This window comes from Choristoneura fumiferana, chromosome 17 (genome assembly GCF_025370935.1).
Source record: "Choristoneura fumiferana chromosome 17, NRCan_CFum_1, whole genome shotgun sequence".
In the NCBI taxonomy this organism is placed as follows: Eukaryota; Metazoa; Arthropoda; class Insecta; order Lepidoptera; family Tortricidae; genus Choristoneura; species Choristoneura fumiferana.
In genome coordinates, this window is record NC_133488.1 from 6,660,134 (window position 1) to 6,732,222 (window position 72,089).

General features: G+C 36.0%; 4 protein-coding genes and 1 pseudogene across 14 annotated transcripts in view; 2 read left to right on the forward strand and 3 right to left on the reverse strand.

The window, feature by feature from the left end:
- Positions 1–6,390, reverse strand: part of LOC141436998 (potassium/sodium hyperpolarization-activated cyclic nucleotide-gated channel 2-like) — a 9,568-nt gene extending 3,178 nt beyond the window's left edge. Inside the window, exons 1-7 of one of the 6 annotated variants that reach the window (XM_074100162.1) lie at positions 6,126–6,325; positions 5,291–5,462; positions 4,025–4,044; positions 3,739–3,801; positions 3,010–3,211; positions 1,450–1,541; positions 1–20 (exon numbers count right to left, since the gene is read on the reverse strand). The exon at positions 1–20 is cut by the window's left edge and continues 166 nt beyond it. In XM_074100162.1, coding sequence (XP_073956263.1) covers positions 1–20; positions 1,450–1,541; positions 3,010–3,211; positions 3,739–3,801; positions 4,025–4,044; positions 5,291–5,462; positions 6,126–6,245 — 689 coding nt within the window. In that variant the 5' untranslated portion in view covers positions 6,246–6,325. Of the gene's footprint in view, positions 21–1,449; positions 1,542–3,009; positions 3,212–3,738; positions 4,045–5,290; positions 5,463–5,549; positions 5,622–6,125 lie in introns of those variants that run through there. The other 5 variants (XM_074100164.1, XM_074100159.1, XM_074100163.1 and 2 more) reach the window with 5 other exon arrangements.
- A 3,029-nt stretch (positions 6,391–9,419) lies between these two features.
- Positions 9,420–17,206, reverse strand: LOC141436874 (uncharacterized; annotated as a pseudogene).
- Positions 17,207–20,581: 3,375 nt separating this feature from the next.
- LOC141436880 (uncharacterized) lies at positions 20,582–28,463 on the reverse strand. 2 transcript variants are annotated; one of them, XM_074099979.1, is made up of 3 exons: positions 27,143–28,463; positions 26,565–26,594; positions 22,127–22,214 (listed from the first exon to the last, which is right to left on the reverse strand). In XM_074099979.1, exons 1-2 carry the CDS (start codon positions 27,837–27,839, stop codon positions 26,578–26,580), a joined length of 714 nt encoding a protein of 237 aa, XP_073956080.1. In that variant the 5' UTR covers positions 27,840–28,463; the 3' UTR covers positions 22,127–22,214; positions 26,565–26,577. The 2 variants fall into 2 exon arrangements, with proteins under 2 accessions (XP_073956079.1, XP_073956080.1); XM_074099978.1 differs by lacking the exon at positions 26,565–26,594 and having other exon boundaries at positions 20,582–22,214.
- On the forward strand, positions 28,313–51,984 carry LOC141436879 (sodium channel protein Nach-like). Of its 5 annotated transcripts, none has more exons than XM_074099974.1 (9): positions 28,313–28,386; positions 40,844–41,050; positions 41,562–41,715; positions 42,647–42,780; positions 43,901–44,122; positions 44,813–45,000; positions 46,161–46,341; positions 47,029–47,135; positions 50,980–51,984. In XM_074099974.1, exons 2-9 carry the CDS (start codon positions 40,860–40,862, stop codon positions 51,105–51,107), a joined length of 1,305 nt encoding a protein of 434 aa, XP_073956075.1. In that variant the 5' UTR covers positions 28,313–28,386; positions 40,844–40,859; the 3' UTR covers positions 51,108–51,984. The 5 variants fall into 5 exon arrangements, with proteins under 5 accessions (XP_073956075.1, XP_073956076.1, XP_073956073.1 ...); XM_074099975.1 differs by lacking the exon at positions 28,313–28,386 and adding an exon at positions 30,832–30,926; XM_074099972.1 differs by lacking the exon at positions 28,313–28,386 and adding an exon at positions 39,466–39,565.
- Positions 51,985–69,464: 17,480 nt separating this feature from the next.
- The window catches only part of LOC141437478 (larval cuticle protein LCP-17-like), a 3,650-nt gene continuing 1,025 nt past the window's right edge, over positions 69,465–72,089 (forward strand). The window contains exons 1-2 of the mRNA XM_074100884.1: positions 69,465–69,534; positions 71,196–71,393. Coding sequence (XP_073956985.1) covers positions 69,532–69,534; positions 71,196–71,393 — 201 coding nt within the window. The 5' untranslated portion in view covers positions 69,465–69,531. The remainder of the gene's footprint in view (positions 69,535–71,195; positions 71,394–72,089) is intronic.

Below are 72,089 nucleotides of genomic sequence, written 5' to 3' on the forward strand. Positions count from 1 at the left end.
GAGCAGTGCAATACTAGCAACTGGAGGAAAAAGTCAGTAAGTTAAAAAGAGTCGACTTAGGTACAGAGTAAATTCTTGATTTCTCTACAGAAGTACTTTATTATTAGGTATCCATATAGGCATCATGGGTACCTGATAATAAAATACCTACCTACGTACGTACGGTGCGGTTAATTAGTACATATGACGTACGTAAGTAGTAGTAATTCATTAAAGCTGTAGGTATGTCTTGTGTAAAATACTACATGTGTAATTTTCTAATTGTGTTTTGTGCCTATTTGCTACACCAGATTAATAAAATTCATACATTAATTCAACAACTTACTTATCCACTTGACAGTCCGGAGCGCGCGACCAATATGCCTCAAACCGTCCGGGTTTTTTTTTCGACGGACGAAACGCGCTGTGTCCACAATTTTTTAACTACAAGGTTTTGAATAAAGAAGAAATACCGAGACGTAAATTAATGGTTACCTACTCATTCAAATACTATTTATAAAACAATAGCATGTAATTTATGATTTATTCACAAAATCAAGGCTAAGTATACTTTACGACACTAAAGTTTCCACGGACGGCTTGAAGTATTTTGGTTTTGGATACCATGGTATCGTCGGACTGTCAAGTGGTTAGCGATAAGGCCGCCTATTGCTTACCTTAGAAAATCTCTATGTATATACTTGTGTTCTCTGTACTGTTTACTGTATTGGTGTGCAATAAAGAGTTATTGTATTGTATTGTATTGTGGTTAAATACAATTTGTCACAATTAAAGAAACAGACTGAAACAGTAGCTACCATCTGGAGAGTGAGAGAAACTTGAGTTAGGTACGGTCAAGGACTTAAATTCATGAGCCACCATGGAACCTTTTCACAGTAAACTTCATAGTGGCATCGCATTAATTAACAATGAAAATCCAGACTTTTCCTTTGAAAAGGTGCCATGGTGGACAATGAATTAAACTCCTTGAGCGTACCTATGTCGCCGGATACAATACAACACCTCTCAGAAAGTGAGGTAGGTACGCAAGATTTGCCACACTTGTGATTTGTGATCACTGAACTGACGTTATATAAATCGTGTTAATAACGCCACGCCACGGTAGATTAGAATGGAACCCTCCTATTTCTTTACTGATCGTCAGCGAAATCTTCTAATTTCTAATGACACCCCATGTTTTCTCAAAATTTAATGGAAGTGGCTTGAAACTAGAAATTTGTTAAAAATTAAGCAAATGGAGGGTTAGGTATACCTACCTAGTTACGTTCTTATGGAGTGAAATTGAAATAGCATTTCGTAAACGAAAACAGGGCTCTGGTGAAAAAGGGGTTAATTCTGCAGTAGTTGAATAGCTAATTTCGACTTAAACCCCTTTACACATAAAATAGAAAATAGCTGTGTAATTTCTGCAGACTTAACCCCTTTTTCACTAGGGGTCCCAGTACTAACTTCTGCAATGAGCCAGAATATGATGAAGAATATCTCGAAGCATCCTCTCTGTTCAATTAAATTCATGTTCACGTTCTCCCTCAACATTCCAACTGAAAAGTTATTGTGAAAAAGTTATTTTTCAATAATGCGTTTGTTTAAATAAAATAATATATCTCTTTGTGAAACACTATTAACAATGAAACCACTAGGAGCAGATTTTAGTAAAAGCTTTGCTGAACGGGTCTCACTCATATTAAATGATGTTCATAACGGATAACTCACGCGCCCCTATGAAGAAGGGCTACGAATTACCCCGAAACATGTCGAGCTAAACTCGATTTAAGACGTGAGTTATCCGTTACAATATCATTTAATGCTTTGCTGACCTAATGACCGAAAAGGCGAGAGTTTTCTAGGGTTCTGTACAAAAAAAGGAGCTCTTATAGGATCGCTTTGCTGTCGTTCTGTCTGTCTATCCGTTCGTCAGTTTGTCAAGATCCTTTTCCTGGGAACGCGTGAAAACATCACTTAAGTACTAAAAATTACCTAAATTTACTATGTTAATTTTTTTATTAAGTATAAGTATACATATTTGTTTTAAATAATCTTTTAGTCATAATATGTGAACAGTCAAGTATCGGCCTAATAAAACTATAAGGGTTCCGTTTTTGCCATTTTGGCTACAGAACCCTAAAAATGGTGTTGTCCATTGTAACTAAGTATCTATGAGTGCTATCCCTTTTGCCGTTGTATATATAAGTAAGCAAACTATTGCCAAGTTTCAAACTTGGTGTTAATTATGGAATCATCGAGAAACTGAATTAACTCCCGCGTTGCCAAAACACTCCAACTGTTGGGTTTTGTATAAATATTTAGACTCAAACTCAACAATAACACAAATAAGTAAACAGCATCGGAATGATGAGAACCGAATTTTGATCAAAGTTGGTTATTTAGGGTCACATTCAAGTTTGCAGTAATAAATATTGCTACGAATAGGTTTTTTGAAATAACACTTTGGAAGACAGGTAGGTTGATACTTAGTCATGTCACCTAATAACGCACACCCTGATATTCATGCCCTTATTATTTTATCCACAGTAGGTATATGAATTATCACTTGTTGCAACCAAGTTTACCTGCATATCGTCACTACTTTAAAAAAAAATCGTGTCTGAAAATGTATAATTTTTCTGAGTGCACTTTATGACCATTAAGTCAAGCTTTAATTTTGCTGATGTATTTATTTGAGATACGAGATTTTTTCAAAGTAGTGACGATACTATTAACTGCTTACAAACAAGACGTGTGATGAAAAACGATGATATGGACTTGTGTTGTCAGCAACAGCGGGTAATAGCATATACCTAATCCATACTAATATTATAAATGCGAAAGTGTGTGTTTTTATATGTTTGTCCGTCTTTCACGTCGAAACGGAGCGACGGATCGTCGTGATTTTTGGCATATAAATAGTTTATGGGCCAGAGAGTGACACAGGCTACTTTTTATCCCGGAAAAATGCACAGTTACCAAGGGAACAGCGCGCGGGAAAAAGCTAGTGAAAATAAGGCTTACCAGCTCTTTCAATGCTATACAAGAACCTGTCGTGCGAAGATGCATTCCACAGTTGTCCAATAGTTAGCCACGAACAGTTTTGCGGATTAGTTGGATTAAAACTGTTCTCCGTCATGTATTCCACAGCGAATTGGAATACTATGTTCCAACATACGTACGTCACCAACAAGAGCACGACTTCTATCGCTGTTTTTAGTGGCACCTATAGATAGGACATTCAAGTTGGTAATCGTGCCGTTTGCCATCCCTTTATGTATAATTTACCAATAAAAAAAAGCAAAACGTTTACTCTATTCCTAAGTAGGCCATAAAAAGCTCTTTTACAAGTCACTTTTATATACTACCAGCGCTTTTGGAAAGGCCATTATTGCCGAGAAGAATGCGCAGCGCCTCAAGAAACTCAATACTATCTATATAATATCCTAAATACTTAATTAGCAATACAATACACAACTGTTTCTCAACTTACAACTTTAGCCATACTTAGTTTATATATTAATGTGTAACTATGTCGTAGGTAGGTACTTCTCAAAAATAGGTATTTCAAGAATAGGTATTTGTGGAAAAGTTCACGGATTCAAATTATCTATAAAATTTTCAGAAGGCTTGTAATGACAAGGTACCTACTAAAGTGTAAATATATGTTTGACCTCAACTGAACACCAAAATATCAAAGCGTAACAGTATGTAACAATATAACAAAATCTTGCTATAGATACTCGTACTTACCCCCATCCTTAAGACTTTTGCTATGTTATTAAAATAGATGAGTAGAATTGGAATCCTTAAAACCTTCGAACATACAATAGCTACGACTAAAGTCTGGTTTTTCTTGCTCTTATGATCTATTATATTACACGCCAGAACCACAGCGTCGACGAATAGCCAAGTCTTAGCGTATCGCCAGAGGATATTCCGTTTATTTAAGACAACGTATTGGTGATTCTTTCCACTCACAAATCCCGTGAAGCAATTGGCGATAATATTTATCAAATAAAGAAAGTCGAATACTAACATGGTGATATATAGTGGTTGCTGCAAGGAAAAAACATTTATTGATATGGGTATCAATCAAGCAAAGACGATATTATTTCATGGAACACTTAACACCAATTGACCTAGTCCCAAACTAAGCAAAGCTTGCATGTAGTATAGAAATTAGGAACGGATAAACATACTTATATAGATAAATACATACTTAAATATATAGTAAACGTCCAAGACCCGAGAACAAATATTCATATAAATCATACAAATATCTACCCCGGCCGGGAATCGAACCCGGGACCTCAAGCTTCGTAGTCAGGTTCTCTAACCACTTGGCCATCCGGTCGTCTAAATAAATAAATATATTTATTTGTTAAGTTTTTCTAATTTTTTTGGCGTTGACTCTAGTCTCACTGTATGGGATAGAGCCAAAAAGACACCATGGGCCCAATAAGTATTAATTCGCCGCTAGAAGCGCTAGTGTAGCGTGAGGTCTCCGAAATGTCAAATCTCATAGTTTTTGGGTGAGCTACGCGGGTTTATTTATAATTAGAATAATTTTGTGAATATTTTGCAATATCTGAAATTAATTATGACAAATATGCGTTACGGGGCAATGAATGTCTGTGTTTTGATTTGAGACAGTTTTGTCTTTCGGAAACCTTTGTCCTCCCTTTTTTCCGAAGAAAACGGGACGACGCAACACTGTGGCATGCTCGATATTTTTATGGTACCTACGGTTTTAAGGTATTACATACTCGTATGATGTAAATTTTGTTTTCACGCCCGTAATAATTAACCATATATCTACTTTAGGTAGGACCTTTGTCTACAGTGACGCCAACTATTGAACGCGAAAACGGTAAACCTCATTGCATAATAAAGTACAAGTAGATACCTAGTAATACTTGTTTGTATTTTGTGATGCAATAGGGCCCATGCCAACGCAAAACGCATATAAACGCATGAGTTACTTTGTTAATCCACAGGATTAAGAAGGAATGCGGTTTGCGTCAGCTATCTCATCTCATCTTAAATGATGGCAGCAATCGAACTATAAAAATCTTGGTAAATTTACCATGAGCTTTTCATTGAAGGGAAACATCGCGAGAAAACCGTACACACCTGCGAAGCAGTTCAGTGGTGTGTCTGAAGTTCCCAATCAGCACTAGGCCCGGGTAGAAAGTGCAATCAAAGCTCTCTCTTTCTGAGACGTCTGTGCCCAGCGGTGGTATGCGCACAGACTAATCGACTCGATGTAATTGCCGCATAAAGGTATTTCATCTAAACTAACTTCTTGTATCGGATGAGTTTGGCTTATCCATAACGGCATCAATGAGTTGGATACCACAATGCACACACAGACGATAATTTCCATCCAGAAACGCATCTTGCTGAATGGGTGTATAGAACACGGGTATTCGGTGAACTGTCGATACTTTTCCGCATTTAAAGATGCATATGACCTGGAGGCAAGGAGACATGAAGAATGAAATACTTAAGTATAATGTGTTTACTTCACTCCTCGGCTATCACATTTACACTAAAACTACCTCTGTGCTACACATTATGTATTGAAACATTGTACTTCATTGGACCTCCGCAAAATAACGCCTCATTTTTTTCCTGTTACAAAATGTATACGGTTGTCCTTTTCTTCAACATCAGGCTTACCTGATGAATGAGATGCAAAAAAGCGACAATTTTAGTTTCTAGTTAGTTTTAGTAGTAGACTAGAAACTAAATTTGTCGCTTTTTGCATCTCATTTTCAGTGTATGTCTACTCTTCTATACAGTGGCCAGTGGGGGGCGGCGGGGGCGGTCCGCCCCGGGTGTCACCCACTTAGGGGTGACGCCCGACCGTGAACATCAGAAGTGGCACCTATAAAAATTCCTGAAACTGTGGCAGATTGTATAACCGCCACTACTAATAAAATAATATAATATGTAACAATACTAAAGTACCTACTTAATAGGTGCCTACTTGCATATAGTTAGTTAGTTTTTTTTTCATTCGAGTTTTGGGGTGATGCCTACAATATCCTTCCCGGGTGCCACCCATGCTTGCTACGCGACTGCTTCTATATGTAAGTAATATCATTGCATAGTATCCTGGCCAAGTATCATACCTGAACATATAATGAGCTCGTACGTCGCTCGGCCTGACTGCTGTCAAATCTAGGATACGTTTCCGAAAACTGCTGCAGTTTATCTTGTACTTGCTTGGTTTGATTTCTTTTAGGCAACATTCGTGGTGCGTGAAGTATGGATGCTTCGCCTCTTTAGCCTTTGCTGGCTCCTGGATAAAGCTTTGCACCGAAGGCATCATTTGCAATAAATGGGCAATTTTATACGTATTTTAGTATTTTACTAATCTGACATGAGTTCTGTAATAAAAAAAGGTGCTGTCACTTTTTGGCATACGACTGGAAGAAATAAAAACATGCCAGAAACTTCGATCCGGTGACGGAGCTGCATGCTGTGGTCAGGTTGTACTCTTTAGTAGGTACCTACAGCCACGCGGAATAGGAGCTTTCGCGGAACACGGTCGAATTTGAGTCAAAGAATTTTAGACCACTTGCTACTTAGACTAGTTGCTACTTAGACTAGTTACTACTTAGACCAGCTGCTTTTTTCGCGAAATGACTCATGTGCATAATTCAATTCAATTAAAATTAAGGAAACGGTTGTTGGAACTTTTGGTGGTGGTTTGACTCAAATTCGACCAAGCTCCGCGAAAGCTCCTATTCCGCGTGGCTGAAGCGCTTCGCACCTTGACGCAACTGTAACCTAACCTATTTTTCGAGTTTTCGACAAAAAACAGTTTAATACCGCATTTTAGACCACTTGCTACTTAGACCAGTTGCATTTTAGACCACTTGCTATTTAGACCAGCTGCTTTTTAAACCAGTTGCTACTTAAACTAGCTGCTTTTTTAAGACGAAATGATACTAACGCGCATAGTTATATCTGTGGTGTTAAGGAAAAAGGAGATAAGTCAAAAATAAATTAAAAATGAGATGTTTGCACTCATTGGTTCAAAACACTATTATGTGTCACGGCAAATAGGAGATGAGTCAATTTTTTTGACTCATATTTTTCCTTAACACCACAAATATAGACACAATACAAATTGTAGTGTAGTAATTCCTTCTATATAGGTACATTCCAGGATCTGTTCTGGACCAAGGTCCCATGGCAGCCAGATCATCGTAACAGTAGGTATAAAGGCTGACAGATTTTTTTATGTGTAGTTTTATTTTTATTTTTGTTATTTAATATAAGTAATCGAAACAAATAAAATACAATGAAATTATTATGCCACTATTGGAAAACCCACTGGGGGTATATGTAATAGTAGGCGAGTTACAGCGGTTCAGTACATAGATTTTTGCTTAGAATAATTAAGTTGAAGTATAAATAGTTAGTTGTTAGTAGGTAGGTACTTTGTTGTCTCTCTCAAGGTAATATTTTTTGAGTATTTTCTTACATTTTACTGGATTGTTGGCAGTGTTTACAACTTCGTTTAACAATTCCTTTGGAAAGGTATTTAGAATGAAAGTTCTAACGCGGTAAGAACGATCCGCAATATGAAATTTGGATAAGTAATGAGCGCTTTAATAACGAACGTAACGTAACGTCATAGAATTTAACCTAAGTTTCGTCATTCTGTTAGGAATGATATTTCATTGCCAGACACTTTGTAGGGGTGCGAGCCCTGCCAGACAATCCCAAAATATGTTTAAATAGACGCCTGACAAGATATAAATATTAGCAAAAGTTTTTAATAATCACTCTCATGTTTTGTGGCGTATTTGCATCAGGCGCTAATTGGCGATATAATCTTGTCAGGCGTCTTTTTAAACATATCTTAGGGTTGTCTGGTCACTGGTTAGCCAACTTATCGATACCTCCTACGTATACTGGTACAAGTGACAAATTTCTGATTTTTAGTTTTTTGCAATTTTGTGATTAATATTTCCTTATTTACCTACCACAAAAAAATTGGACGGATATTCCTATTAGTTTTGGAAATAAAGTGACGTATATGAATGCATCTAACACCGTTTTGCTAATCGGTACAACGTATACTGAGGCAACCGACATGCACCACTATACGCGGCACCGATATTGTCGCGGGGCCGGGGAAGTCGAGTGTAACTGGCAGTTGCCTCAGTGTACGCGCTAGCCGTCGCTGCGTGCGGACCGTTTAAACTGTTCTACGAGCACATAATTTGATAGTATATATAAAAAAAACATGTTTTGGTTTGGCAAGACCACAATAGCCGTATTTCTCATAGACAGTCATGGAAACTAAATCCAATGTGAAACCTTTTCATGATCTATTTCGCTATGATTTCTTTGGCAAATGTATGGGATGTCAACATGACATTGGTAGTACAACGGTTCCACCCCAGTACCAGTACGTGATTCAGTTTCCTCGGCTATACCTACATGTACGCGTGCTAGAAATATAACATTGCAGTATTACATTGCATTTTGGTAGTTGAGCATCCCCAAAAAGAAGGCGAAGGCATGCATGCTTTAATTAAAATGAGAACAGTAAATTTCAATATACCTACAGGTTGATAAAAAAAATCCTGTACTATACTGTAACCCAAATTAGGGCTACTGATAACCAATAACGATATAAGTGGGAAATCATCGAAATTAGAAAGTCTTCTTGCGACTCCACTTCCATACAAAACTTTTTTTTTTCGAATCACAGTATTTTTCTACTTGGATCATATTAGCAATTAGTAGCCCCAACGTGGTTCAAAGTATAGTACAGGTTTTTAATAACACCCTATACACATTTTTTTATACACACCTAAGAAATGGTACCTGGCTATGTATATGGCGAAAACGGGTAAACCGTATGAAGTTATAGAAGTTTCCCAAGACTCAGAAACAGACACAAAATTTAAATCTATTGTCAAGAAGACATTAATATATAAGGCGTATTATTAAAATTAATGATTATATCATGGATAGGGAAATTTGGAAATAGTTCCGATCCGCATTGGCGAGTGCTTACTCCAAATAGCGAATTGAGAACTGTTTTAAATATGTAGTTGTGTTAAATACTTGTGATGAATAGATATCACTAAAATATGATTGTAAATCTGTTTACAAAATATACCTAGGTTTATTGCCAGATTCTTCTCAACAGAGGTTTTTACGAACCGGTGGTAAATTTTTTGACATTCATAAGTGCTTGTTACAATCTAAATTGAATAAAGATATTTTGACTTTGACTCAATATTTCATGTCAAAGCTTGTCTTAAGCAAAGTGCCAATCAGACTTGCGCACGAAGGGTTCCGTACCATCTATACAACTTCATTAGGATTAGCAAAAAAATGGCAAAAAAATACATTTGTTGTATGGGGGCCCCTTAAATATTTATTCTGATCTATTTTTTGTTATATATATATATATATATATATATATTATATCGACTACAGTTATACATAATCTGTGAAAATTTCAACTGTCTAACTATCATGGTTCATGAGATACAGCCTGGTGACAGACGGATGGACAGCGAAGTAGTATAAAGTAGTAGGGTTTCCGTTTATACCCTTTGGGTACGGAACCCTGAAGAGGCACAAAAAGCTAAACCGTTATGTGGATACAAATGGGTGCGATGCGATATATGTATCACATGAGGAACCTTTCACAATAAAATACTAGTACACATTTGAACAGGAATACGAATCCATTGAATGTGCTTCCATTAATTCAAAGCACTTAATACAATTACTTTTCTTAATAAAACCATTTATATTTCAAGTGAGGTTTTTTATAAAGGTATATTTCTGTATTTTGTATAGCACGTTTAAAAAATTACTAGCGGTATATTGGTACAAGTGGCATGCTAATGTTAGCGTATATTGATGCAAGTGATAAAAACGTTTATAAATCAATAGATGAAGGTAAAAGAGCATCTGTTTTATTGTTCATTGCAAGCCATATAAGTATTTCATCTAAAAATTCATATACAATATAAAAATATCGTTAGATCAGTAATCTACGCATTACGCCGTATGCTGGAGCAAGTGGTAATTAGCTCAGTATACCGCACAACTACAAGATGTAAAATACGCGTATAGTAGTGTATCTGCAATTTTCTCAAAAACTATAAGAAATTTCAAAATTTCATGAATACAGGTAGAAAGCAAATATTTTCTTTGGAACCAATGCAAAAATTTTGAAAAGTTATATCATCAAATGAGAAAGTTACAGGTTTTGGAACCTTTGAACAGCTCTCCTGTAAATTTATGATTATGCACTTGTACCAGTATACTTAGGAGGTGTCGTTATATGAATATTTTATTTATATTTCAAAGCGACAGAAAATAAATTTTAACAATCAATTAAAATTTATTAAATAATTTTTATTAGAAAACTTTTAAATCATTCTTTCTTCTTGTTACTTAGTAAAACTATAACAAATTTTTTTTTTTTTATCAAGTCTGTAACAAACTCCATGGTATCGTATTTTTGTCTTGTTTCCAGATTTCAGCACAATTCTTTGAACAGAAAACTGCGCTTAGTATTACATGCTCTGTCCTATCAATCAGGGTAATTTCTCTGAAACAAAAAAATATATATTATGAAATATCATTTTACCCCTGAAACCACAGTATTATTGCGAGAGCTAACTTCAACTTTTCATTACATTTTTCTACCTTTTTTGAGGGGATATATACCTCAGCCCGAAACCTACAGTAGGTTTGTTGCGAATATTCATTTTAAAATTTCACTTTCACAGATATATCTATCTTAATTACCTGTCATTTTTAATGTTGATGTAAACTTCGTTGCGAAATCACATAACACGTTACAAATCATTTCGGTGGAAAAAGGAATACCTAAATACTTCTTCATCATCATCATCATCCTAGCCTATATATGTCCCACTGCTGGGCACAGGCCTCCTCTCAGAACAAGAGGGCTTGGGCCATAGCCCAAAACAAAAAATAAATAAATACTTCTTAAAATGACTATATCTCGAAATGTCTACTTCTGTATAGAACTACTTCTTAAAATTACCATCTAAATTTGATCGAACAATAGTGTAATATAACTTAATGTGGTCCAGTTGAACCTAACACTTTCTCCTCGTTTCACTCGCCGTCGTACCTAATTCTGAAACGTAAATTGATTGAATGAATGTCTCGGACTGATTTTAAATTAGTAAAAGGGTCTAAATATAGCAGAAAAAGCTAATTTATAAATATAAATAGCTATTTCAAGAAGTGTTCATCTAAAAAAATAGGAAATTTTGAAAGAGTACTTAGTCATTTCAATAAGCGGTCATTTTAAGAACTGGCTATTTCAAGAAGTGGTCATTTCTCATTGTAGTCCTGAATAACCGAAAGGGTCATATCTTTTTATTTTTCATATCCTCTTGCTTTTGCCCGCGACTTCATTCGCGCAGAATTAGTATGTACTTACTTAAAACTTTTTCGATCCCACAGGACCATACTTTAATTAGGGATATGAGTAAAAAAGTAGCCTATAATTATGTTAATCCGGGGTATATTTTACCTGTATGTCAAATTTAAAAACATCCATCCATACAAACTTTCGCATTTATAATATTAAAAGATTTAAGTATAAGTATATAATATAAGTAAGTATTATAAGTATATAAGGATAAGGTAAGAAGTAAGATTATGCTTCGACAAAAGGAAAGGCAGTTGCCATCTCTTGATGTGGGTAAATTTACTCTTGGGACCTTGAGCGTTTAGGAAAGTCTATGAAAACAGTCTTAAGTCAAAAAGGTCCGATCCCTTTTATGACTAACACGCTGACATGTAAATCATCCAATTTTCTTACCCAAGACAGAACTCATATAACACGAAATCAAATATAGGTTTCGTACAGGAGACGTTCTCACATCTTGATAGGGGTCCATTACATAAATCCTCTTTCATAAATCGGGGTAGAAAACCGTAATATTCCTGCACTATATCAGATATCGCGTAATAACTTCTACCCTTTGTTTTCTTTTCATTTTTCAAAACAGACGGTATGAGTTTGATCTGGTAGTTCCCATTTTTATCTCCGCTTGCAAAGTGTTTCGTATTAAAACTATTTATGTCACTTTGATGAAATGCTACACTATTATTGCTAGAGTTATATGAAAAGTCGGAATAAATGCTTTGTACTTCAGCGTCATGTTCTTTAGCTGTATCACAGATAATTTGGTAAACTTTTCTTCTAGCTAGCTCATAAAGGCTCGGTGGTGATATGTTTGCGATTATATTTTGATATTGCGGTGGGCATTGTATGTCAAGTTCTTGAGTTCCGTTTTGAGTTCTGATCGACAGTCGACAAACTTGTTGTTTGACAGGTTGAGTTTGTGGCTTTCTGAAAAAATAACAAAATACATTTTTGCTAACTTTTATAGTTTGTCTCGCTCGACACAACGTTTTAGACTATCGCAGTCATTACTAATTTTATGATTTAAAATTCGGGTTTTGTTCTGCGTACCTTGATTTTAGAGAAGCTCGATATTTCGGCACAGTTGCATGCGTCATGATCACGAGACGTGAAATCAAGGTACGCGGAACAAAACCCGAATTTACTTATATCGTAAAAATAAGTTTGTCTCGAGTTTATTTTCCACGTGTACGAGTACTGAAGTCCTACTTACATTGCAATATTGTGTATAATAATGTGTAGGTATAATGGTTTTCCATGGTAGGTTTATTATGGGAAAAGTTAGTAATTATCATGCTATCTCAATTAGCTAACCTTATTTACTTATTAAATTACTTAGTAGGTACCCATCGTGCAACCGTTTTAACATGAAGTTTTAGGGCCGTCGTATATGGCCGTATTTTGATTGAGATCAGACTTTTCCCGATGGAAATACATTATAGCCTGAATGACTTCGAGAAAAGTATGGTACGGCCGTGCCTATGTTTTTGTTTTGCTCGACTTGGCGGGGGCACTGCGGTGCCCCCAGATACACTAGATAACTCTACTGTCTATATTCAGATAGTTTGTTAGTTTTCCATCAGAAGATAAATTTGCCAGTGTCTAGTGTATTTATCTGTGTAGATAACATTATGTAGATAGTATATTATAATTAATGACGGATAAACGATCTAATTTTGAGTTCAATGTTCATATTATGTATACACTTTCTTATGAAAGTGTTCTTCGTTAATGTACGTTTTCCTAAACAAACTTCATACTAATTAGGTCTTTGTAAAAGAAACAAAGAAATTGCTACAAGAACGATAATATATAATTTTAGCCCAAAGTGTCGCTTTAGTACTTTTGCCTGCCGAGCGACGATATGGTTTTTGTAAACATGTCCATCTCAGATGCAATGAGGAATGTAAAGGGAAGGAAATATAAGCACATATATGTCTTAACATTGCTAGGTGAGTAGGCCACTTAAAATTTCAGAAATTAAAATAAATCTCGCGTGAATTTAAAATTACATCGAGGTTTTCAATACTAACAACGCATAAAAAGCGTTCCGCACCGAATTTCGTGTCGCCGAAATCGGTGGTAGAAATTTTTGGATTTTTGTCCCGATTCCGTGGGAATATTGGGATAAATAGTAGCTTATGTGTTATTTCAGACATTAAGTATAATACATACTAAATTTCAGCCTAATCCGTCCGTTTGAGCGTAAAGGTAACACGTTACACGCATACTTACAAACTTTCGCATTTATAATATTAGCAGGATATTCGACATGAAATCAAACAACGACCCAAAGCTCACCAACGCACGCACTCACAAATTTTTGCATTTATAATTTTGGTAGGTACTCACCCGATCCCAAAGCTCCTGGTCTGCTGGTTCCTGAACATGTGATACCAAAGCGAGAAAGGTATGGCCTTCAGGTTGTTGCGCCAGAAACGGAACTCGCAGTGGTGGTAATTGTACACGGGCCGCTGGGCCAGCCATTGTAGGTTGTTATCTGGTAATCATCAAAAAGACATTTTTTTTATTCAACTGGATGGCAAATGAGCAATTGGGTCTCTTGATAGTAAGAAATCACCACCGCCCGCGTTGCCAACCTAGAGGCCTAAGATGGGATACCTCAAGTGCCAGTAATTTCACCGGTTGTCTTACTCTCCACGCCAAAACAACAGTGCAATCACTACTGCTTCACGGCAGGATTAGCGAGCAAGATGGTGGTTGCAATCCGGGCGGACCTAAGGTCCTACCACCTGCAAAACAAATGCAAATTGTTTTAAACTTTTGTGATTTTCACTCGTAACTATTGTAACTTATCAAGCTAACAAAACGAGTAATACCTCGAAGTTTCAGCCACATTCCAGTTCAGTCTAGTCACGTCACGACCACGGCCACTGCAATGTGACTGAAACGTCGACGTAATACGAGTATTACATTGTTAGCTTGATAAGTCCCGGGTGTTGTACCTAATAGTTAAAAAAGACATTATTGCTGATAAATATGGGTATAATTCCGACTAAGAGTGATCTGATTCACTGAAACCAACTCCGATACTGGAACCGAATCCGCTTATCGACTCCGACTCCTTTATCGAATCCGGTTCTTTCGAGCGATCATTAATTTGTCTGGAGCGAAGGTTATGAAATTCTGCTCCGTCCGATCCGACTCCGCCTGGATCTTTTCTGTACCGAGGAACTGAAGTGTCGAATTGTCATAGTGACCCTTTTGAATTTGTGAGTACTTAACTTCGGATTTACTATTTGCCTTAGGTAGAAACCGGCTTGGCACTCGACCGAACATTCTGATCTGATGAATATGATGATGATGGTGATGATGTAATTGAATGAAGGAGAAGTGATTGCTGGACGACTGCGGGTCACCACACAAATCAATGATTTTCTTTGCAGGTGTATACAGGTTTTCTCCCAATGTTATCCTTTGCCGCAAAGCTCATGGTAAATTTCAAAAGTACCATCAGCCAAATAAGTGGTCTATCAATTTTTAAACAAGTTCCTATCAAATTAATATGTCGCTAAAGTCGAACTTTCAAGTTGACAGACACGTCTATTGGCATTATTGTTTTATGACATGCAAACGATTATCAACTTTAGGGTGGTAGACCACATATTTGGCTGATGGCACCTAATTTCACACATAAATTCCAAAAAAATCAAGAAGTGGGAGCCCGGCCTCGAAATCTTGATGCGGCATAGCGGAGGATCAGAGGCAAGATGGTCTAACGCACTGGTGTTCGCGATCGCATTCAGCATCTCTTTCTAACCTTAGGTACACTGTGTGACAGAAAGAAGTGATAAAACGATTGTGATTCTCAGTGTCTTAGACGATAAAGGCCTCAGATCACAAGACTTAATCGCGGTCTTCCCGTTCAAAATGTGTCTATCAATCAAGCCCAACATGAAATCGATCAGTAATCCAACCGGATCAAATCGAATCGTTACACAGCGTTGCACAATCTAAACCAATGGGATTAGACAACCTCCCATTTCCATATTAATCGATTCCCAGTTCACAGGAACACGCAAACAGGTCAGGCCAAGCAAATCAATGAGGAAACGCTAAACGTTGATTTATGGCTGACAGTTAGTTATCTGAAGCGCTAAATGCCACACGACAGCCTCACTTGGCTGCAAAACAACTGATTTTCGAGCTTAATCACAAGAAATAAGATTCATGGATGGGGTCAAAGTTTACTAATGCAAACGAGCTGTCTTCGTTAAGTTTACGAGCGATGGTAAAAGCTGGTAACGGGGCCGTGTAAACTTGACTACTGTTAACCACTGGATGTAAAATTGTACAAATATATTTTGGATTTATAGCAACAATGCGGGTTAGAAAATAAACATATTTAGATTGTGAGTGCTATTTGTGTATTTTGAGTTGGGTGGTATCGCAATAAATAATATCAACTTACTATACAACTTACTCAATGTAAAAATATATGATTTCGAGCCGTTCGTGATTTGTCGGCTGGTTTGACATTGGTAATATAAGTAGTTAGTTATAGTAAGTTGGTGACATTCACTCATAGAGCCTTATTACACTGGCATTTGCAGGTGAGTTAAATGAGAAGCCCAAGCATAATTTTCCGTTTTTTTTTTAATAATATTTAGATTGGGTATGATATAAAAAAAATCAAACAGAAAAATCATACAAATAAAAAAAGTGGGAAGTTAAATTTTTCACTTCTGATAGCGCACTAGATCGATAATCTATGTAAATATCTCGTAAGATTTTATTTTTTAAAACACGATCTCTTCTTGAATGTTAAATAGTATTAGGCCAATCAATGATTTTTTCTTTAGTGATTTTTGTTGATGAAATAAAAATTAGTGTTTGACGCAGAAATTACAAAAAAATAGAAAATTAAGCAACTCATAAACATTATTGAACAAAATGATTAATTTTCCCAACTCCTTATAATACTCCTCATAAACAATTGTGAGCCGCATGCATTTCGTGTTTGATTTATTTTAATGCACTAAAACAACAATGTTAACAACAACACGTACTAAATAATCAGGACTAGATACCACAAACCGATAAATACCGGAGCGCCCTCAGTTCAGCAAGCCTCAACGGCAACTCGCTCAGTTCATTCTCATCTAATATCAGGAACTTCAAATTCCTCACGTCGCCTATCTCATCGGGGATGTTTCTCAATCGATTCCCGCTAACATCGAGGCACTTTAGAGCTCGCAACTTGGATATCTCTCTAGGCAACTGCGTTATATCGTTACCGCTTAAGTAAAGGCTCTCTAGATGCTCCAACCTGCCGATGTCGCTCGGGATACGGGATATTAGATTTTCCTTTAGATAAATATCGGTGATTTCTGATTCCTCGCCACGAAGAAGCTGAAGGGGAACTCGGTGAAGCCACGGTAATTCCAATGGATCACTGCCGCAGGTAGAATGCTGTCACCGTAATGCATTTTCAATCCTCGAAACTCATTATCCAATGGTTGTTTTTAGACACACTTTAAAGTTTTGAGTTAATTTACTTGGCGTAAAGAAAACAAATTAGAATTGAACGAAAATAAACGTTTCAGGCTACTTGTCTTTTATCCCGCCGGCTGAATACTGCATGTTCCCGCGCGAACGAAGCGTATTTTTAAATCTATAGCAAGGTCTTTGCTGTGGGAATTATTATAAAGTCCGGCGGCGAGATTTAAGTCTAATTGTGATCCAATTCTTGCGACATTCCAAGTAAAATATTTGGTTTAAAATATTATGAAAGTGAAATGGGGTCAAGTCAAGACTTTTGTCACATGAATGTATTTTTGGGTAATGACACCCATAGATGATAAAAGATTTGAAAAATAAGACTACTTTATTTCTCGACTTACCTAGTGCGTTGTTCATTTGTAAATTTAATTATTTTCATCTGTTTTTTTTCATACCTCTTACAGCATACATTTCAGCTTAAAAGTAACTAAACCCCTCATTACTTATTCATTGTGGTTATATTGGCATATATTTCGAACTGTCTCAGTATTGCTGTTTGTATTTCAAAATACTAAACGGTTATTGCTACTTTTGAACTTGACTGACACAATATATGTATATATAAGTTGACTGTTCTATGTTCTATTGTGTAAACTGTGTACTGACTACATCAGTGGTGTTGAGTGGTTTTCGTTGGACACCCAGGACAGCGAAAAGCGGTAGGTACGCTTGTCTTCGGGTGCTTGTCCACATAGTTAGTGTGTAGGTTACTTACTTACTTACCCACAACTTTTGCCATAGTACTTGCCAACACTGATGCCACGTAAATATTTAGGCATCCCGGTGGAAATCGAGTTATTACATCGCCACACTTCTGCTATGTCCTGGGCCTTCGATTTTGCTATACTCGAACATTCTTTCACCTAGGCATTTTCACAATAAGGTTAGTCGTAGTGTGCGCTAATCTAGATGTAGTTATAGTCCGCATTCTTCTGCGGTCCTCCACACTTTCTTTTATCTTCGTCCACAACTGTAGGAACAGTTTCAAAAGTCGGTTATTACGTCAAGATGTTGAGTGGTTGGCGCGCGTCCAGCGCCCACATGCGCGTCAGGCCGAGGTCGGAGACGCGAACGTAAACAAACGCGCGTCAATGATTAGTCGATTAAAATTTGGCAATACTGTCGCAGGTGGTTTGTTTTTAGGTAGGTGAACAGACTGTCAGTAAGATTGTAAAGTTTTCTCCGTTACTATGGTGGGTCATGACTAATCATGAGGATTGATCAGTATAATTGGGAAACTCAGAAACATTAAGACATAAAAATCTGTTCCAAGGAACCATATCATAGATTTTTGTGGCAACAAAAATTGCATTCAATGAAACACTGTCAGTTCCAGAATTGAACTCAATCGTACTCTTCACCTAAACAAAATTAACCCTTGAAATAATGTTGTCATAAAATTTATCGATATTGAGGTAAGTCCGAGTTTTTCTAAAGGTAGTGACGATTTAATTCTTATCGAAAATACAAACTAAGACATGGATGCACAGAAAAACCAGAAAAAGTGACCAGCACTGGGAATCGAACCCAGGTCCTCAGCAATCCGTGCTGCGTGCTACCCCTACACCACTGCTGGACAGCTGCAGCTGTGGTGTAGGGGTTATAGTACGCAGCACGGTTCGATTCGGTTCGGTTCGATTTCCAGTGCTGGTCTCCTTTTTTAGTTTTTCGGTGCATCCATGTCTTAGTTTGTATTTTCGATATGGTTTCACGGGATACCAGTAAAAGTAACAAATTTGGAGTTGAAATAAAAAAATACAAAAAGACTCCAAAAAACCAATCATGATTTAATTCTTTGTTTTAATTTTTCCAATACGAATCTTTTTCGATATGGTTTCACGGGATACCCGTAAAAGTAACAAATTTGGAGTTGAAATAAAAAAATACAATAAGACTCCAAAAAACCAATCATGATTTAATTCTTTGTTTTAATTTTTCCAATACGAATCTAAGGAAAATTAATTCAGAAATCACTTTTATTACATTTTAATTCGGCGCTTGGCGAAACTTACAAATCTGAAAGCCCTCAAGACAGTGTGCTAGTACAATTTTGGAAATTGGCTGTTTTTATCGATATTGAAGTTTTATGAAAATTTATCCTTTTGGGTAAACTTTATTCTTTAAGAATTAAGATTTTAGAAATCATACTAGTTTTGAAGAACACAATAATCTTTATTATTATACTTACTGTCCACCGAAATACAGTTTTTAAATATTTAGGAAAATATTGTACAAAAGATATTCAACCGCTTAAAAAGTTCTTATTAGCTCTAAACATTTTGTTCAATTATAGGATATATCATCATCATCCCAGGATGCAGGGCACAGGTCCCCTCAGAATGACTTGGCCATATGACAGGTTTCCTCACGATGTGCAAAGCTCGTGGTAAATTTCAATGTAACTCCGCACATGAATTTTGAAAAACTCAGAGTGCGAGCCGGGGTTTGAACCCACGACCCTCTGCTTGAGAGGCGATGGGTCAAACCACTAGGCCACCACGGCTTACTAGGCCACCACGGCTTATAATTACGCTCAAATAACAATGACAGGTAGATTGACTATATGAAAGCAGGTGTAAAGGTTATTATATATCATAAAATTCATAGTATCTTGTGATACGTTAAAAAGTAGAAAATTTTAATTGTCAAAATGTTAGGTAAATTTAAATTTATCCTACTTGTCATTCGTTTTATTGGTTATCTAAATGTAACTTTAAGATTAAGTAAATGGATAATATTAAATCTTAAGGGACCCCATTTACCCTGAGTTGTGTAAATAGTTTCTTCAATGTTAAATATTGGCAGATGAACTAATAGGTACGTATAAAATTTATACACAAATACAAGAGTAAGTAAGTTCAAAATCCACTAAATACCTAAAAATACTGTATGGGTTAGTTTAATAACCCTCAAAATATTTCAGTTGGTTAGTTGATAAGTACAATGTGCAGTCGAATATTATAAAAAGATAAAAATTTTAACCAAGACGAGAACATAGAAAATAACAAATATTTTATATGGTAAGTGTGTATTTGGTAAGAAAGGAAAGAGCCTGGGTTTGACTCTCAACTTTATTATTAGACATAATTTGATGTTACTTGTTTTTAATGTTATGCTGTGTGTGTACGCCGTTGAAGTCCTCTAAGTCTGAGAGGAAGCCTGTGCCCAGCAGTAGGACGTTATATAGACTAAGACGATAACTATGATGAACTTACTGTTTCGGTAGAAATTTAGAAATACCTACCTTTTAAGGGTACTTGTTAAATTTTACTTTTTTCCTAAATATTTGTCCTACCTACATTCACTTTTGGAATGTGCAGGGAGGGTAAGAATACGTAAAGTACACAAACAAAACTATAAAATTATAAAGCATTTTACAAACCGTATACCTATCTAGGAAAATTATAAGAGGTAGTACATATTTTGGTAAAGTTATCTATTACACTTATCACATTTATTCATTAGACAGTAGAGTTTCTCAGACTTTCAAGTACGCATTTTCTAAAGATATGTTAAATTCTTTATGTATATCTTTTAATAAATATTATAGTTATTTATATTTAGACCTATTTATTATCACACAGCTGCACTTCCTCGTATCTAACATATTTTGGTAAAGTTACTTATCACATTTATTCATTAGACAGTAGAGTTTCTCAGACTTTCAAGTACGCATTTTCTAAAGATATGTTAAATTCTTTATGTATATCTTTTATTATTATTATACACAATACGTTTATTTATATTTAGACCTATTTTTATCACACACTGACTTCCTCGTATCTAAGTTACGTCGAGGCGAGGTCTAAGATATCTTTACACTTGTACCTACCTTGTCACTGTATGCCATCTGTCAATTTTGTACAAAAGTTCAAACATGAAGTGACAGCGACAAGGTAGTAAAGTGTAAATCTTTGACATCGACTGTACCTACAATGAGGAATCATTGAATAAAATATGTAAATTAAAATGTAATATAAAGAGATCCTTAAAATAAATATGTATGTTATGTACTTACAAAAGTCCGGGGACCTTAAAAGTATTTTACCTAAATAATTTAAATACACACTTTGTCCTTTGGTATAAAGTAGTAACTTTAACTACCTACGTCTGTAGTTTCTGATATGATATTCATAAACTAAATTACAAAATAGGTAACTAATAATACTGTACGAGTATCTCTATAATAATAGGTACTATTACAAATTATAGTGCTGATTGAAAGCTAAAAGAAGTTAAACAATAACAAAAAATCTCAAATTAAATTTTAATCGTCCCATGTTTAAATACGTTTCAGAAACTAGAAGTAATAATACTCGTAGTACCTAGTGAAGGAATTAATTCGCGATGTTATGGAAATAATTTATATGTTAATGGTACGCTTCTATTAGAAAAAAAGTACAATAGGGCATGAAACATCACATTTCTTGTACGTTTTTCACCCTCTCTTCGCTCATCTCTAGACTTCATACAAACGAAGTTCGATGATTTTCGTTTTATCATCTCATAGGATAGTACGATACGAACTTCGGTTTTTGAAGTAACTCCTCTGTGTGATTGGTTAATTTTGAATGCTTCCGTCCCGATTCCACCGAAGTTTATCCTAAATTATTTTTTTATTGGCTCAGGTAAAAGCGTAAGGCTTTCATTAGATTAATTTGGCATGGATGAGGGACATTTAAAATTAACGATTAGTTTTCAGTAAGAACTCATGGTTCACAACGGTGGTTCCATAGGAAGCGTCACAAACCTGTCACGAGTCATCGGCCATTGTGGTACTTAATCAGGTCTAAGCTTCGAAGAGTTGAAGACCTAATAGCGCCTTTTAATCCTCAAATATAGATAGATAGATCTAAATCTATCAGTCTATGTAATAAGTAATAAGTTTGCGTATTTTTGGCTCAGCGAGCATTTATGCTCGAGTGTTGGTCGTTCTACTACGTAAATTAAAGTGACATACGAGCAAAAAATCCCACCGAGCCACAATTAGGTAGGTACGTAAACTATCTAGCCCTTTTATTTTTGTCCCAAGTCATCGAGCAATATGTTAGTCAGGTCTTAAACTTCGAAGATATGAAGACCTAATAGCGCCTTATAATTCTAACTCTTCGGCCTTTTCCATCGCCCTCGTCGTCGCTGTCGACTGATGGTTGCCTGTGGCCCAGCATCAGCGCTTGCACGTCAGGGTTGAGAGGCAGCGCGGGGAAGGAAGAGCGCCGCACCATTGGGACCGGACGAGCTCCTGCGAGGAACGAAGATGGCATTAGGTTCTGTCAGCTGGTTCAATATTGCGGTATTGGAGCGAAAATCCACTGCGCCCGTTCTATAGAAGACGAAGAATTATGTTAGTTTATAAGTATAACTTACATACGAAACTTACACACTGGGTAAAGAACATAAGTGTGGGCGGAATTGGTAGTGGGTTTTCACCCTAATTCTGAAGAAAGCACTATATTTGCGAAACGAGAAAAGCATAGATTGTAATATGGGAATTGGAGATTTTGCTAAGACACAGCAAATTGGTCTATAAAGCTTATATGTATACGGAGACATTAACTATAAAATACCCCGTTTATTAGCAACACTTGTAACTAGGTACTTCTCTAACTTATGAACAAACAGAAAAAAATGAGTCTAATTCAGAAGAAAAGATGGAAAAGCAAAACCTCAATTTTGATGTAAGTTTTCACACAGAAAAGTAGTTTGCTATAATGTTGTTCGGAACTAGAAACAGAAGATCAGTTTTCTTTTTCTTTCTCTTATGAATCTTCAAGAAAACGCAAAAAACCGACGAGTTCCGTCCGAGCGACATTTTCAGTTGCGCCTACCTACTGTACACAAATGGCTCTGAACCGGTCAACCGGAATAACTAGGTGGTTCAACCGGTAGAAACGAGTATCACAGTGACCATCTTTATTTTCTGTCCGTTAGGTATCATTTACATTACGATCCTTAATTTTTTTGATAAACATCATCTAGGCCTCCATAGGCCCCATGGTCCAGGCGCGAAGGAACTCTTTCAAGAGATTTCTTCGCGTCTGGTATAGACGACTGGAGACTAGAAGATAGGCAGCTATTTCCGTCGTCCTGGGAACTATGCCGCTGACTGACATTTTTAAAGATATTTTTTTGTTTTTCATTGTTAATTAGTTGTTTTATAAATGTTTTGTTTTATCTTCTCAAGTCTATCTTGACTTGAAAAATCTTTATTGTTATCCTCTTAATTCTCGTATACTTAATCAACTGCGGGAATGGGATAATGCATCTCACCATACAAGCTGTGAGGATACCTAGGAAAATACTTCTGCAGGTTTCCACACATAAGTTCATTAAGGAATAATCTTAATTGAATTTCCAGCACGCGGGATTCTCAAGAAGTCGTGCATTCTATTATGTAATTTGTTAAGTCGGAAACGTAGCATGCAGCAAGGTAGTCTAGTATTAATTTTAATTATCTAGGCATCTTTTGTTCTCACCTAGGTATTATTTAAGCTAAATTTGTCCTGTTTTGTTTTGTTTTGGCCTGTTTTGAAATTACACATTTCGAGTAAGTTATTTACAAGCTTTTATTAATTATTTGCAATGTTTTGTTGGGGGGCAGATCTTGCGGTTTTTTGATTCGACTTTTTATTCGACTGTATGGAAAACGAGCGAGTGGGTCTCCTGATGGTAAGAGATCACCACCACCCATAAACATCTGTAACACCAGGGCTATTGCAGATGCGTTACCAACCTAGAGGCTTAAGATGGGATCAAGTGCCAGTAATTTCATCGGGGTAGCAATCCGGGCGGACCTTGCACAAGCACCACATGTAGTTTTCCGGGATAAACACTATCCAGGTCCTACCACCTGTAGTTTTCCGGGATAAATACTATCCATGTCCTTTCCAAGGTCTCGAACATTCTACATATCAAATTTCATCTAAATCCGTTCTGCTCTTTTAGCGTGAAAAGGTATGACGAGTTACTTTCGCATTTATAATATTAGTAAAGATTGAAATTGAAACTGATTTTCTGATTTTCTGATGTCGTAAACCAATTAGGTATCTACTTGTTATACATCCAATTAACATATCGTACTTAGGCACGCGAAATCGATTGCTCAATATGAGCACATTATTGCTGTTAAATTTATCGAATTCATGGAGAATCCTTTGATTAGTCATTTGGAATATAATCATGGGGTCAGTCGATCGTGAGTGGCAAATTCGCTGTTTTTAATTGTTCACTCGATAGATACTATACTAGTCCTACTAATTTTATAAACGCGAAAGATGGATGTTTGTTACTCTTTTACGCAAAAACCGCTGAACGGATTTCATGAAATTTGGCATACAGGTAATATATACCTGTATTACCTGTATGCCATTATAAGCGACTGTATTATTATTATTATAGTCGACTTTTTATTAGGGTTCCTTAGCCAAAATGGCAAAAACGGAACCCTTATAGTTTCGCCATGTCTGTCGGTGTCTGTCCGTCCGCGGCTTTGCTCCGGGACTATCAATGCTAGAAAGCTGTCATTTTCACGAATTTATATGTAAACTATGCCGACGAAATGGTACAATAAAAAATTTAAAAAAGAAAAAAATTTTTTAGAGTACCTACCTCTTATAGACGTAAAATGGGGGTAATTTTAGGGTTCCGTAGCCAAAATGGCAAAAACGGAACCCCATGTCTGTCTGTCTGTCCGTCCGCGGCTTTGCTCAGAGACTATCAATGCCAGAAAGCTGTAATTTTGCACGAATATATATGTAAAGTATGTCAACAAAATGGTAGAATAAAAATTCAAAAACAATTTTTTTAGAGTACCTCCCATTGACGTAAAGTGGGGGTGATTTTTTTTCTCATCCAACCTTGTAATGTAGGGTATAGTTGGATAGGTCTTTTAAAATCATTAGGGGGTTGCTAAAACGATTTTTCGATTCAGTGATGTGTTTGCAAAATATTCAACTTTAAAGTGCAAATTTTCATTAAAATCGAGCGTCCCCCCCTCTAAAACCTAAACCGGTGGGTGGAAAAATTTGAAAAAAATCAGGATGGTAGTAAGTATATCAAACTTTGAAGGAAAACTATAACGGTTAAGTTTTCTTGAGAATTATTATTACAAAATACGAAATCCTTAGAAAAATAATACTTAATTTTTTCGTAATGGCTACGGAACCCTATTTCGGGCGTGTCCGGCACGCTCTTGGTCGGTGTTATTTTTTCTCATCCAACCTTGTGGTGTGGGCTATCTTTAGATAGGTCTTTTAATACCATTAGGGGGTTGCTAAAACGATTTTTCGATTCAGTGATTTGTTTGCAAAGTATTCAACTTTAAATTGCAAATTTTCATTAAAATCTAGCGTCCCCCCGAGAATTATTAGTAGTTTAAGAGTAAACAGTAGCCTAAGGTATAAAAAATACCTAAACTTGGAATATTCTGTAGAAAATACGAAATTCTTTAAAAATATTACTTAATTTTTTCGTAGTGGCTACGGAACCCTATTTCGGGCGTGTCCAACACGCTCTTGGCCGGTTTTCTGAAATAAGTAATATATGGTTCCTGAGGGATCAAAAAAGGTTTAAACTACTACTAATTCTGCGCGGGCGAAGTCGCGGACATAAACGAGTAAAGTTATAAGTGCATATTCCCATTCAATTTCATATATGTAGGTTGGTGCTATCGTGCGGCTAAGATACTTCTTACCTTTTGACTCCTTTATTTATTCAAAAATATACAACCGAATTTGATAACCTCCTCCTTTTTTTGAAGTCGGTTAAAAAAACGATAGGTATTATTCGCTTATGCTGTATCTTGCATACAAGGAGATTTTTTTTTTCGTGATATAAAATTAGTGTTTCCAGCTATTGAGATAATTGTATCTGAGCTCAGTTTAAGTTTGTTATTTAATTTAAACAGTCTAAATTTAATGACACATTCAAGCCACTGAGTCAATGTCGTCAATATTCCACAGATTAATTAAGGAGAAACTTTAATTTTGTACTGAAAAAATCGTCAAACACATTACAATTTTTTTTTCACTGCTTAAAGCGAGTAACTAAGCATATCTATGAATAAAGGGGCTGGGTAGTTGATAAGAAAAACAGAAAAAAACATTGCGTAAATTGAAAGCGCAGGATAAATATTACCAGGAAGATTAGAGAGATGTTTAATCTAGTTTACTTTTACCGATTGAATCAAAATGAAATGGAATATTTTGAAATTACTCTCTTATTTGTAAGTTAATTCAACACGGAGATACCTAATCTTCCTTATATCTTTCACCTCCCTCAATTATTCTTACCTACTGGCAAAAACAAAAACAAAACGAGGCGAAAAATCATACCCGTATAAAAGCAGTTATTACTTATATAATATCATATCATCGCAAAATAGTAATAAAACATAAATAATCAACACAATAAAACAATGGGACTCTCGGGGGAGTGCAGACAAAATACCAGGATACAATAAAAGCAAAAAGATCAATATGTTATGTCATCAAAGTATATCGCCGTCGGCTTCGATTCGATATGAAAACTTAATTAACTTATCGAATGCCTTTCGGCGAAAAATATTGATGGCAATTAAAAATTTAAAACATACCTGAAAATCTTTTTCAGTCGTCAGACAGACCTTGTTTCGAAACATAATAAATTAAATAGTGAAAGAAGAGATAGATTAGACAGTATGAAATACATCGACATTCTCTTTGAACATTCAACCAAACATGCTGAAGCGCTGTTTAGATTAGATTTAGCGAATCCAATTGTTTATTGGCGCTTACAGACGGCTGATATAGGTACTACCACCATTAGTTAAACAAATGTAAGTGCTTTTGAAATCTTTTTTACCCATGTTTACAAAACATTAGTGAATGTGCCTTATTGTTTCTCATAAGTGGTTCAAAATCAAACGGTTCAATAGTTTTTAAGACTATTATAAAGAAAGTTAAATACGTTTGTACCATTATCTTATTTGTCTTTGAGTAGTCATAAAGTATGATTTAAAATACTCACAGTATTACCGTATCAAATTTTAATTAGTTTATCAACTATCAGAATTTTACTGATTAACTGTTTTTATTTCAATTCAAGGAAAGCGCTTCAGCGTACTTGCATTATTGTGTGTCAACAATAAAGATCGAGTTAAAAATATCCACCTTTAAATAGATAAAAACATACCAAAGAGCTTAGAAACGGATTGCCTCTTCACAAGCCTGGGTTCTGTAGATTCTGTAGGCGTTGAACTGTCAGGCTGGGTCTTTCTGTCTGACAAATAGGAGTTGGTGGAGTCCCCTCGGGTGTAAGGACGACTTTGACGTCGGCTAGTCTTTTCTTCATCATTACTTGGTGTAGATTCAGCAATTTGAAACAACTGCAGTCCGAATTTGCTTGACTGTCGCCTAAAATGTTTTTTATTAGCGAATTCGGCCAATGATTGTCTTCTTTCTCCGCTTGGATTTAACTTCCTCCTTTCTTTTTCTTCTTCTTTCACTTTGAGCACATCCATAATAGCATTTATAGCCAGAGCTACAAGGAACACCATAATGCCAATGACTGCGATCGTATGATTGCTTCCGTCAGATTCCTTCAACATCGTTCTGTTTACTTTGATACTAATGATCGGTTTTTCAGTAAACACGTCTAAGATACTGCATGCGTTGTAGATGAATAACGGGATGAAATTTGTTATTGTTTTGATAGTCACCTGTTTCTCGATAATGGGTACGTCCGGTGCGTCTATTATTTCAGGTAACTGAGTAACCACAGGTTTGTTTTCTTCCACAACGTCAACTTCTTTTGTGAACCACATATTGATACAGTACAAGCAGTAAAGGATCACGAACGGGATAAATATCAAGATCTTCCGATCGTTCATGTTTACATAGCAGGCGCACTGGTTTGTTTTATCTGAGAGCGTACGTGTGCTCCTGTCCGCGCACTATGTGATAATCTGGAGAAACTTGCACAGCTTTCATGTAATTTACGTCGTTTTTGTTGTTTTTTTTTGGTTGATTTAAGAGTTAGTGTCTGTGATGCGTCGCGCCGTGTTTTGTGAGAGGTGGACTGGTTACTACCCTCTGCGCATGTGCGAGTCTGGCCAGGGTTGACCTCGCTAGTAGTAGCTCCTGTACGTACACAACACACACGTCGATTCCACTCAAACAGGGGATACCTTTGTTTTGAAATTACTAGCTTATCATTTTATGAGAGCGTTATTCGGCCGCGTGTGTGTGCACTAAAGTGAATATTTCATAAAGTCACATTTCTGGTCTAAATTGAAGTGGTCTACTGATAAGTTATTATTTCATTGTTTATCTCGTTATTGATCGCAGTTTGTATCACTCCGATAAGGGTTGTCGTAGTTAATTTAATTTAACTACGGATTGATAACGATTATGAACACTTTCGTGATATTAAACTTGGTACGTTTGTACAAAATTAATATAATATATCACTTTATGGTTGGGTGTTATTTGTTTGCCACTATAATGTATACATAATTTGATTTTACGTGTGGGTACTTTGCAGTATTTTTGACACTACCAATTATCTTCTTGTCACTAATAATAAAATTAGGATATTTATTGTTTTATGATATTCACTGAAGATGTTTGTAAAAATGAAAGTAGTAGTACTTACCAAAATAGCTAAGGCAATCTAAAAAAATATGAAATTACATTTGTACCCAGTTTAACTTCAGCGCCATCTACACGTATTCACACGTAGTTATAAATTACACTGTAGCAACTAGCAACCATAACACTTACACGTAAAGATGGTCCGTTTTTAGATCACTTTACGATTACGATTATTCGTAGTGTTAGGAATGCTTACGGTTACGAACCGACGATTGCTTAATTTTACAACCGTCTGCTTATTGCCTACTGTACTAACGGTTGAATTGGCTATGAATATGCGGAATATAAAATTACTGTGCCCACTTGCTCGTTTTACAATGATAGCTGGGCTGGGGAATGTTTTTCTGTAATTTAATAGATGGTTGGTTACCTACATGAATACATGCCATCTTACGTAAGTTCAACCTATTAAACCGTGAAATATCTTGTTGGAAGTACGATTTTTTGGTAACGCCAGAGACAATTTTGGTAACGCAGGATACGCCCAAAGTGTCGGAAAAATAGTTGATTGGCCCAGCTAAGTAAAATGTTTTAAATCCTTGAATGTGCCAAATCGGGCAGCCAAAGTTTGTATACATTTAGTTAATTACGTAAACCTTTCAAGTAGAGCCTTTAACCGCGGTTTCGCTTGCATTAACTATTAAGCCTGGCAGTTGACATAAAATTTCGTGACTTTTTACTAAATTTTCATGATTATTTTAAAACTTACATCGTGTTGTTCATCCAACGTTGAGGAAAACCCTTTGCGAAAAATCATCTTAGATTTAACAGTCAAAACTATTACTTACTATTCTCCAGTCCAGCCGTTATACGGCGTGTATTTTTGATACTACCGCAAACTGTAACCAGACGAAGATTTAGGTGCTGTGAACCGATATCCAAACAAATTGTTAATTTAGAATTAACTACCAGAGCGTAATTAATTTTTGAAATATTTTTGAGCAGCAATGTAACACATACAATAATTTGATACGAGAGAGAGCACGAGAAGAGCGTTCTATGACAGCTGTGACGTCAAAAAGTGCGACGTTTTGAATAAAAACAAAGTAGTGGCATGGATACATTGCTTGCTAATTGATTTTGTATATAAGGAAAATAATAAGTCTAATTTTTTTATTAAAACATAATAAAATGTGTGTTTGTTTGAAGCTAGGGCCTTCACTAACTATCCTTAAAGTTTGAGGTAGTATCAAAAATACACGCTGTAGCTCGAAACAAACACACACGCGTATTCACAATTTTTCGCACATGTACCTACCTAATTATTATTTAGTACACTCTGTGAGACAAAATTCCTGTTTCGGAAACAAAAATAATATTCTTAACCTCGTATTGTTAATAGTACCTACCGATTTTATAAAATTTCCAATACTTTCTTATTTATCAAGATCGCGTACAACATCTGGCCTGGTCTTATTAAAAGATTAAACTATAGATTTTGCTATTTGCGGCAGATGTGGATAACCTACCTAATAAGTATTCCGCTCTAATTGCATTTCCAATAACGAGGAAGCAAAGGTTACGCTAATAATTTCGTTGATACGTAATGTGTATCCTTTTCTAACTAGGTTAGTGTGATAGAGACACGGTAAGAGAAAAACGAGAGGTGGATTTGTGGTAGCGCTAGGTGCTTTGAGGTTTGGGAAAGTGGTCGTAAGATCTGTTCCAGTATTAGAAAATTTTAGTCTTAATTAAATTTTTATACATAAAGCAACTGTCCTGTGGCCCACATTTAGTCGGCGAAGAATTTATTTTATTAATCGCTATCCCGTGTGTAGGAACTACGCAATTTTTCGGGATAAAAAAGTATCCTATGTCCTTTTTAAGGTCTTTGTAATACCTACCTGTAGATTGTACTATGTTAAATGAATAAATAAAAATAAAGGTCTCATACTCTGAGCTCCATACCAAATTTTATTTAAATCGGTCATCAGTTTAAGCGTGAATAAGAGGTAACAGACAGACAGACAATACTTTTAATTTTTTTATATTAGTAAAGTGAGAATTGCCGTTAAATCTTCTATCAAATAATAAATTTAAAAATATATAATATTTAATAATAGGTACCTATAAAATTAAGCAATGGCTTAGGACATCACGTCTTAGGGGCACCATAAACAGCACAAAAAAGGTAAGGCTGGTTACGGCTACTTATGGATGGGGGAGGGGAAGGAGGGTTGTCATGAAAATAATAGTCTTAATCCGGCACTGTCAATACACATATCACTTAATTCCTGACCTGCACTATTATTGGCCGGCTTAAAGTTAAGCGTGATACTACAGCTGCAACAGAGGCCTTACTGTTTACATACTTGGAATCATAGGTAATCATTTTCACCGCTTCCATTTGTCACACTATATAAGATGAGGGTATAAAATAAAATGTGAATGCGATTGCGAACGTCATCCCGTAGACAGTACAGCCTCAGATATTATCATCGATATAGTCAGTCGATGCTTAGCCATCACATAGCATAGTGGTTAACACTTATGTCTTTATACAAAACTAGGAATATAAAACCAATAGGTAATTCTAAAACATAAATAAAACGCCTGCAAAAACTAAATAGCACTAATTAGTACATATTGCTTAACCATCCATAATACACTCATATTCATGCAGGCGTTAATAACTTCACTAACTAAATTGACGAATTGGCGAACACTCGGTAAGTGATATATATACCAAAGTAAGCTGATCTAGGTCAGCCACCGAAGTAAAGAGAGCAGTTACAAGTATGTCATTTAAAATGTAGAAGTTAGATCGTTGATGCCTGCAGTTCCGTTTGAGTGCTTGCTTCACCTTAAGACAGGGTTTTGTAAACTTTTTGCAGTCACGGACCACTTTCACAATTTAAACAATTCAGCGGACCCCTGTCAATTTTTTTTGGCAATTTCCTAATAAATAAGTTTACAGACTGATCTACTACTATATACTAATATACTAATATATACCTGTGTTGCAAAGACCTCAAAGCATTTCACAGGTAAAATTGTCAATACATTTTATCGCCGATGATTTTCGAAAGGCTGTATTTCGATATTGCATTCCAGTTCCAGCCAGTTACAATCCAGAAAGATTTCCATTTCGCGCTTCGCCGCATTTGGCTGCGTATTAAAATATGCAGAGGGCGTTGAATTCTGTGCTTTCGAAACTGCTGACGGTGAATTTTTTAGTTCGTATTTGTAGTGAGGAAGCATGGCAATGGGCTTGGTTCCTGAACAAGTTTTTGGTAATAATTTAATTTTTAATATAAGCTTTTTTGCTGACTGTACTTTTTGTCGACTTTATTTGCATTGTCACCCAAACTGCATTTGCAGATCTGCGGAGACGATCCTGGCCAGACTACCAAGTGGTCACTACCTACTAGATTACTGTATTGTTACGCAATTTACATATAAGTATGCCAAATTTCAAGTCAGTCCGACTGCTGGATACAGAAAGATACACAACGGGACAGGTGATAATAAATTAAAGCTTGTAATAAAGTAAGTTTTTGGTAAAAAAATCACTTTTAATACTTACAAGCTTTTTTTGCTGACTGTACTTTTTGCCGACTATACTTGCATTGTCACTACATTTGCAATACTAAATTTTAAGTCGATAAAATTAACCGTTGAAGAGTTCCATCCTGCGAAGACGATCCTGGCCGGACTACCAGATTATTGTATTATCATGAAATTTACATAAGTATTCCAAATTCCAAGCTAATCTGACTACTGGAATTTGGTCAAATTTAACTTGCAAGATTTGACTATTGATAGACAACGGAACAGGTGAAACTACATAAAACCTTGTACGTGAGGGCTTCCACTCCCGGGCTTTGACGTGCTTCTTCTATTATATGAAAGGTTTCCCACTGGGTGGACTGAAAATATCGCGAAGTTTATGGGGTTCAAACAGTGATCGTCTTCTGACTGATGATGATGACGACGACGATGATGATGATGAGTTTCAACAGTATGTAGGAAAACTTTAGCACTTTGACATAAAAGATTTTTAAGTGATTTTGATTTGTAATGGCCCGAATTATGCGCAAACACGTTCCTTGCACATCTCTGGTGGAAACAGTGTTAATTTGGTTATTGGTTGGTTAAAATACGCAAAGCACTCCAAACTTCTGATACTTACGATCATTAATGACGGAAGGTAATTCAAAACAGTACAATGTGTTAAATGGATGTACCTATATAGCAAAAGGTACTATGCATTTATTTACAGTTTTGAGTACATGTAATCATACTTAGTAACCAATAAGCAATTGTTCTTTACAGTCTGTAATCAATTATTTATATAAAAACATTTTTTTTATTATACTGGATGGAAAACGAGCAAGTGGGTCTCCTGATTGTAAGAGATCACCACCGCCCATAAACATCTGCAACACCACGGGTATTGCAGATGCGTTGCCAACCTAGAGGCCCAAGATGGGATACATCAAGTGCCAGTAATTTCACCGGCTGTATTACTCTCCACGCCGAAACACAACAGTGCAAGCTAGAAAAAATAATAAGAAAATATCCAACGTGCACAGAATTCCAATAAAATTCGGTAGCGTTGCACCTGCTCTACCGATGTTTATTTACAAATTACGAAATTATATCCGGAGCAGAAGCAAGCCTAGAAAAACTATTTCATTAGTTTTCAGTATTCTGAAAATATTAGGTATTTCTGTAGTCCCCTAGCCGATTTAGGTGCCAAAATTGTCATATAGTTATATAAGTTGATATTCTAGTAAAAATGCCAAGAAGAGAAAAAAACTACTTTTTTCACTTTTCATTTTAAAAGCATACGTTTTGCCAAGAAAAATTACAGTTTTCTCACACTAACGTGCTTAAGCTAATGCGCAGACAGGCCGTTTTATGGCCGGTCTTGGTGAAACTATAACCTTGGGTCCTTGAAGGACTTTAGAACCCTACGAGTAAAAAGAGATAAGATAATTTTGCACATGAAACTACCGTGAGACTCACTCATATTAAATATATTGTCCCGGATAACTCACGTCTTAAATCGAGTTTAGCTCGACATATTTCGGGCTAATCCGTAGCCCTTCGTCTTCGGAGCAACGCGACTCAGCGACTGCTGCATGAGTTATCCGGGTCAATATATTTAATATAGAGATAAGATAAATATAAACATACCTACTCCGCTCAGCGACCTGAAGCGGATCCTAGCTTCCAACGAGCCAACGCGCCTGATCTCTGTGATTCCGCCCAGGAAATGTGCTCGGCCTGTAGATCCTTTTCTACCCGTGGCAAGAATTATGACTAGAGATCGTAAAATGTGAGCAAAATAGGTTGAAATGACTTATGACCATTACGATTCTTAACCCTAACTTCAATGAATTTTGCTCGCATTTTACGAACCCTGATCATAATACTTGGTCATGTGTATCAAGTGTCATGCATTAGGTGTGTGATATCGTGATTAGCTGCAAAAGCAAATTTAATTTTTCATTTTCGCCATGCGCGTTCAGTTGCGCCTCTCTCTAGTCTGCCTCTCTCCGCTTTTTCGTTGACGACGTCTCACAAATGTTTTATTTTTCGCACTCTTAGATCAATAGCGAATGAAATATTTAACAGATTTAATTCAACTTCTTTTTTTTTTATTTATTTTTTATTTGACTGGATGGCAAACGAGCAAATGGGTCTCCTGATGGTAAGAGATCACCACCGCCCATAAACATCTGCAACACCAGGGGTATTGCAGATGCGTTGCCAACCTAGAGGCCTAAGATGGGATACCTCAAGTGCCAGTAATTTCACCGGCTGTCTTACTCTCCACGCCGAAACACAACAGTGCAAGCAGCTGCTTCACGGCAGGATTAGCGAGCAAGATGGTGGTAGCAATCCGGGCGGACCTTGCACAAGGTCCTACCACCTGCAACGTTCTGGAACGTCTTAATTAAAATGATGCATTATTTTAACCCCCGACGCAAAAAGAGGGTTTTATAACTATAAGTTTGACCGCTATGTGTGTCTGTGTGTCTGTCTGTGGCACCGTAGCTTTGAATGCAGTTTTTGTTATTTGAAAGCAAGTTTTCTAGCGATGGTTCTTAGACATGTTTTATCAAAATCAGCTCAGCTCAGGTTCAGCTGTTTTTGAGATATTGATAGGTTAGGTTATGAATTGACACACTCAACGAGCATTCTAAGATATAGCTTTGCTTTCCGTCAGAAGATCTGCCTGCTTGTTTCCCCCCATCATATAAAAAAATGTTTTTCTTTCTCGCAACGCGTTCAATGGCGCCTCTCTCTCTCTCTCTCTTTCTCTCTCTGCTTTCTCTCTCTGCTTTTTCACTCGCAGCAACACCGGCAAGCATTATTTTGGTGAACCCACGTAATTAGTTCATTAAACAAGTAAAGTGACAAAGTATTTCATTTACTTTGCTCAAATTCCTACAAGTATAAATCAACAAGATAGAATTTCACTTGCGGCGTCGTATGGGTATCATTTTCAGAGTGGATTGAATATTCAGTCTGTGCTGTAAATTTTCACAGCAAACACAGCAAAGCGCTCAGTTATTTATCACATGTACGAATTGTACGAGCCAGTGAATGCAGATTGGAAGTCAATTGGAAGCATTCATTGCTTAAGGGGAACTTATTGAATTACGAATATTATCGGAATGCGTGCCTTGATGAAACGGATCATTCATTAAGGCTGCAAACATATCAAAAAATCGAATACGTTATAAATATATACCCATAGCAAACAAAAATAAAGTTCAAAGCCCAAGTTAATATCACCTATCTACGAGTATAAGTGGTCAATTTAATGAATACTATCTGGACAATATAATTGAGCTTCGCTCGGACTAAAGTTCAAGAACGCGCGTTTTTCCTGTAATAAAACCTAGCTAGATCGATTGTTCTATCAGTACCTTATAAAGTACATATATATTCAAAAATCCCACATTATTTTTTTAATTTCACTCCACGATTTTCCACCCAATCTCTTTTCGAAAAGGAAAGAATCCCTACAATTTCTGCACAGTCATGGCAAACGCTGATGACTTTCGGTAGGTACATAGCTTTATTCTGAATAGGCAATTTGTGGGTTCAACTCGTAAAGGTAGGGAGGTTTTTAGAAAGCGTTTTCAAACGAAAATGCCTAATGAACCTGAAGGGCTTTGTGATGAGATAGGCTTATAGCTGACAAAGTACATTCACTGCTCGAACTCATGAATTTTGGATTGTAGCCCGTATTACATCAGCTTAAGGATCTAAGAGATTTTACAGAGATGAATGATCGAATCAATTTGTTCATTCTACACACCACGCTCTTTTGATATTTTGATGTTTACTTTTGCATTAAATTGTGATAAAAATACATTATGTTTCATATCCTCGTTTTAATTTTTAAAAACAAAGCGGGATTTATAAAATCATTAAGGTAATCGAAACTAATCATTTTATTACATTAAACAAATTTATTACGATATTTTAAAGCTTGTCGCGAGATTTACTCGTGCATACTTATTATCGTAAATCTTGCGACAAGCTTTTAAACAGAGGAAGAGCTTGTCTAATTTAAAATGATGCGTCCCTCACTCAACTAAATCAGTTCATTATGACTATTTAGACAGCAAATCTTACAATAAACCACCTGAGTCCGAAGGGGAGCTAAATCAATCAATTCAATCACCATTTCTATGATATCCCGGAAACCGTTTTGAATAGCCAATCACGAGTGGGATTGCCCGTTTTTCCCGTTTTCTCCCGTTTTGAGCGGAACGCGACTTTAATGAAGTTATCAGCGTGGATTGACTCCAATGATGTCGGTTTGCTCGATTTTCCTCTTATTGAATCCATGACCAATTTCAGTTAGTAAATGTCGAAAAGTGAATGCACCTTTTACCCGACTGTCCGTAGCTCGTAGTAAGTTTTTCGAACGTACCTATGTAAGTATACATACAGGATGTCCCTGACTATGAGTACCTAATCAGTGACTTTTTTAAAACCGTGTATGAGAAGTTTTACTCATTTTCAGTTACAAGGTAACATTCTACAGCCATATTTTCTCGTACTCGGGGGTGGCATGAGCAGGCAATCTACAGTTAATTTGTCTATAATCCGCTAGATGGCAGCAGACGGGATGTTGGGTATCGCAGACTTAATTACGAGATTGGAACTAATCCCTTGCGTCAGGCACTTAGGGGTGATCAAACTCTGGCGTAATTTGTGGTGGCGCCATGTATACATATTAAGTACTATATTCTTAATAAATTCAATTAAACTTTATTATTTTTAATTATAATTTTACTATCTTTTTGTTATGACAAGTTTTCTATGTCAATACTCGACATTCTTAGCATTTAATTTTTTATATTATTGTTGAATTAATTTATATTAACTTTGACAATTTCAACACTTGAAACTTCTAACTGTCATTTTTGTATTTTATATTGAATGAATAAATAACTAAACTAAACTTAAAACTAAGTCCCCTGTCTTATTTTTGTATGTTTTAGTTAAGCCTAGATTAAAAGTAGGTCACTTACTTTCTACAATGGCAACATAAGTATAATTATATATTCAGGAGTCATTTTCTTATTATTAGCTTTTTGTAACAGAGAAGAATTAACGAACTTCAAGTGTGAATGATAGGTATTACAATTGCTGAACTGATTTCGACGAAATATATGGAAAATCATGAACAAATAGTGTACACTCGAACAAATTGAATCATGACCCAGGGTGGAACCTTTTAATAATAAATTTCACTACGATTTCCTTGACAAAAGTATGAGATGTCAACATGACATTAGTACTCGTAGCACAAAGGTTCCACGATTCAATTTGTTCGACGGTACCTAACTTCTTTTTTAAAAGTAAATACCCAAGTTCAAAATATAAATTATTTGTCAAATATTAAAGGACTTAGTAAGTAATTGACTACAACGAAAGCGAGCGAGTAACTACTTAACACCGACGTGATTGTGAGTGCTATAGTTTACGCCTTCCGCATGAATTTATTAATGAGTTCGCGTGATACGAGGACGTAATGTTACGTTAATACCGTAGCGTTTACTCATGTTCATGTATTACAAATTACCTCTAATATACTTTTACTATATTGTATTAATACTAGATGATGGCAATGACTTTATCTGCGTAGAATTTGTTCGCGAGAACTGTGCAATTTTTCGGCATTAATAAAACTATCCTATGTCCTTCCTCGGGACTCATACTTGTTTACTATCTGTATACCAAATTTAATTTAATAAACCATTCTTATTCTTATTCAAATTCAAATTTCACCTAAATAGGTTCAGCGGTTTACAAACAAACAGACTTACTAACTTTCGAATTTAAAATATTAGTGGGATAGTATTCAATAAAATAGTATTTAAAATGGTAATACCTAATCATGAATATTCCACCGTGACATTTTGGTCTAAAAACTTAACCCTTTTCTTGGGAAGTTAAAACAAGTCGAAGGTTAAAAGCCAAATTGGTTTAAGCGACATTTTGGGTGAAATTGACATCTACCTATAATTATATTTAGAACCAGCAAATTTATCTGCGTCGAATGGTCTGGGTCGCGGCCGATTCGGAGCATTTTTTCGGCGCTTCAACAAATTATACTATCTCGAAATCCATTGTTTAACCGACATAAAACAACACAAAATTATGGATGGGTAGGACATAAAACATGTATCTAAGTTAAAGTGTACATAAGTTGTTTTAGCTTATTAATTTTATTATTAGATGGTTGTTAAAGCGTTATTGTTAACATTGTTTTGCTATGGACGAGTCGGATAAATCACTTGTCTTTTTACAGAAAATTAAAAGACAGCTCGCTTAAACTTTTTTTCTTCAATATCAAATCGACAAAAATAGTCGCTTGAAACAATTTGGCTTCAATACGTTTTAAACAACTTTGGCACTTCAACTGTTTTGCTTTGGCCAAAAAATGTCCTATGGACTTCAGCTGTTTTTGGTACTTTTTTATTTAAGATGATTGTCGCCTATTATTTTTTTAAATTTAGACCTACCAGGTACAAGCTTCCATAGGTAAAATGGCTGAACGGCCAATCTTGATTTTAAACTTGATAATATTGGCATTTCATACTGGATACTATACTGGATATTAGAAACAATAGTCGTTTGAGATACTTTCATTCCCTGACTTTAAATTGAAAATAAGCTGTTTGTCCTCTATTATTGTCCCTTGTCTGGATGAGTCGGTTAATTCAAATTAATTTAGATGAAATTATGATAATAGTTACTTAAAGCATTTTTCTTTTTCCTGATAATAGACTATACCTATTGGATTTCAACCGTTTTTCCTTCAACTGAAATTTAGACAAATTGTGGAATTTTGTATTAAGCGACTTCTAAATCAGAATTTAACTATATACTTTTAACAATTTTAACAAAGAAATTAACTATATCTTTATACAAATAAACGATATTTTAATACAAATTATTGTAGAGTACTTTGAAGACTAAATTAAGCAATATTTTTTAATGATTTTATTTAAAAAAAAAATATCTTTTAAATAGCTCTCCTGTAAAGTTCAAAAATTGTTGCTTAAACCAATTTGGCTTTTAACCCTCAAAGTGTACCTACTCAATTCAAGCCTGTTTGGATTCTTGTAGAGCTAACAAGAATATCTTGAAAAAAATTATCTAAATTATGTATCATATAAGATACTACAATACCAAGAAAAGGGTAAAGCAAAATAAATTATTTCATTTCAAAACACGTATTGACAATAATGGTTTGTTATGTCCACAGCCTTACTTCGTTAAATTTTTTGACTTGTACCAACCCCAAGTAAAATTATTAACTCAATTATACATAATAGCATTTCCGTAATGGCATGTACTTATTTATTCATTCGTCGGGCGTCACGATGTGGGATTGTGCAAAAAAGTTTTTAATTGGTTTCTGTTCGGAGAGTTCAATCCATGGTGTTAAGTATCTCGTGAAGGACAAGAATACCGTATCAAGGTAAGAACAAGAAAATATAACTGATTTAATTTTAAAAAAGTATGTAAAAATCGCAAAAACAGCCAAACCTTATTGCAGTAATTTTGGCTAAAATTTGGCCTGTGCGAGATTTTGTACTTACCTAACTTGAACGTTGTTATTATAAACTATCGTTAAAAAACCGGTTTAGTGTGAGTCTAACCCGTATTCCCAAGATTTCGTCCAGTCAGAAGCAAAAAAACTATTTATCTAAATACACAAAATTAAAAAATCAAACTGACTACCTGTTTAAGTTCGTAGAGTACAGCCGCTGATAGACAAATTAAAAAGTTCACAATTTTTCGCAAACACCGACTCATGCTTGACTAATTTTCATAATGACAATGTGTCTATTTGCAATATGTAAATCTCAAACTCGAAATGATAATGGTTCACCGCACAAGTAAAATACATGTCTAGTATCAATTAAACTTTACTTCATTAATACTCAAGCATCGACAAAATTTCAATTATCCTTCAAAAGGGTATCTTCAAAGTTTCCCAAGAATGTAACTATTAACGATTAATATAATAACGAACTTTTGATGGACTCTGAAAACATTACGAAGGTCAATGGTATGGTACCAATTACAGCTAGAACTCAAAGGCGTGCTAACAAAGCTTCCACACAAAGAGCATTTGAGGTCAATTCACAAACAAAAGGTATTGACAGCCGAAGGTATTTTGCGTTTTTATTTAAAATAATCAAGAGAGATAAATGTCAAGTTACCCGTCAAAAGTCCAGTATTGTACGGTAAGGTTTGGTGCTAAATCAGAAAACCAATTACCCGCCCTTCACAATAGAGTAAAAGGCAAACAAAAATCAATCAATCGACATTATAGAAAATGACTGGTTGGTTACTTAACCGGTTGGGCACTTGCCCTGTACTCCTTTCTTCTTAGTGCGAGTTCTTTCACCTTCTTATACCTACCTACCACAGCTTATATTTTCTCTTCTTTATTCAAAAACCCTATTCTCGATCTCCTTTTTCTTATAAACGCATAATTCTTAACTTTCTAATTATTATCTGAATCTGAATACTGCTATGTTTGTTTGTTTGTTACGCTTTCACGCTTAAAATTCTAAAACTGTCTTAATAAAATTTGGTAGGGAGTTAATTTGAGACCCTGAATTCCAGCGAATGTGTGATACTAAAACGAATTCTTCGCAGATGAAGTCTCGGGTAACAGGTAGTATTATAAACGTGAATGTGAGTTTGCTTGTCTATTACGCTTTCATACTTGAACTACTTTTTTTAGATGCTACTGGTGCCTCATGCTCATGTTATCTGTCTACTGCTGCGCACAGTTCACTCTGATGCTATCTAGTCGGTTCCTGGACATCCCTATCCGTATGACTATTAAAAACAAGCAAGCACTCACGGAAGAGCTTCTACTACCAGCCATTACCTTTTGTACTGAAATACCCTCTACTAACGAGTGGTACGAAAAGTTTTTGGATAATATGTAAGTGCCTATGAAATATTAAAATACCAAGGTCTCGGTTTAGCATAGGTACAACTTTGTTGCTGTCGATTTCGAGATCCTGGGTACTTGGGGTCCCGGCGCACACAAATGAATTAAAGAAGTGCAAGAACGCCTGGTCGAAATTACGACTGGAGACCAAAGGGCTGGCAGCTATCTCTCCCAACGAATCGCCATCGCCATTCAACGAGGGAATGCTGCCAGCCTTTTGGGCACCATGCCACGGGGGCCTTTTTTAGATTTAATTTAGTTGATATTAAGTTTTTAACTTCGGTTTTTAGTTTATTGTTATGTTTTACTTTTGTTGATTACTCACTACTTACAATCATTAAAAGCTTTTTAAGATTTCAATTAATTTATAAGTCACCACGTGAAAGATTGAGCTTTGCAAGCTTCTCCCTTTTTTTCTCGCAACGGTAGTGCGAAAAAAATGGTAGAAGATACTAGTAGATAGTGTGAATGATCCAACAAAAATATCCAACTTTCGTTTCAGAACATTGCCGCATGGCTACTCCCGGGATTCAGTTCTAGATGCTATGCGGTATGCTATCAGTGACATGTCTCCCCGTTTTCAAATGTACCCAAAGCAACTGAACACAACACTACTGACCATGGTAGATCATGTTTTACAGTTCAATAACATCCAGGTGAACATTGTCAATCTTTTTATTTGCCACTTTTCGGATGTTGGGCCCGGGAAAAAGGGACCGACACGGACCAAAAGCCACTCCAACATTCAACATGTACAGTCACCTACAAAGATACTGATATCGCTAAAGTTACAAAAATATATTTACACGATCGAGTACTGCCTTTTCGCAACGTAACGTTTGGCAATCTGTTTCATTTTGCAACATTTCATTTCGCAGACTCGAAAACTGTAAACATTTAAGGATTTATTTCAGGGCCATTGCGTAGAACCCTTTGGGTTAGGTAAGGTTAGTTTTATAAGAATCCTGAAATATTTTCAGAAATATTAAACAGTTGGGAAATAAAAAGTTGCGAAATGAAGGTTGCCAAACGTTATTCGCCGAAACATTAGTAAACCGTACACGACTTTATGGACTTAACATACATATCGTTTATAATATTTTTTTTAACTTAAAGAGGGGTGTTATAAGTTTGACCACTATGTACGTCTGTGTGTCCGTGTGTGTGTCTGTCTGTCTGTCTGTGGCATTGTAGCTCTTAAACGGGTGGACCGATTTGGATGCGGTTTTTTTTATTTGAAATCAGGTTTTCTAGCGATGATACTTACACATGTTTTATCAAAATCGGTTCAGTCGTTTTTGAGATATTGAACTTTGGAGTGACAAAGTCGGGGGTTTTTCGACTTCTTCTTGGTTAGGTTATTTCCAGTTTTTCAAAAAACCCAGTAGATCGCATTGTGAACACTGGTTCACCGGCTTTTGTACTGCACTGCAAGTAACTGTGCATAGCCCCGATGTCTGTATGTATGTATGTAAACTCTTTATTGTACAAAATAAGTAAACAAACACAATTGCCAAACAATGAGATATATGTACAAATGCGATGTATATGGTTTGTAGATTCTGAAACTATACAGTCTTCTTACAGCCTCGTGACTTCATGTCCCAAGTGTCAGTTCCATGCGACGTGCTCCTCAGCCGTTGCCAGTTGCGAGGTCAAGTGTTGCCGTGTGGGGATATCTTTACTCGTGTGAGGGGCCAGTGTTGCCGGTTCATTGATAAGTAAGTTGAGGGTTCGATACCCATCATCATATCAGACGTAGGACGTCCACTGTTGGATATAGAACTTCCTTATAGGAGAAGACCTATGAGGATATGGAGGTCTATTATTTGTTAGAGGTACTTTATTTGTTAGTTTTTGATCTATTTTTTATATTCACTTATTTTACTTTAATCATATATCTATTTTTTAGAAACTTTTATACTGTGGCATAATACCAGGGCTGCGGTCACCTGCAGTTTTATGCTGAGTCAGCGCCTTTTTTTCCCATAGCACATGGTATCCACTAAAGCACATATTTTAAGATTTTTGTTTTAGCTAACTCTATTAGGTTAATCTTAACTTTATTAATACCTACCTATGTATAGTCGATATTGTGTTTTTTGTGTTATGGTGAAAATAAAGTTTTAATCAATCAATCAATCAATCAGTCTATGGGGGAGGCCTATATCCAACAGTGTTCAATACCCACTGGCAATCAATTTTGTTCGTCAATCTTGCTACTCTTCTTCGGTCTAAGTACGTAGTGGTTTCCCCCTTGCCTTCCACATCCCACAGCTAGAAACCAGAGTTCGTAGTTGACGATAGAGAGCACTGCTGCCCACTCTAACTATAGACTTTTTCTCAAACATGACATGAAATATTGACGTTGTGTTACAAATAATAGGCCGGGAAGTATCGCGCTATAGGCGCTGCGGCTCGGCTGCCGGCGCGCGGTCACTCTAGTGGCCTGCAAAGAGATTTCATACAACTTTGCAGACCACTGGCCGGCAATGCGACCGCCTTTTGTTTAACGCGCGCCCTGCGACACGGCCTACCCTAGCACCACCCGCCCCGCAGCCGCCACGCCAGCAGCTAGCGCGACACGCGCGCACACAACAAGGCGACCAGACTAGCGTCCCGCTAACTTGATTTCTTGTTTTTTTATTACTATACAAGCCTCGGCCGGAACGTGGGGTTGCCAGCTTCGCATCCCTATCCGGCCTCGCCCGGCAACCCCCTACTTCCCGGACTACAGTCGTTACCTTCGGGGAGACATGGGCCCGTTAAATTCTGAAACCTGGCACAGCACGGACACGATAAAATCTAGCTGGTATACTAAAGTTATTTCTTCTTTTCCAGTGATGAAGATTTTCGGAGTTCAGGTCAAGTATCTGGAAACAATCTCAAAGTAGTAACGACCTTTGATCATGGATTCGCTTATTTCATGGTACACAAAGCTGATTCAGAGCCAATGATAGACCAGTCATTTTACCTAATGGGAAATGGCTATTATGTGATGTTTTATATAGATCCAACCCAAATATTAAAGTCTGAAGAAGTGCATGAAATCGAGGAAGAGAAGTAAGTTGTGTGAAAAAATAGTGGTTGGTGACCACAGAAAATTATAAAAAAGGACTGTACAACTTTTCACATAATTCAAGTATTTTAAGAATATTTCTTATCCCATCAAAACAATTATGTGAAATGAGAGCCAAGATTAAAAATCGGATATTAAAAAAATTCGATATCTTGAAATTCGAATAAATAAATTTCGTGGTTTTAAGTAAGTAATAGGAATTTATGTCTTAGGAATTGTGAAAATCGGAGTTTGAAAATTGGAATTAGTAAATTCGGATTTAAATATTTCGGAGTATTTGGGTGGTTCCGGTGAAAAGTGGCTCCAAATGGTTCGGGTAAAATAGCACACGGTGCTGCTTGCCAGTTCTGTTAGCTTGAACTTTGCTTGACACGCCACCGCGTGTCTAGATATAGTAGGTATAAAGTTACACGTGTAATTGAATATGAGTCTAGAAAATAGGGTTCATAATACCTGAAATACTTACTATTGTGTTGGTAATACTAATCAAATAGGCTTTAAAATTAAAAAAAAATCTGACATATTAATTTTTGTGTTAAAGGCAAGAAGGCTGTTGGAAGCATTAATCAATCGTAGATATATTTTATTTTTCTCCCAGGTAGGCAAAGTAGAGAAGAAATCATTATCTAGTCAAAAGAATAATTGAAAAAAATATGTACTTATTTCGTTTTTAGTGGAGAGTGTGTTCATCCCGATGAACTTAGCTTACGATATTTTGAAGAATACAATTTCTTTAATTGTGCTGCTGAACTGGCTATTAACACGAGTTTAGCCTTATGTGACTGTGTGCCCACTTACTACCCTGTACCTGATGAAATAACGTGCAATTTCACGAATATGAATTGTATACAAAAATATAACGGTAAGTTCCAGTCGATTATAAATTATTATAATTTAAAAAAGTTTTTAAAACCCAAACTAGTTAAAAAAAAAGAAAGTATACAAGTATAGTGGTCTAGTTGCTAGACCAATACAGATCTGATACTGATTCACTCACGAAGGCGCGCCCCACCACAGCTAATTATTAATGTGCACGAGGAAACCTCGTACTTACAGATTGTCTTAGTCTCAGTGTGCGTGACTGACGGTACGCTTGCGACTGAGGACACGTTCGAGCTACGTACACATAAATAGACTTGTCGTACTATGTTTACAACTACAATTATGAAATGTGGAGGGGCGCTCCTTCGTGAGTGAACAGATCTGTAGACTTGTTTACTTTTTTGTCTACTAGACTCTAATCTAGTATAACCCTGTTAAGTAACTCAAAGTTCAATTGGGACCCATTTAACAGAGTACAGGTGTACTTAGTGCATAATACAATACAATACAATACAATACAATAACTCTTTATTGCACACCAATACAGTAAACAGTACAGAAAACACAAGTATATAGGTACATAGAGATTTTCTAAGGTAAGCAATAGGCGGCCTTTTATCGCTTCAGAGCGATCTCTTCCAGGCAACCTTTACAATGGGCAGAAATGAGAAATACATTTACATAATGATTATCCATTGTATTTTATAGGAAAAGTTCGTATTTATCGTGCTCTCTGAGTTAGTTTTAGTACATTTTCCATTTTAGAAAAATATTGTAAACGTGTATTAAAAAATATATTTATGATTTTTTGACACTAAATAATACTCATACTCATACTCCTTTATTGGTAATTATCATTATTACATGTCATTTTGTTAAATTATTCAAATATATTCTAAAGCTAATTAATTTAATAATTTTCAGCAAGTAATAAATAGCCTTGGCTTTGGCTAAAGCTCCATGTTAATGGATATGAAAATGTCACTGGTTTAATACAACAAAAACGTCACTAAACCAAATTCTTTACCTCCCAAAAATGACACAGAAGCATTTTAACGTATAAAGATAGCTTAATTTTGGGATTTGTCATATTTTGTTTTGGCTTGATTCTTGAGGTGCCGTCGTATTTCGATCGAGATCAGAATTTTCCTGATGGAAAACCGTGCACTACATGTACTTGGATATACTTTTATTTTTCAGTTATCAACAAGAGGATATTTTCTCATTCGCGTGCCGGTACCGAAAAATATATACTAGATCCAGCAAAACGAAAGGGCATAAATATATGGGAGAAATGTTTGGAGTCTTGCGAGTATATGTCTTACAAGTTCAGCTTCAAGCCAAGAGATTTGTTTCCTTTTTACGAATATTCAGGATTTCTGTAAGCTCTGTTTACCTAGATTCACTGTAAAGGTTATTTTTTATTTTTTTTAGATCAGATGAACTTGTTAAGTTTTAGGAGTGATTTTTTTTTTAGTTTTTTAGATTAGAGTGGCTTAATTATCACAGCTATGTGACGGGTGTTGCTTATCACCGTGCGCACTGAGATTCGTGGTACGAGCCATGCATATGTTGTCAAATGTTCGGCAGGGCGGGCGAGCGGACGCGGTGACTATAATTGCCATAATTCCATCTTGAAATGCGCTTAGAGTGTGTCATTTGGGTGTTCGCTTCTTGTTTTTTTGTTTATACTTTTAATAAAATTGCTTAAAAGAATTGTTTTTACCGTTAAAAATAATAAGCGGGCCTCATTTCTAATGAGTTATGAACCCCTAATTTTTATATTTTTTGTCAACTCTTGACTAACAGATTGACAACTTCATGGCCGTTAGGGTGAATGTGATTTTGACAGGCGGCCGTTTGCCAGAAGACAAAGGGTGGGCAGGCCATCCACAAGGTGATGTGACGATCTGGTAAACGTGGCAGGGGTTCGGTTCGGTACAGAAGGGGTTAATCTCATTACCATTCATTCTGGCGTACTTTGTGGGTTGCCTATGTCCAGCAGTGAAGGTCTTTCTACTGCCGACAGTGACGATGAAGAGAGTTTTAATGAGTTTTGTTATTTCAGAAACGACATGGATATTAAGAACGAGTACGTGATACAGTTCAATTACGAATCACAGTTCTATACAGTACAGGAATTTGTACTTATATGTGATTGGATAACGTTATTGAGTACGTACATTATTTAAGCCGATTTTTGCTTTAATTAATAATAAATAATATCATGGGACACTTGACACCAATTGACCTAGTCCCAAACTAAGCAAAGCTTGTACTATGGATACTAGGCAACGAATAAACATACTTATATTATAGATAAAGACATACTTAAATAGATATTAAACATCAAAGACCCGAGAACAAACATTCGTGTTATTCACACAAATATCTGCCCCGGCCGGGAATCGAACCCGGGACCTCAAGCTTCGTAGTCAGGTTCTCCAACCACTTGGCCATCCGGTCGTCACCTACAAAATTACAAAATATCAGTACCTATCTAAAGGAGGGAAAACTAAATTACCTTTGCATTAACTATTACTATTACAATTATTTATGAAACGTTTATCTAGTCAAAGGAACTTCACATTTTTCAACTCCATTTACCAAAAACAGTACCCACACAAAGCCAGGGCGCGTCGTTAGTGTAATATACATATAAACCTTCCATGAAAAATTACCTAACTGATGATGAACACCTCATTTAAATCCGTCGCTATATGTATGTATAAGTTTAAAAGATGTAACGGTGTATTTGACGGCGGGAAATGACTTTGTTTTAGAATAATACTAGCGGACCCGGCAGACGTTTCCTGCCCGAAAAAACATAAGTACATTAAAATTATAATAAACATACCAACAACAGCGCCATCGAGCGGGTCCAATTGCATTTTCAAACCATAAACCAACGTATTAAACCAACTATGAGCCATAAATATTTGACAACCAATATACATATATATGTCAATCCTTTTTCATTCCTGACATTATTCTATATGCCATTATCCGAATATTATATTTGTCGATTCGACGATTATTTTAATAAGTTTTTTAGTTTGAGGGGAGACTTTACCGTATAGATCGGGATGAACATTAAATGTTTAACAGTTACAAAACTCATGAACAATTTGTATGAGAAAATGTTTTTCTTTTATTTTTTCGTCAATTTTCCAATGTTTTAATAGTTATTCTGCTATTCGGGACGGAGACAACCACAACAAATCAAAAACCATTACAATCGGTCCAGTCGTTCTGGAGTTATAAGTGTTCGAACAAACCCGACTTTGTTTTATAAGTATACTAGCTTTTGCCCGCGGCTTCGCCCGCGTGGAATTCGGTTATCGCGCGCTGTTCCCTCGGGAACTGTGCATTTTTATGGGATAAAAAGTAGCCTATGTCACTCTCAGGCCCATAAACTACATACAGACAGACGGACACAGAAGTCTTAGTAATAGGGTCTCGGTTTTACTCTTTGAGTGCGGAACCCTAAAAATGATAAATATGAAGCGCGTCAAAGTTCGGGACTGGGGCCCGTGGCGTCACGCCTTGCAAAAAAGTCGGACGGAGTGACGTCACGCGGAAACTTCTGGCTATATCTTTAGGGATCTATTTTTAGGGTTCCGTACCCAAAGGGTAAAAACGGTACCCATTACTAAGACTCCGGTGTCCGTCTGTCTGTCCATCTACCTGTTCGTCTGTCACCAGGCTGTATCTCATGAACCGTGATAGCTAGAAAGTTGAAATTTTCATAGATTATGTATTTCTGTTGCCGCTATAACAACAAATACTAAAAATATAATAAAATAAATATTTAAGGGGGGCTACCATACAAGAAACGTGTTTTTTTGCCATTTTTTGCTCGATATTAATAACGGCAACAGGTAGACGCCAGTATGTTCACTTTAAGAATAAATAATTCAATCAAAACAAAATATTTATTTAAGGGGGGCTCCCATACAACGAACGTGTATTTTTGCTAATGTCTAATGTTGTATAGATAATGGTACAGAACCCTCCGTGCGCGAGTCCGAATCGCACTTGGGCAAAATAAAAAATGCGTGTTTTCTAATTAATAATCTAACTGACAGACTACCTATTCAGATTTTTTAAGACACTAGTCTATTAAATACAAGTAAGGCTGACTTTGTGTCGTTTCTCTGTAAAAAACATGTCATGACTTTAATAGAACAGGATTTAAATTAGCATCTTTAGTAGGTACCTTTAGATAAAAGGTCACGGCATTTAACCTGACAAGAATTCAGGGTTAAATTCACATAATAAATGATTACTCATACGTAATCCGAAACTTCACTGGCGTGATTAGGTACGTATTACATTAAGTTACATTACACTTAAACTTACTAGTTTTAACCTTAATTATCAAATTAAAATTACTGGCTTTGCTCGAGTAAACTATCTTAAACTGTATCCATTCCAAATCTATCACGATCGATTGATTACCTACTTTAAGTGTGAAAACGTTACAAAATAAATAGTTTAAAAAACACTAGAATAACACGCTTTTATAAATGCACGTAAAAACAAAAAATAAATCGTGGAGTGGTCAAGTTGTCTCTATTTCTAGGCTAAAGTGTAAACTATGTGCTTTTAATTATAATTGTTGATTGTAAAAGCGTGGGGCGCTGGAACAGGGAAGACGTTCTTGTTTAACTCGTTGAAAAGTCAAGTGAACAGATGTTACGGGAAGCAGGTTACACAGATTGGCGCTCTAACTGCAGCACTACTAGTAGGAGGCTCTACATTAAACAGTCTGTTCAAAACCAGTTTGTCTCTCAGACAAAACATGCGCCAGCAGCGAAGAGAGACGACCCCTGTTCCAGCGCCCCGCGCTTTTACAATCAAATATTATAATTAAAAGCACATAGTTTACACTTCAGCCCACAAATGGAGACAACTTGAACGATCCATATTTTTTTTTTGATTTTACGTGCATTTATAAAAGCGTGTTTTTCTAGTGTTTTTTAAACTATTAATTTATTTTATACTTTTTGGTCTTTGATAACGAAATATTACGTGGCCTTTCTCACAAGTGCAAACACGACTATGATACGACATTCCATCATGGAATGCCAGTGCCTATCTTCCGGCTTCATCATTAGACCTTGAAACCTAATCGTGGTCAAAGTTCATTACAAGACTTCTAAGAAATCCAAAACAGCTACGATACGATTTTCCATCATGAAGTTCCAGCTTATATCTTCCGGCTCCATCATCAGATCAGTTCGACTGTACCATATATTATTGTATTGTGATCAAAACTACATACAGCTGCCAATTTTCATTACGCTACGACCCTTGAAAGATGGTTAAATTAGTTACCTTAGATTCTATTACATATTAACATACGTTACATATTATATAGTAACATACAGGTCGACCTAAATAAAAGCGTGTTAAAAAAATACTCACTTTCGCATTTATATTATTGGTAAAGATTATTAAGGAAAGATAGTAAGAGGTATTATTGACAAAATATCTACCTACTCAGTCCCAGTTGAATGTAGAATTTAGTTAGAGTAAAGTTAAGGTAGAGTAAGGTTTTTCTACATTTCTACGCTTACACACACGTACATATGTACGCTTAGAGTTCTAGGGACTGAAGTTAAGTGAGCGCTTATAATATAAGCATACCTATACCGTGTACAGTGCTGTTTCCTAGTAATACAGTAACGTTATTTGAATTCAGAGTAGCGTTCGAGGCATAGGCGAATTTCTTGGAGTTTATGAACTCTTAATAAGTAATATGATTGTTCGGAAAATGCCGTGATGGCCATGTGGTTTGACCTATGGCCATTCAAGCAGATAGTGACGGACTCGCACTAAAGGCCAGCAGCGAACTAGCGACCGGTCTTGTGATTGCTGCTTCTCATGGTTGGCGGTAATCGCTTAATTTTCTATCTTATCTAATATTTTCAATCGAGCAATTGTAATCGAGCAATGAATATAAGAGTTTGTATTGTCTAGGCTCAGGCTATAGATAGTTTTCTGTATTTTACAGGTAACCTGGGAGGAGTATTTGGTCTGTTCCTTGGCTACAGCATGATAACCTTGGCCGAAATTATATTTTACTTATGGAGAAGTATCGAAGTGAGCTGCGAAACCCAGACGGTGCAACGTCTACACTAAAAAAAAACAGACTATACCAGGGCTTCCCAAACTATTTCAGTTTGTTGCACAATTATAGGCTTAGTATTTCATCACGGCGCCCTTGCAGTTAGGGAGACTAGCTAGTTAAAATAAGCTAGTATGATGATTTTCAGCTGATTGCCTAAGTTTTCGGGGCGCCCTTGAGTAGGTACATGGGCCATTTCTTTTTGTCGGTATATATTTTTCTCATTTTTCAACGCAATTTGGTGAATTGGTAAAGTTGCTTATTCTGACTATGGTAAGCCCAATTTCACACTATGTCCTACAAATTTTTCAATTGAGTTACACAAAATGTATGGAAATTTCGAAACTAAACTGAAAATTTACTAGAAAAAAAAACGACAACAAAATAAAAAATGGCCCACATACCTACCATCGCCCTAGGGCACCGCAGCGCACAGTTTGCAAACCCCTGAACTAGACTATGAATTGACATAATTTACATAAATCTATTTTTAAGAGTGATGCGGTGTTGTTAGTTTCTGTGTAAAGGTTAAAATGATCTGAGTGCATAATAAAAAGGCGAAAGGGTTGATCGTTCAATAATTTATTCCTTGTTTATGGACACTCTTCTGCTTTTGGATGATCTCATCATCATCATCATCCCAGCCTATATACGTCCCACTGCTGGGCACAGGCCTCCTCTCAGAACAAGAGGGCTTGGGCCATAGTTCCCACGCGGGCCCAGTGCGGATTGGGAACTTCACACGCACCATTGAATTGCTTCGCATGATTGATTTGCTTTGGATATCTACTAATAATTCTCAGAAATTTATCTAACTTCTTCTAACATAGATTTGTTATAAATACTTAAAATCCGCAAAATATTTCATACAGTAAGAAGTAAAATACTTAAATAAAGCACACAGACATAAGCCTTGGCGTTTTTTTGTAATGTCATTTTTTAACAGAAACCTACATCTCACATGACAAAAATACAAAAAAACAGTAGAGCATCAATTTTACTTCACTTCGAAACGCTAGTCTGTAATTCCAAAATCGCCTTGTTGGTTGACCATGGCCAGAGATTTGATATAGCAGGCTTCTGTCATAGCGGACGTAAAGCGGACGCCATTTTTTTCATTTGCGGCCTGGATATTAAACGTTTGTATTATCCCCCTAATGGTTTCAATAAAACGGGATTAGCAAGGGAAAAAATGTCATTGCCATCGTGAAATATGTGTTTAATATTTCGCACACTTCATGAATTATTCCCTTAATAACCTCTTCCACAGTGTTCATAAATTTTCTCCGAGAGGGGTTTTTTACAAAGAAATATGGAAAAATAATGTTGGTAAATAAGGAAAGGGAATCATACATTATTTATCTACGTAAGTATCTACGTGTTATGTTGCAAATACGAGATATGACCAAGTGCTCAAAATGTTAAGATCGTTTATACTTCCTGAGCTGGCAACGTTGCATTTTTGTTAGTTTTTCTCGAATATTCCATAAAAATTTAATGAAAATTCGAAACGTGGTCTAATAGAACACTTCTTAATATATAAGTTAATGTGTCTACTCCAATAATTGTTCGTTATAGACATTTGTTTTCTTTAAAAACCGTTAATAAACATTAATTCGTTTGGCATAACCTAAAGATGCCAACTATTAGACGAGCACCTCTACCTTATACCTACTTAGTTGTTACTTTCAAGGCCTGTTTCACTATTTTCTGATAAGTTCTTGGATGGTTTGTGTGACGAACTTTTTTTTTTATTCGACTGGATGGCAAACGAGCAAGTGGGTCTCCTGAGGGCAAGAGATCATCACCGCCCATAAACATCTGCAACACCAGGGGTATTGTAGACGCGTTGCCAACCTAGAGGCCTAAGATGGGATACCTCACGTGCCAGTAATTTCACCGGCTGTCTTACTCTCCACGCCGAAACACAACAGTGCAAGCACTGCTGCTTCACGGCAGGATTAGCGAGCAAGATGGTGGTAGCAATCCGGGCGGACCTTGCACAAGGTCCTACCACCTGCAAAACTTACAGGATAGCCCATTTGCACGACTCAGTAGGAATAACTTTTAAACTATAAAGGTATATGAAGGTATAGAAACATTCGTTCTAAGAAACTATGCCTAAGATTTTAGTAAAAAAAAAAATTTATTCTAAAAAAAAAATATTTTTAATTGATAGTAATAGGTTATAATATTTAATTGTAAAATCAAACTTTTTATTTGTTTTTCATAAAACCACTATAAGTGCTCACACCTCCACGACAGTTGGAGGAACAACTGTCGGAGCTGTGTACCTATTTGCATAGATGTCATTTCTACTTACCCGTGTACGTTGGGGGATCATTTTACCTCCAGGGATCATATTACACGCATCTCCTCTACGTCGTTTTGCAGGTGGTAGGACCTTGTGCAAGGTCCGCCCGGATTGCTACCACCATCTTGCTCGCTAATCCTGCCGTGAAGCAGCAGTGCTTGCACTGTTGTGTTTCGGCGTGGAGATTCGAGTAAGACAGCCGGTGAAATTACTGGCACTTGAGGTATCCCATCTTAGGCCTCTAGGTTGGCAACGCATCTGCAATCCCCCTGGTGTTGCGAGTGTCTATGGACAGTGGTGATCTCTTACCATCAGGAGACCCACTTGCTCGTTTGCCATCCAGTCAAATAAAAAAAAAAAGAATAGTACAGTTAAATAACAGTGAAATATTTTATGTTCCACTAGATGCCACTGCGCTAGAGAGTGTTGAACCACGCGGCCGTGATTTTTCTGTGAGAAAAAAGTTGATCAATTTGTCTATAGTCAAGCTACGATTCTTTGGTTCGTATCCAAGGCCCTGTCGGCGGTTTAGGACCACAATGAGAAATGTCCACTTCTTGAAATGACCTCTTCTTAAAATGACCGCTTATTGAAATGACCATTCCTTGAAATCCCACTTATACAATAAATGCGAAAGTTTGTAAGTCTGTTTCTTTGTTTGTTTGTTACCTCATCACTCATCACGTCTAAACCGGTGAACTGATTTAGATGACATTCGGATATGTAGTTTAAGTCCCAGAGAAGGACATAGGATCGTCTTTATTCTAGAAAATTGCACAGTTCCGGTTGCCGCGGGATAGCGATAAAAGAATTCTACGCGGTAGGAGTCGCGGGCAACAGCTACTTTATATACATATGAATTGGGGGCGTCATTTGAACAAAAATAGTGGTGGTGACGGATTATGTCATCGATACTTACTTAAACACTAAAAGCTACATAGTACACGAATTCCCAATTACCCATAATAACACTTTGCAGTAGGTACAAATAGATGACAGCGACCAACGTCGATTAGCGCTCGAGGGGCTGGAGACCGATGAATTAGAGATGCTGATCAGTCTATTGATAATCTATCGACAGCTGTTTCATAGCAAAAATATCAAATATAAAAGTCAAAGTAAAAATATCTTTATTCAATTTAGGCTTTAGCTTTATTAAACATCTACTAGCGGTTCGGCAAAACCTCTGTTAAGAAGAACCCGGCAAAAACTCAACAAAGTATACATATTTTGAAGTTATATCGACAGTATTGATACCTAGCCAAAGCTTGATACAAGAAAATAGATTATACTTTCGATAACTACCGGTAAACAAAAACAACAATTACTTATATCGACAGTAAGACATACTAAATATGGAAGTTGCAGGCGAAGAGTCCAAAAACCCAATTAGATGGAATAAATATACTTAAAATATAAAAATTACATTAAATAGTTCTTAAACCTAACTAAACCTAAGAGCCTGAGCCAATGCGATGCTAGCAATTGACTAACTCTTGGAGGCTGCGTCCGCCGGCGCCGCTGGCGCGAGGTGCTTGGTCAGCGCCTCGTGCTTCGTGCTCACGCGGCGCCGGCATGTTCGCGTCGTCAGCTAACGCAGCTCGGTTGCGATGTCGCTAGATTAGCGATCCATAGGCACGTAGTACATAACATACTGTTAAGATTTTTGTAAACTGAGAATTTGTTTGTTGTTACAAGCTTTTATTTAACTTGCCCTGTTCGTTTATTTATTTGGGTCAAATCTTGCAAGTTAAATTTGACCGAATTCTAGTAGTCCGATCGACTTGAAATTTGGTAAACTTATGTAAATCTGGTGACAATACAATAATCTGATAGTGGCATCCTAGTAGTCTGGCCAGGATTGTCTCCACAGGACGGAACTCTTCAACGGTTAATGGCATCGACTTGAAATTTGGTATTCAGATGTAGTTTGGGTGACAATACTAGTACAGTCAACAAAAAGTGCAGTCAGCAAAAAAAAGTTTGTTTTAAAAATTAAATTTTTACCAAAAAAATATTATTAACTGCTGTAAAAAATAAAATAGTATCGATGCTAGGCATCTAGTATAGTACACTCATCGAAAATGCCTAGGGATCTTTTTTATCTCTAGACAGTTTTGAACATGGTCAAACGCATATATTACTATTAAGTCAAAACATCAAATTTGTCTAACAAGAAAAGGTACTCAACTGTCCGGCTCCGATTTGTTTTATTCTTATATAATCTATATGGGTGCCCCTTGAAATTTCGACAAACTAATTATCGAATTTCATTTCATCGAAAACGATATATCAAATATTCAATGCTAATATTTTCTCTTGGAGTAATTTCACTTCATCGAATAGTCATTACATATTAAAACAATTATTAGAACAACAGTACAAGGATTATTATTTGCTTAAAAATACATTTCATTAACTATTCATGAGACAGAACAACTAAATATCACTGTTTATTTCATCAACGTATTATTATAAAACATTTTTATTTCATAGTTGATTACATGTTATAACAATGATATTACATGTTATAAAATGATTATAGTTACTATTATTATAAAAATAGTCTTGGTTAGGTTAAAACTGCGACCCCAACAAAAATAAATCGCCAACAGGACAGTAGCTTAGGTTAGACCTGCAACCCTAACAAAAATACATCGCTTCCAAGAAAGTAGGTTAGGTTAGGTTAGAACTGCGATCCCAAAAAATACATCGCTACCAGGAAAGTAGGTTGGGTTAGGTAAGAACTGCGACCCCAACAAAAATACTAGAAAAATTACAACTGCGACTTAAAAAAAAATCATTGAAGTTGTGAAATGACAAATAATAAAATATGTAAGTAATGAATATCTGCCAAATAAACAATCTCTTAAATAATATTTCCAGAAATTAAAAATCGGTGAATTAAAAATACTTATTCTAATCATCAAGGTAATGAATATTCGACGAAATGAAAAAATATGAAACGTTGACTTTTAAATGACATTCGATTAAAATTATTTCGACATTTCAAGGGTAAATATATAAAACAAAGTCGTGTTAGTTACACCATTTAAAACTCAAGAATGGCTAGACCAAATTTGGATTTGTCTTCGTCAAGTCAAGTTTTTGGATTCGTCTTCGTCAGGAATAGGATAATAAGTATTAAAAACATTGGATAATTGAGGATAAAATAAAATAAAAGAAAAACACTATCCCATACAAAATATTCATGGGTTTCGTAACTGTCAAACATTTAAATGTGCATCCCGTCGATACGGTAAACTCTCACCTCAAATTAAAGAACGTATTTAAATAAATTGGAGCCACTAGATGGCGCTGTTTTTAGTACATTATCATAATCTTAATGTAGTGTTTTTTGGGGCAGGACAACGTCTGCCGGGTCCGCTAATAATAATATAAAAAAATGTCTGAAGCGGTCCGAAGTATGAAACTTTGAAGGGAGTTTTTTTTTCTAATGTAAGTTAGAGCCGAAATAACAAAACACCGGTTCATTATTTTTTATGTTCTCCAACATATTATCAAACCACTAAGTAACTAGCAATTTGCTTTTATAGCACTTTCTACAGAAGTTAGAGGGTTTGCTTACTTTTTAGTACTTTGGAGGTCAATTACTCCGAATAGGTAGAGTTTGGGCAGCTAAAAAAAATACGTGTCTGTTATTTTTGACTACTCTCTAACAATAAAACAAATCGGAGCCGGACAGTACAGATCTTGCGCATTTACGTTACCAGTTTTTGATACCAGGCATTTCCTTGCAAGTATACCAACCAGGTACAGACCCGATATACTTGCAAGTTTTGAAAGTATTTTTCCTTAAAGTATACTGTCCCTTCAAAGTAAGTACTACTACTACGTCGAACTCGAAAATGATATCTTATATTCATACACATAAGGTTCAGATTGTGCTTATACCTGAAATAAAATACTTTCAAAGTATTTTACGTCTTGATTGGAATATTTTGAATCTTATCTGTATAACAACAAGGTTTAATTTAAACTTGCAAGGAAGCAAGTATTCGACTCGTTGCGTTGGACAGAAAATACTTTGAAAGTATTTTGATACCTGGTTTCTGCACCTGGTATGAGAAGGTGGACGTACTTTTAAGCCCTGGTACGCGATTAGCAAGTATAACCCATCCCTACCGGACAGTTTGGTCCTTTTCCTTTTAAGGATAATGAGTACCTATCCCAAGACTTTTTTGATGGTGTTCAATATGGTATTAATAGTATCGATACAATCGACAGTTCTATCGATAGTGTGGCTTATTATAGGTAAAAACTATCGTAAATGTGGCAGCACTATTAGAAACATATCATCCGAATTTAGTCGGTAATCGAATTAGCTGCAACGTATCCGAGTGTAATTTGTGGAAGCGCGTTTGGTTATCCTGACAGTATTAATGCAAGCCATGTTGAAAGTACAGCCTGTATAAACGGAAATACAATGTCTGCTAAATCCATGTAGCAATTATAACTGGAGCTGACTTTAGTTTGTCATTTTGTCTGTGTTCCGGCGTGGAGAAAGTCGGTGTAATTACCAGCACACAAGATTATCTATTGTGGCCGTCTAGACTGACAAAGCATCTGCAATCCTCTATAGTGCTTTTAGTATCAATGGGTGGTGGTGCTCACTTACTATGCGTGATTGTAAAATGTTTTATTGTTGTTGGTAAAACAAAGTTTTTATTATTATTAATATTATTATCAGGCGTCCCGTTGCTCCTTTGCCATCCTATTGTCACCATATATTATATTATAATAGAAATAATCTTTAGCCTACATAATAATGTTCAATACAACCTTCTTTCATGACGAAATGAAAATATTTTTATTTGCGGAATATGGGTTATACTCGTATTGGGTATAACGCCATTAATAATAAACTCAGCCATATTCTACTTAATTATTAAACATGCAAACTTTAGTACGGATGTAGTGCAAAATGATTTTCCACCGGGAAAACCAGGAATATGACGGCACGCGAAGTGTCAGTCAATTATTGTATGAAATGAGTGACTTTTGCGTATTCATTAGTATGGAACTTTATTATTCAGTGTCAAATGTCAAAGTGACAAAAACGATTAGTACCTACTAAGGTTGATTGAGAGAGCACGATAAATACGAACTTTTCCCATAAAGTACGGTAGTTACATTTTGTTGATGGTTCTTTACAAAAAAAAAGAAATAAAAAAAGAAGGGTTTAATAAAAGAGCTTGGGCCACGTGCGGATTGGAAACTTCACGCATACCATTGAATTGATTCACAACCAAGTGTAAATTTCGGATCTATCTGTATTAAGTTAACAAATAAATTCTGAAAAACTTAGCCCAAGTTAAGCACTCATCATACTCTGACGAAACTTCCATACAAATGCAAAATCGCACACTAAATAGTAGATTGTTCAACAAGGGACTAAAACAAGCCATAGTGACACGATTTAGACATGTTTACCCTCGCTCTGCTCGGGTGGCTATAGTTCGAGTGTCATTATTGTTGTTTAGTCTCGCGTTAAACACTCTCAGCCTTATTAATAAACGTGGAGTAGAGTAGGTTTAACTTTAATTCGAGGTTGAACTTGAGATTAGTAAAAGTCAGTATTAATAAACAAGAAGTAAGGAAAGAGTAAGCTAATCCAGGCTTAGTCTCGGACTAAAACTTAATCCTTGGTGATGCCTAGTTTAACGATGGAGTAATATTGGAGTAACCTAACTTTTCTGTTTCGATTGATGGTTGTGGTTTGCCTGTGGATTTATTTGAAATTCATTGTAGTAAATTTATTTACCTAACCACTATTTTTGCATGCAAATAGCATAGTATAGCATGGATTATTATGCCGAAGATTTGCATGTCGTACAAGAGCTTGAAGAACTCGAGGAATTAGAACAGGAGGTGGTTAGGTTAGGTTAGGTTAAAAGTATACAAAGTCCGCAAAAATCTTTTCGAGCTTTCAGAACACGAATTTAAAACTAAATACCGATTTAGTCGTGATACTGCCAATTTCATAGTTGATATGGTGAAAAATGAGTTAGCAGGTGATGCGAGAGGTGGTCACATACCGCCTCATATCAAAGTCTTAACTGCCATAAAAGTCTGGGGCCGTGATATCTTCGTGTTTACTAAATTATTTTTAACGTGTATTTAATTAATATGCGATCTTTATTCAACAGTTTCAGTTTCATTCAGTATTAATCCCGTAATAACAAACAATGATGTTGAAGTGACTGTAGGGCTACTACGAAACTCAAAAATCGAAGTTCGTATCATACCGTCCCTCTCGCTCTCGTATTAAATAGTATAAGTGTCAGAGGGACCGCACGACACGAACTTCGAGTTTCGTAGTAGCCCTGCTGTTTTCAAAAGGCTGACAATGCAAATATACATGTACTAGTGGCCAGCGTCAGAACTAATTACCACTACACTCACACCATTGTGACTATAACAAGAGTGAGCGAGATACACTACAAAACAGCGCCATGCTCGGCCGCATGTTATATTTGGTTCTTTCTACTTCGGATGGGGGTTCATACCACAGATTAAAGACATTTCTTGATTTTTTTCTGTGGTTCATTCCTCGTTCATTCAATGACTCATTCTTTTATTTTTTTCTCACGCTGGGTTGCCATTGTTTACGTCATAGTCTAGGTTTAAGAAATGTTTAACTAATACCTCGCTAGTCCATGTTTATTAATACAAATTTTAAAACTGACTTAATACTTATTTAGTCAAGGAGTAACTAGTCCAAGTGTAAGTTCGGATTAAATTCGAATTAGATGTTTTTTATTAATAAGGCTGTCTACTTTTCACTTTGAATGCGAGGAAAAAAACGTTCTGTTTAAAATTACAAATTACTTTTTAAAAACGTACGCTCAATACGAATAATGAATACCTGTTCAAAATTCAAATAGAACAAAAATGTGTTCCGCGGTTTTTCTTATTTTAATTTTTTTTAGGTGTCGCTTTAATTAAATGCTTGCATATTTAGCCAACAGATTCAAAATTGAAAACTATTGTAAAACTAATTGGACTATGCATAATAAAATGGATTCATCCTTAATATAATTGAATAGATTCATATTCGTAATCATTAATTATATTTCACGAAATTAAATCGTGTTTTTTAAATATTTTTGCACAGTTTTCATTTTCAGGTTATTTCCACGCCCTAAAAATTGTCTATACTTACACATAATCACTAAAAATGGCGATAATCCTCCATTCATAAACACCGTGTTTGGCTGTTTAGGGGATTCCAAAGTAAATAAAAAAAGTTACTTTAATCCCTAGAGATTAATGAGGAGCACTAGTCCCGATATGCAGAGACTAAAGTAACATTTTATGAGCATGAATAGTAAAAAAAATATTTTTTTAGTACAAAGCGTGCCATCTCCTGTAAAGGTGCTTTTTGGCAAATTTAATACAAAACTTGTTCGCACTAAACTCCATTTATTTTAACATTTGAAACTTAACGGCAAAATTTGCATACGTTTTTAAATGAAACAACTGTACTGTACAGTTCTACATATAAAATATACGCTCTCTATCGTTTGTGTTGCCACTTGATTCCGATTGTGTCTTAGAATCAACCTGAATATAGAAGCCTCAGGAGTGAGCCAATAATGAGCAGTACTCAGCAGGGAGCAGATAAATCTCACATCACACAAAAGCCCTCCGCGCCTTGACTGGCTTTGTTTAAGGGAAATGGCTGTTATTTCGCGTTGCCTTTTGTAACGTTGTGGTGTTTGATGCACATTTGGGGGAAGTGTTTTGTCGATTATGTATGGTCGTATTTCATAATTGACGTTGGTCTCAAAAAAACAATGTTTATTTTACTTTTTCATAAAAAATAGGCGAATTTAAAACACCTATTTGAAGGATTTTGGTTTTAGTTGGGTTTTAATTTTTTTATCCTATTTATAAGTTAACGGAATTATAGCTAACCATAGTTGCCAGGGCGTTAAAAACTGCGTTTGTCTTTGCCCGTCACAATTATTAAAAAACCTCCTGGCAGTACTAGGCTTAGGCGGTTTAGCTACTCGTATACATAACGTTTTTTTGCGATGAAAGTCAAACAAAGGTCAAACGTTATTTTGCAAATATACACACGATCAATGAGTATTTTTTAACTATACTTAATGCTATATTTTTTTTGTTATAAAATGATTTAATAAACCTATTCCTCGAAATGGTTTTGGAATTAGACCATGTTGTAAAAAAGTGATCAATGCCAATTGAATTTACTTTATGATACGAGTAGATCGATATTTAGAAACTTTACAGTTGTATTGGTAACGTCCGTATTAAAGATTTATATCCTTTTATCTTGCTCTTCCGCTACGAAAATTATATGTAAAAGCTTCTTTGTTGATTATGAGCTTTTGCAACCAATTAATACTTGATTGTATAAAAATAAAGATAGAAACACCGTCGCATACGTACAAAGACAAATTTACATTTACCCCTTTATGGGATCTCAATTAATCCGACGTAAAATGAGGTTACTTTGCTCCGATATTTGCTCCAAATTTCATAATCTTTGTTTTATTTTGAAAAATTATTATGCTATGGTATGTTTATATTATGTATTTATGTAAATGAGATAACCCCTAATATCACGCTGGCTTGCTTAAAATACGTCATAATGTTGTTATATATATACTTTAATTTAGGAGCAATATTACCCGGCGTTTGGGTAACTATGATCCTGAATTAATTTTTACACCATCATTATCATTGCAGCACTTCGTCTTATCACTGTACGGCGTCTGACAGGAAAAGAAAAGAAAATATCAGAGCAAAAATTGAAGTTCTGTGTTGCAACTTTATTGGGAAGTGTATCGGGTACCGGGACTTCGACTATGAAAAACTTTGAGTATGAAATATATCAAATTTCCTGTTTTTTTCAGCAACCCAAATCAAACGGAGTCATTCCTTTTATTTACAGTTAGTTTATGATCAACAATAAGTCAATTATTGACAAAATCAAAAGTTTTTGGACTACTAATTATATTTATCCGTTGCTTAGTACCCATAACACAAGCTTTGCTAAGCTTACTTTGGGACTAGGTCAATTGGTGTGAATTGTCCCGTGATATTTATTTATTTTATTTACTACTAAATTAAAAGATATTGAATTCGAAAGCTCACACTGTTCCTTCTCCCACAACCCTAGCAATACCTTATAAGATACGTGAGGTTCTCTACAGACGTACACGACGTCACGTACTCCCAAATATAACCGGAGATGAAGGTGACAGCTTAATCGTGTTTACTCAATGATTTCATTAAAGGTAGACATGTTAAAATAGTTATTTGTTATTTAGTTGTTGCCCCAGATTTCATCCGCAAAGTGCCTTTGTACATCAATAGATAAAATTAAGATTACGATAAATAAATTAAGATTAAGATAACGACATAAATATCTTTTGTTAACTGATAATTTCATGTGTTTTATATAGCTACAACAAATATTTATAGGTCAATACAATACGAAGTATCCCTTTTTTGCGCGCCCGCGGGAACTATATAATTTTCCGTGATACATATGAAATAAAAATATTTATTTCAAAACTCAAGGGTTCATATTAAAGCAATAATTAAATAACAATATTTTAAACGGTCCTGTTACGGTCATGGTATGGATACGGTGCAATGGTTAGAGACCTTTAAAAGGTTACAGATCAGCAGATTGACAGACAGAGTTACTTTCACGTTGATAATATTAGTAAGGATGAAATATTAGTCCGTAATTATCGAAGTCGTGATAGCTTAGCGGTTTGACCTCTAAGCAAAGCCGTGGGTTCGAGCCCAGGTGTAGCGAAATTTAACATTTGAAAGCATAGGATGGGCAGATTTGTATGGACTCTGGCCTAGGAACCAATAACGACCAGTCATATAACATTGGAAAGGTTTTTTTCAAGTATATTCTACAACTCTTTGTATGGCGGAAAATCTCGAATCGCTGTGTTAAAAAAGTTATGGTACTGTATATATAATCTGTATTTAACGTGTCTATAAATCGGCTTACATCACTTTTTTACTTGTGCATGGCTACAGCCACGAGGGACTCTGATGGCCAGCTCTCTCGGTTCAAGGTTATGATTATAATCAACAGACTTTTAAATTATCTTATTTGGGTTCGCTTTCGGCGCCATTACCATAATTTGGTGTTCAAGCACCAATTAATTAGCGTGACGGGTTGGGTTACGTAATGGCAATTCATCGAAAGTTATTATTAGCATCTAGTTTTAGCTCTTTTTAGTCTAAAATGATATTATTATCATTATTCTTAGCCTATTCTGCCCCACTGCTGTAGCATACAAGAGCCAAAACATCAAGAAGTAGTCTGGTTCATCCCGCCATCGCCGTCTGAATGCCAGAGGCTGTATTGCTTAACGTTTCTGTTGCTCGCGATCACAATCAAATGACAGTTTTCGCGACAATAACTGTCATTTGATTGCGAACGCGAGCGTCAGACACAATACAATACAATTAAGTTAAAAACAATGGTGATTGTAGTCCTAAGTCTAGATGTCGGCGGCCGATCGTAAAATCCGCCAGATCACGAAATTCCTAGGCATATCATGAAATTACGCCATTTCATGATATGCCCTAAAATTGTCCAGGCATGTCACGATGTGCCTGAGAAACAATACGGCAGATCGATTAGAGCAACGCGTTTGTCGATATTCCTAGCTCTATTACTGGGCACATCGTGGTATGCCGAAAAAAAAAAATTAGGTACGATGAGTGAAGCCAGGAGTGGTTAGTATGAATTGTGACCACAACGCACAAGCTGAACTAGCGAAGTGGAGCCATGGCGCCATTTCATGAATTGGCTAAGGGACATCCGCCAGTATCGTTCGAAACTCACCGTTTAACGATTTGCCTAGTGACGTTTAGACAGACCATGAAATTCCTAGGCATATCATGAAACGCCGCCATTTCATGATTTGGCCAGTTAAGCTTCGCTAGCTCGACTTTTGCGTTGTGATCACAATTCTTCACTCGTCGTACCTAAATTTTTCTTTCGTGATCTGGCGGATTTTACGATCGGCCGCCGACATCTAGTCTTCGGACTACAATCACCATTGTTTTTAACCCCCGACGCAAAAAGAGGGGTGTTATAAGTTTGACCGCTATGTGTGTCTGTGTGTGTGTGTGTGTGTGTGGACCAATTTGAATGTCGTTTTTTTGTTTGAAATCAGGTTATCTAGCGATGGTTCTTAGACAGGTTTTATCAAAATCGGTTTAGCCATTTTTGAGATATTGAACTTTGAAATGACAAATTCAGGAGTTTTCAAACTTTTTGTTGGTTAGGTTCATCATCATCATCATCATCAGCCTATGTTCGTCCACTGCTGGACATAGGCCTCTCCCATGGCACGCCACTGAGCACGATCCTCGGCTACTCTCATCCAGCTCTTGCCAGCCGCCCTGCGAAGATCATCGCTCCACCGAGTCTGAGGATGTCCTACGCTACGTTTGCCGATCCGTGGTCTCCACTCAAGAACTCGTCTACCCCAACGGTTATCGGTTATCGGTTGGTTAGGTTATTTACTGCTAAATGTCAGCCTTAATACATGCAGCTGTTATAACAGTGGTATAATAAGGATGCAGAATTAATATTATGTTTATCTGAATGAACGGTCACAATGCTTTTTGAAATATATTTTTTAAACAAAGGTCTGATTTGAATATAGATTGTACAAAAAGTGAAGAAGTTGATATTGTTAGCCTGTCATAATTTATTTAAATCAGATGCTTCCAGTACACACATAAATAGCTTACAGCTTCTGAGATTCCGTAGAAAGTTTAACTAGATTAATTTGGTTAGTTCAAAAAATGCGTTTTGACTAACTGATACTAGAATTTCAAAGTATTTAAATTTAGGTTTAGTTGTATTTGGTTAGTTATGTATTTTGTACAATAAAGAGATTAAATACATACATACATACACACAACATTTGATATAATTTCAATGACTAGGAGCTTCACAGAACTCTTTTATAAAATAAACTTTACCAAACCTAACCCAAAGTACATCAAATCGAATTAATAACAATAAAATATGTTTGGTTTTTAAGATAAATTGCATTAAATATCAAATGAAAATTATCTCAATTGTTGCATTAATTATCAATTGTTGTAATATCCTTCGTACCTACTTACCTACATTTCACAGATAAAAAAACACAAAGTACGCAAAGTACACAAGTACGTACTTCTCTTGTCTAGCCTGTGGGCGAACATGTCGCTCTCGCATAGGTCTGGTCAGTCACCAAAGACGTTGTGCACAGGCGCCACGCCAAAATTCGTCTGGAACAGACGCGTAGGCCTGATGATTATACACATGCGCACATAAAGAAATAGAAATGGAAATAGTTTGTTTGTTTGCTAGAAACATTCTTATATAGTAAATAACACGAAAATCAGCGCTGGGGTGTTCTTAACGCTTCAGCATTATGCTGAGCCACTGTCCGATTCACAAACGCAATGACACATACCTTTGTATTGTTTTTTTTTTACCTAAAATAAATGTATTTTCTTTCTTTCTTTTCTTTAAAATTTTAAAAAATGAATAAAAGTAAACACCATGGATTATATTATTTAACATTTACTCTAGTTTATTCAGAATAATCTAAGTCGTACTTAGTCAAAAACTGACATACTTAAGGAATTCATAGCCTGGTAATTGTGTCACAACGGGAGGCGTTGTCCAAGGTTCAAGGTTTGTGCACTTTGTTATAAGCATGTCAAAGCCGACTTAGGACTTAGGTCGTTTAAAAATCTCGCCCTACAATATCTTGTCGGTTCAGGTATTCGTGCGAATGTGAATGCCATAGCTTTACATTTTTCGCAATTCAATTTTGATTTAAATTGTTGCTTGACGGATTGATTTGTACCAGAAAGAGTTTTGCTTGGATCAGGAGTCGCTGGCCAGACTATAAAAATGAATGTTTATACTCTAATTTGTTTAATCAATGCAAGGAACCCTAACCGTTTAGATAAAAAAAGGCAATGGTCACATATTTACGGCTTGGCTAGTCTTGCATAAATTTATCAAAATGTCGGTTGAGGTAATATCATCACTGAATTAATTCAAAGATTGTGTCATGTATGAGAAGCGACAGCCCATGCTTATACTATATTGTCTATATTATATTATCTACCATAATAATGTGTGAAGCTTTAAAGCTGATTTTTGACTTTCGAAGGGCTCAAAAGCATGTAGTTGATCGCATACAGATATATTTTGATCATTTTTAAGAATAGAATCGATTGATATTATTGATAAAAAGTCATCATGCCCATAACTAAACAGGACTAGTAAGCTTTTTGCAGAGTTTGGATCATAGGTAGCTACAAAATAAAAAAAAGACTACTTTGATACGGAATGTCAAAAAAAAATCACTGAAAACTCTGAAATCACAAATAAATCGTTTCTTAATCACAATAAAAACGCTCAAATTGATCTTTTTCTTTTTTGAATTTTTTTATCAAAAATAACAAAATAAAACTGCTACCTATTGACGTCTGACGTCTCAAATAATACTCTGCCTTCCGAAGTTTGCCAAAGACTGTTTTTTTTCTGTAACAATTTTAACCTGTGTTCTTCTTTTTGTAAATCAGGTTTTATTTTCGTAATTGATTTTATGGCTCTTATTTATTTTTTCTTTATCATCTCTAAATATTTTTCGGGCTTCGTTATTTTTTGTTTTTTCCGATATCTTTTTGATTTTTCTGACTGAGTCAGAGGCATCTGAAAATAAATATGGCAGTTATAGCTTACACTAGCCTGTAAAAGGTAATGTATAGGCTATGTATAGTCAGGTAAATCAATAAATATTTTGCAGTTCGAGGTTGTACTTGTATATATTAATATACATAAACATAAAACGCATTAAGATTTAATCCATTCGGGTACAAAACCACAAATATAGAAGGAAAGTTATTCTTTTATCATTAGTGCTTTGGAAACCATGTCGGAAGCAATAGAAAATACCCGAAAACAGGAAACTTTATGTGTGCATGCAATCTTTATTCGGTAGAGCACAGTAAAAGGGCGCAAATGCTGCGCCACTGGTATCGCAAAGTGACAAAGTCATTTCTGCGTGACTGTGGCGCACAAGGAACCCATAATAATTAAATAAATAAGCTGTTTATGCAAGTTAATTTAGCCTAAAAAAGAGTACACACACCTTAATAATATCGCGCAAATACAATACAATAACAGATATTAATTAAAAACTTACTTTGGAATCTCATAAAATGGACTCCGCGTAAAAGGTATCCGCGTATTTCCCTCTGAACGAAGTTAACATCAGACTCGAAAAGTATGGCAGTTACTGCCTCGTTGGCCATGGATGGATAAGGTATACTTTGGTGTTGCCACAACTCAGATACAAATCTGCTTACTGTTTTACTCAACAAAATAGAGAGATGATGGTTGCGCAATGAAAATAACGCAAATAAAATGGTACCAAATTTTTAAAAATTATTTTTTTAAAACGAAATGTTATTTAAAAGGCGGCTAGGTGACTATTATTTCATAACGTCGAATCAAACGTTATAATCACAAAAATGTCTTCATCCGTTTTTTGTGAAAATTTGTTAGCTATTACGAAAAAATTAAGTAATATTTTTCTAAGGACTTCGTATTTTATACGGAATCTTCCAAGATTAGGTATATTTTATACCTTAGGCTACTGTTTACTCTTAAACTACTAATAATTCTCAAGCAAACTTAGCCGTTATAGTTTTCCTTGAAAGTTTGATATACATACTACCATCCTGAATTTTTAAAATTTTTCCACTTACCGTTTCAGATTTTAGTGAAAATTAGCACTTTAAAGTTGTATTTCGCAAACAAATCACTGAATCGAAAAATCGTCTTAGCAAATCCCTAATGTTTTTAAAGACCTATCCAACGATACCCCACACCATAGGGTTGGATGAGAAAAAAAAATCACCCCCACTTTACGTCTATGGGAGGTACCCTAAAAATGTTTTTTTTTTATGTTTTATTGTACCGTTTTGTCGGCATAGTTTACATATGTATCCGTGCAAAATAATAGCTTTCTAGCATTGATAGTCTCTGAGCAAAGCCGCGGACGGACAGGCAGACTGACATGGCGAAACTATAAGGGTTCCGTTATTGCTATTTTGGCTCCGGAACCGTAAAGAATGAGGCACACAGTTAGATTATACGTTTTGTGGCAAAAATCTCGGCTTCACCCATCTACCAAAGACTGCACGTGGCTCTGAAGTCTAATAAAAAACATTAAATTTAAAAAAACAATAAAACCCGACTGCCTTAAAAACTAAAAGAAAGAAAATAAGTCTAGTGGTCTAGAACTCTGTCAAGAAGCCCATTTAAGGTTCAACAGTCGGAACCCATTACCAATTTTTTTTGAGCTGGTTACTATTTGAATGAGTCCCGACTGTTGAAGCTTAAATGAGCTTCTTGACAGGCTTCTAGACCACTAGACTTATTCTCTTCCTTTTAGTTTTTAAGGGAGTCGGGTTTTTTGATTTTTTAAATTTAATGTTTTTTATTTTATACTTTTTGATATTTCTGTGAAAATAGTATATTAAAAGTATTATTACCCATATATATTTAGAATGGGCTAATTATTAGCTTTCATTTGATTCCCATATTGTTACAATACAAAATATATATTTTTATTCCTTCGCCATATTTTTTTTTCGCAGACGCCATATTGAAATATTATATACCCTATGTCACTCTGACAGTTATTACGAATCCAATGATACCTCATAAGTTACAATCCGTCCAGCCGTTTAGGCTGCAGTGAGGACCAAAGAAATGGACATACTTACATACATACATACGCTTGAAAAACATAACCCTCCTTCGGGCAGTCGGGTAAAAACAGCTAAAAACGTCAACGTATTAAGTCTATTCATTCAAGTAAGTTTTACTCCAATGTAGGTATGATAATCGCTAAACTGATTTGTCGCGTCTGCGCCCACGTCATCTTCTTGAGGGCAAAGTAAGAAACGAGATTTTTAATTTAATCTTTTTGAGATGATACTTGGGTATATAAGGAGAAACATATTATTTGTTGTTCAGACTGTTCTCGAACGACCTACCTAGCAAAATGGTAAGTGACTTGCAAGCATTTTAACTATTTAATATAGCTAGTGGTAAAAATATTGAAGCGTTTTGTGTTGAGGGCTCAATTTGTTTTAAACCAGGACGTACTAACGCCAAGTTAGAGGGAAAAGTTCCATTTTTGAACTAAAAGTATCCGCAAAAATCGCATTATACATACTTCTAGTTTTACAGTCAAAGTCACAATATCTTAATTCAATTTAGGCGATAACAAGCACTTATGAATGTCAAAAAAATGTACCACCGGTTCGGAAAAACCTCTTGATAAGAATCCGGCAAGAAACACAACGAAGTATATTTTTTTGAACAGATTTACAATAGCTATTATTAAATGGTATGTATGTATCTACTTCATTTGCAATAAAAATAAAGTTCTAGAGTTTTTCCACTGAAAAGTTAGGGAAGAACTATAACATCATCATTTCACGTTTGTTATTTTATAACAATAAATCTTCCAGTAATTTTAAAGGAATGAAAGCGAAAAGAAGTCGCTGTGGTTCTTTCATTACTTGTAACGTCGTAAATCATGAAAAAAGTTTTTGTAGTAATTTCTTTTCTGTAGACTCTGTAGTAAGCTTCTAGTCTGACTGTACTTTTGTTGTCATCCAAACAACATGTCCGCACCAAATTGCAAGTCAATACAATCAATAGGATTCGACTTGTAAAATTTGCAATTTAAATACAATCTTTAAAATGAAGCTCAATAGTTGCTTTAAAGGGTAGAAGCTAAAAGACAATGGAACTATTTAACCTAACCTAACTTAACCTAACCTAACCAACAAAAAGTTGGAAAACCCCCGACATTGTCACTTCAGAGTTCAATATCTCAAAACCAGCTGAACCGATTTTGATAAAACATGTTTAAGAACCATCCCTGACAATTTTTGACGTTTTTAATACAATACGCGTCCGACGCCATATACCGCGTACAGCAGCGTTTTGTGCATTGCGATCAGCAGACCATTCTAGATTTGCCGTGCCAGCTTCGCTTTTCTATTGTTTTATTGTGTACGGATTTAAAAAAAAAGCTGGCCAAGAGCGTGTCGGACACGCCCAAAATAGGGTTCCGTAGCCATTATACTTCGTATTTTATACGGAATCTTCCAAGTTTAGGTATATTTTATACCTTAGGCTGCTATTTACTCATAAACTACTAATAATTCTCAAGCAAACTTAGCCATTATAGTTTTCCTTGAAAGTTTGATATATTAACTACCATCCTGAATTTCTTCAAATTTTTCCACCCACCGGTTTAGATTTTAGAGGGGGGGGGGACGCTCGATTTTAATGAAAATTTGCACTTTAAAGTTGAATATTTCGCAAACAAATCACTGAATCGAAAAAAAGACCTATCCAACGATACCCCACACTATAGGGTTGGATGAGGATAAAAAACACCCCCACTTTATGTCTATGGGAGGTACATTAAAAAAAAACTTTTTTGTATTTTTTAACTGTACCATTTTGTAGGCATAGTTTACAGCTAAATTACAGCTTTCTAGCATTGATAGTCTCTGAGCAAAGCCGCGGACGGACAGACAGACAGAAAGACAGACAGACAGACAGACAGACATGGCGAAACTATAAGGGTTCCGTTTTGCCATTTTGGCTCCGGAACCCTAAAAAGTGTTAATATAGTCCTCCTTTCAGAAATTCCTAGTTGCATTCGCCCTTGCCGTGGCAGTCGCCAGTGCGGACGTTTCCCACGTGGTCGGCCACTCCGCGGACGCTGTTGCGCAAGTCCTCAGGTCCGACGCTGACGTCAAGCCTGACGGTTTCCAGTACGCCTATGAGACCAGCAACGGTATCGCTGCCAGCGCTCAAGGTGACATCAAGGACTTCAACTCGGTAAGTCAAGAACAAGTTCCGATATTTCCAATTTAACTACACATATTCGATTCACAGAAAAACCATTTAAATAGGTAACTAAATTAAAACTAATTACACAAAGTAATGTATTTTTTAATTATAAAGAAACAAATACTACGTAAAATAATTATTATTAACAAAAATAAATAAAAATAGAACTAAAACTAACTTACTCTAATCCTAAAAATTTATATTTACAAATATCACCCAAGTCGCTGCTATTGGGCAGGGTGCCCGTAAGGCTGGCTGCGTTTCTTCGTTGTATGGCAATGCCGATACGTTGACCTTACGGTCATCAGTAGAACGGGCTAGCTTCTTATTAAAAAAATTAAATAGCTTTTTTTCTTCGTGACCCCACGGACCAAGCGTTTCAACAGCAAAAGCCGCAAATATGAAATTGTTTGCCAGATTCTCATATTTACGGCATTTTGCTGTTTCGGCCGTTGCAGCCGCCGCACCAGCCATCAATGATGTCAAAGCAAGATGAGACGGCGCCAATGTGTCCACACATGTGGCGTCCCAAATAAGCGGCCGTCCCATTTGCCAAGGAACAAGCGTCATTCCGTCAGGTCTCTTGCCATCATTACGAGCTAATAAAAATACATTACTTTGCTCAATTTTTTTTTACATAAAACTATTCTAAACTTAAAATACGACTGTACTAACTAGTACAAC

What these genes read in the sequence shown, in the direction of transcription:
- LOC141436880 (XM_074099978.1), bottom strand. Translation starts at nt 27,839, where the DNA reads ATGAACGATCGGAAGATCTTGATATTTATCCCGTTCGTGATCCTTTAC. An exon ending in ATCCGTTTCTAAGCTCTTTG is followed by an intron (nt 22,215 to 27,142) that starts GTATGTTTTTAT and finishes CGTTCCTCGCAG; the next exon opens with GAGCTCGTCCGGTCCCAATG.
- LOC141436879 (XM_074099972.1), top strand. Translation starts at nt 39,468, where the DNA reads ATGTGGGATTGTGCAAAAAAGTTTTTAATTGGTTTCTGTTCGGAGAGT. An exon ending in TGTTGCCGGTTCATTGATAA is followed by an intron (nt 42,781 to 43,900) that starts GTAAGTTGAGGG and finishes CTTCTTTTCCAG; the next exon opens with TGATGAAGATTTTCGGAGTT. An exon ending in TTGTATACAAAAATATAACG is followed by an intron (nt 45,001 to 46,160) that starts GTAAGTTCCAGT and finishes TTTATTTTTCAG; the next exon opens with TTATCAACAAGAGGATATTT.